Genomic DNA, 72,089 nt, shown 5'->3' with positions numbered 1-72,089 from the left:
AAATCCTAAAAGCCTCTTCTTGTTTGGGTCCCCATTCAAACTTAACAGTTTTACAGGTTAGCTTAGTTAATGGCACGGCTATCTTAGAAAAATCTTTAATGAATCGCCTATAATATCCGGCTAATCCTATAAAACTTCTAACTTCCATAGCCGATTGCGGAACCTTCCATTTGGTAATTGCTTCTATTTTGGAGGGATCTACGTGAATACCTTTGTGATTTACCATATGCCCCAAACATTGCACCTCCTGTAGCCAAAATTCACACTTCGAGAATTTGGCGTAAAGCTTTTCCCTTCTTAACAAAGTTAAGAGTGCATGCAAGTGCTGACAATGCTCATCCTGACTTTTGGAATAATAAGAATATCGTCGATGAAGACAATTACAAATTTATCCAGATATGGTTTACAGATCCGATTCATCATGTCCATGAATGCCGTAGGTGCATTCGTTAATCCGAAGGGCATGACTGTAAACTCATAATGACCATACCTAGTTCTGAAGGCAGTTTTAGGTATGTCTTCTTCTTGTACTTTCAACTGATGGTATCCGGAGCGTAAGTCTATCTTAGAAAAATACCTAGCTCCCTGGAGTTGATCAAAAAGATCATCAATCCTAGGTAATGGGTATCGATTCTTAATTGTAACCTTATTCAATTCCCTATAATAAATACACATTCTCATTGACCCATCTTTCTTTTTCACAAACAATACTGGAGCTCCCCACGGGGATGAACTAGTTGTATAAAACCTTTGCTCAGTAATTCATCTAATTGTTTTTTCAATTCTAGCATTTCAGTGGGTGCTAATCGATAAGGTGCTTTAGCTATCGGTGTAGTTCCAGGAATTAGATGAATCCTAAATTCTACTTCCCTGTCGGGTGGTAATCCAGGTAGTTCTTCTGGGAATACATCGGGGTATTCTGAAACTACTGGGATTTCCTTAAGTTCCTTACTTTTCGTGTTAATGATTACCGAAATCATATATACTACTTCTTGTTTTCTTGAATAACTGGCCAACTTCATTACAAAAAATGAATTTCAGTGGCTTTCGAGGTTTATCTCCTGTAATTGAAATTACTTCTCCTGTAGGTGTATGGATTTCTATAGAATATTTGTCACATAGAATTCGAGCATGGTTGGCTACTAACCAATCCATTCCTAATACTACATCGAATCCAGCTAAATTCATAGGTAACAAGTTTGCAGAAAATTTATGGCCTAAGAGTTCTATCTTTCCTTCTCGCAAAACCTTATCTATGTTAACAAAATTTCTATCTGCCGTTTCGACTGTAAAAAATCTGCCTAAGGTTGGTTAAGGGTAAATTAAGAGCTTGGCAGAATGAAGTATTTATAAAACTTTGGTTTGCACCAGAGTCAAATAATACTTTTGCATACACGTTGTGCACTAGGAACGTACCAGCTATCACATCTGGAATGAGTTCTGCTTCTTGAGTGGTCAGCTAGAATGCTCTGGCATTCTTCTTAGTAACAACGTCAACCGTCTTGGCTTTGTTGTCTGCTGGTTTGATCAATTTTGGGCAGTCTGGCCTAAGATGTCCAGCCTCTCCACAATTATAGCAGACCATGGCTTTCTTCTTCCTGCAATCTTCTTCTTGATGCCCTGGAATTTTACAGAAATTGCAATACCCCTTGCATCTTCCAAAATGCTTCCTTTTACAGGCATTGCAAAATTGAACAGTGGAAGATTGCCAAGTTCCTTTTCTCCGAAAATTATTATGGTTACCCACACGAAATCCTTGGGTAATCTTTTGGGCTACTTCCTTTTTCCGATTTTCTTCACTTGTGCGTACCAGTTCGTCAGTTAGGGTGTTAGCTAATTCTACCGCATCGTCAATAGTGCAAGGTCTCGCAGCTTTAACGATATTATGGATTTCGCCAATCAATCCCCAAATATAGCGGGAAATAAGCACCTGTTCTGGCGAAGCCAGGGTTGGTACCACTCTCGCATACTCGAAGAATGTTGAAGTATACCCTCGACAATCTACCCCCATCATCCGATGGTTCAGGAACTTATTTGCCATTTGTTCCTTTTCATATTTAGGACAGAATTTTCTTTCCATTAGCTGCTTAAATTCCTCCCAATTCATGGCATAGGCCATATTTCTTCCTTTGGCTTGAAGTACCGTATTCCACCATTCTAGCGCCCCTTCTTTAAAAAGATGCAAAGCATACATAACCTTGTCTTCTTCAGCACATTTACTTATCATAAGTACTGCTTCGGTTTTCTCCAACCAACACAGTGCCGCGGTCGCCCCTTCATTGCCTGCAAATTCTGCTGGCTTACAAGCAAGAAATTCTTTGTACATGCAACCAGGCGTTGCAGCTTTCATTTTCTCAAGAAGTGGGGCCTGCAGTGGATCATTATCGTGATTAGTATGGTTGCCACCTCCGTTTACACTATTACTGAAGTTATCTTCTTGAGTACGTTTACTAGGAATAATTTGTTGAGGTTCAACAGGTTTCTGGGCAGCAGCCAGAATTGCTGGAATAGCATTGGCTATCCCTTGAGCAACGATATTTTCGATATCTTGCCTAGTCATAAATTGACCTTCCTGATTTTGCTCTGATTGGTTAACTTCGTTAACTGGTTCATTACTAGCGTTTGCCATCTGATAATTAATTTATATAAATAATTAGCATAAAATAATTGATAACAAAATATAACAAAACAATTGCACATAATCACACAAATTTTACAACACACGTAAAGCCAAAATTGTCGATTTCCTCGACTTCCATTTTTTTATAGATTATATTAGGCATCCGTATACACTGTTATTTTACAAAGTTTTATTTTTAAGTTATTTTACAGAGTCATATTTTTATTACTAATGTTATTATACAAACACAACCTCCCAACCACACTATCCCTTGTCAACTGGCATCTTAGAAGCGACGTTCCCTCTCGTCGTACTTCCAGGAGATTTGTTCTCCCACCTCTCGGATCCTATTCCCTGCACTCACCAGCTCCTCGCCAAAATGGCGGAGTTCAGCTAAGTTTTCATTACTCATTGGTGGGTTTGAAGCAGGTTCTGGGTCGAACTGAGGGAAAAAGGTATAAGGGTTATTAAGAAGGTTTTAAAACTGCCAATCGTTAGTCCACCACTCGTCCATTTCTCCTAAAGGTTGAGTGTGGATCAGAGGGTCTGGAATGGCTGGTTCTAAGTTTATTGGAAATTGAGTTTCAGCAGGATAAGGGTAGAGGTTATTGGTGATAGGTCTAATGATATCACAGCTTGCCAGTAGGTGATCTAATTCTTCCTGAAATGGTAATTGTTCAGTTTGCTTAGAACTTTCCCCAATTTCTATTCCTGTTGGCCTAGAACTTTCCCCAATTTCTATTCCTGCTGACCTAGAACTTTCCCCGATCTCAATCCCTTTTCCTTTATCCATAGGATTCTCTATTTTGGGAACTTTCCTAGTTGCTGGTTTCCTCCTGCGTACCCATCTCCAACCTAAAAATCTTCTCCTTTTCTTAGGCTTTGTTTTCTACGGAGGTGGAGCTTGAAATTCCATAGGTTCCTCCACATCAGCAATGTAACCAGTAAAGTCTTTGGAAACTTCTATTGGTACGGGATAGAGATTGAGATTCTGAAGGGCTTCAGATAGCTCATTCATGCTGTTTAGCATATATGCAAAATGCACACAAAATGCTTAAGTTAAAATTTTATAATAAAATTTCTCAGATAAACATTCAAGTTTTATTGCATACCGTGTGACTAATTTAATACAAAGGACAACTGAAAATTAAAACATACTAGGGTTTATTGTAACCTTATTTATTTACTGGGTAAAATTTAGAGTTTCTGGATTGTAGATGATATGGGTGCTAGAACTGGGTCAGGGTATTGGTAGTTTAAAGGATAGTGTTTACTGCTACCGTGGCTAACATATAGAGATCTGCCCATTTTTCATCTAATTCGTCTTCCCATGGTGGATTATTGCCTATTTCCTGGGTTTCCTGATTAACCCTCACTTGTGATTTCTTTCATTTCTCCTGACTTTTCCTAATAATCAAACTTCTTTTATTAGGAGAAAGTGGCTTCTCAAACTGTGCCTTACGGACAAATATTCCTTCCTCAGTATCTACTGAGTGTTTTGAGGATGATGATCCCTTATCTTCTGGTGCACTATCTAATTGACGATAAATGTCTGAAAGTCTTTGCTTACCCATACTGTAAACAAATATTCAAATAATAAAACATATAATCACAAAGTGGCAATCAGTAAAATTAAGTATTTACTTAATACTTAATTGGCTTAAATCAGTGGCTCTGATACCACCTTTTCCTGTCACGGCCCCAGCCCCGGTTTGACCCGGTCAGGAGCCGCGGGACAGGAACCCGTGGTATTTAATTGATGTGACAGCGGAAGATTTTAAAACAGGATCTTTAAAAACTTGAATTTCCCGATTATTTTATTTCATAATTCGGGATAAACCCCGTAATTTACAATAGAGGAAATTTTGCTAGGAAATTCCCTGATTTATTTAAAACATGTTTATTCATTTTAACTGAGCCACCTCTTCAAGCTGATTAGTGCTCCGTAGCACGTTTTCCTTGATTTACAGCAAGTCGCCTGAAACATGTTTTAAAAATATTTTGTCAGCGGGGTAATACTGAGTGAATCATTCATTTTGCTAAAATGAAACCTAGTTATAAATTACAGCATAAGAGCGATTACAATGGCTTCTATCTTATTTTTATCTGGCACTTTGTCACTTGCTGACGATGGTCATATCACTATTGGGTCCCTCCCCAAGTAGTGACGTTTATCACGGTGAGGATTTATTAGCCTAACCTGTGAGAAATTAGTAATGTGCACAATATCCCACTAGCCAGTGATTAAGATAACCACGACTTACTCCCTGTAATTATAACCTTTGAAAATAGTTTTGAGGTATCGTAAAACAGTGGATAAAAAGAGAATGACTCACATTGCAGATTTATGGGGGCAGAGTTTAGCCTACTGATTAGCCTGATAACCTAATTTAAATAACAATGCACACGAACTAGGTTAGTAACTAATACAGCATTTACGATAACTCACGAGATTAAACCCTCACAACGAATGACAAAGTGCAATACTTAAACATCCATCAAATTAACGACGAATGACAAAGTATAAACCCAATTTGAGTAGCACTTAAACATCCGTTGGATAGTTTCAATCGATCGGACATTGAATCGTAGTAGCGATCGAGTTATTACCCTGTTATCGCGGCAGCGTTTCGTGATTTGTGTGTGTTTTGTAGTATACAGACAATAACTCAGTGTATGAATTGAGTTTTAACGTCGTTCTAACGCCAAAATGCAAGTCCCACACCCCTCTATTTATACTGAAAATTTGGCACCCTCGCGTGACGCGAGGTGCCTACGTAGATGCGTCGCGTGACGCGAGGGGTACCACCCTATTATAGGGTAGCCCCGTGTGTTTGTAGCCTAGCTGAGTCGACGGAATGTTAAATTTCGATTTTGACAGAAAATTATTAGGATAATCGTCAACAGGGAATACCCCCCCCCCTAAGTTTTAGGGGCCCTAATCCTGATTCTGATTGTTCTGAAATTTTTAGGGTTTGTGCAGGATTACTTGGGGGTCTCAATTAAGGTTTCCTATTGCGCAAAATATAATAATAAATAATAATTTTGATGAAAGTTGTTACAGAACCTTAAGGCATAAAGATACTAAGCTAATTCGGGTCATAACTGAAAATCAAAGCAAAAGTCAACTTTTGCGACTTTCGGTTGTGAAGCGAGCCTAAACTCAGAATTGTCGGGTTGAACATGTCTAAACATGTTCGTATAATATTTACCAAGTTATTAAAGTGATAAAACGTATTTTATAGCTTCTACATTATCATATATGAATTTTATTTAAAAACAGATTAGTTTGACTTTTCTGTTCATTACTTTGAGCCGACAATTTACTAAGTAAATGTGATAATTAGGAGGTGCCCTTTTGAGGGTTTAACACCTACATAATTACCAACATATAGCCACATTCGTTTAGAATTACGGCTGGACCGTTTAAGATTAATCTACAAGTCAAAGCAGAATTACACTAACTTTGACTTTCGGTCCTTATACTAATGAAAACTGAACTACAGGAGCCAAGAACACTTACAAGGGTCCTTAGCACGAAAATTTGAACTTAGAGAGCTTCCTTATGGACCAGGATGCTCTAGAGACAAAGCTTTAGAGAGATCCAAATCAGAATTTGAAATGAGCAAGTTCAATTGCTAAATCTTGGGCTCTATTTATAGTGAAGGAGGATGAATCAAGATCAATCCAAGTGTCCCCGGGTGAATTATGATGCTTCCATGTGTCTAAATGGTTTTACAAAACCATTAACATGCTGCTGTTTTCGAATCTGGTTGCAGAGATTGAGCAGGGATTGCATGGATTGCATGCTGGCAGTTGCCAGTTTTGGCTGGAAATGGATTACTGTCGCGCCACACGCCAGACCAGGCAAACCCTGGCGCGCCACGCGAGGCAATTAGTTTCAAAAGTTATTTGTTTTGTTGCAACTTCAGTCCCTGCACTTTTAGAACTCGAATATCTGACATTTCAAGCATGAGGGGCCAACATATTCAGGTTTTAGATGTTCTTGGGAGTAAAACCATGCATTCATATGTTTTGGATTTATTGAAATGGTCTCTCGGGAGAAGAATTGCCATATTAACACTTTTAACCCTTCTTTCTTGGAAATTGCAATTAAATCACAAGATTGTACCGAAACTCCATGAAATCATTATCTGATATTCATGAGAGTATAATAAAATATTACAAAGCCTTGGATTGTTAAAAGGTCACTCAGATGTAAGAATTAACATGTTGACTCTTTTAACCCATGTGTTTTGTAAACTTTTGATTTTAAGCACAAACGGCTTCTTGTGTCCGACAATTTATTCAATGAAGAATACGAACATCAAATGAGGTCAATCAGAGGCACAAGTTTGGCATGTTGGCACTTTTGGTCCTTTCACCTACATCTTTTCATTGTTTGACAACTTTAGTCCCTTAAGTTAACTTTTAACATGATCAGGGTTTATGACAGGTGTCACCATTATATTGGACATGATTTTGCGAGGTGTTACATCCTCACTCCCTTAAAAGAAATCCCGACCTCGAGATTTATTGAAACAAATGAGAGTATTTCTGTTTCATCATGGATTCAACTTCCCACGTATATTATGGGCCTCTACGGGCATCCCATTTCACTTTTACAATCGACACATTCTTTCTTCGAAGCTTTTTAACATGTCGATCCTCGATCGACAAAGGTTTTTCAACAAACTTCAATCTTTCGTCAATCTACACGTCCTTATCAGACATTGTTAGCGACTCATCGGCTAGACATTTCTTTAAATTGCAGATGTGGAATACATTATGAATTCCACTAAGCTCTTCAGGTAGATCCAGCTTACAGGCCACGCTCCCTACACATTCGATGATCTTGAATTTCTGATATATCTTGGGCTCAGCTTGCCTTTAATGCCAAATCACATCACCCCTTTCCAGGGTGACACTTTAAGTAATACTTTATCACCTACCTCGAATTTTAGAGGTTTACGCCTCTTATTTGCGTAGCTCTTCTGCCTATCCTTGGCAGCTTTCAGACGATCACGGATCTGCACAATCTTATCCGTCGTCTCAAGGACTATTTCCAGTCCTGATAGTTGGGTTTCTCCAACTTCCGCCCAACAAACTGGCGTTCTACACTTTCTTCCATACAAGGCCTCAAAAGGTGGGGCTTGGATACTTGAATGATAACTGTTATTATGTGAAAATTTGATCAAAGGAAGATGGTCATCCCAACTTCCACCCAAATCAATAACACAAGCCCGGAGCATGTCTTCTAATGTTTGAATCGTACGCTCACTTTGCCCATCCGTCTAAGGATGATAAACAGTACTGAAATTCAAATGAGTGCCTAGAGATTGCTGAAAGCTTTTCCAAAAAATAAGACGCGTATCTTGTATCCCTATCAGAGATAATAGATACTGGCACTCCGTGGAGAGATACAATCTCATCCACATAAAGCTGGGCTAGTTTATCGGAGCTATGCGTCTCCTTTATAGGTATAAAATGAGCTAACTTTGTCAGTCTGTCGACTATAACCCATATTGTATCATTCCCATGTTTTGTCTTTGGTAACTTAGTGATGAAATCCATAGTTACCATTTCCCACTTCCAAGTGGGAAGTTCAGGCTGTTGTAGTAAACCTGGCGGCTTTTGATGTTCGGCTTTAACCTGTGCGCACGTCAGACATTTAGCCACATAAGTGGCTATGGATATCTTCAAACCCATCCACTAGTAATTTTCCTTTAGATCTTGGTACATTTTATCACTGCCCAGATGTACCGAATATTTAGAACTATGAGCTTCTCGGAGGATCTCTTCTCTAAGCCCTCCATGGATTGGAACCCAGGTCCTACCATTCAATCTAAGGATTCCATCATTCCCAGGTGACAACTGATTAACAGTTGCACCCAATCTTTCTGCTGAAAAGTTTTCTTCCAAAACGTCTTCTTTCTGAGCTGACAACAACTTTTGGTTTAAAATGTTCCTTAGTTCAATGCTTTTGGCATTGATCCTAATAGGTTTGACCCTTTCTTTTCTGCTTAGTGCGTCAGCAACCACATTCGCTTTTCCCGGGTGATAGCGAATTTCACAATCATAGTCGTTCAATGTTTCCATCCAATGATGTTGCCTCATATTGAGATCTTTCTGGTTAAACAAATGTTGAAGGCTTTTATGATCTGAATAAATCACACACTTGGTTCCATAAAGGTAATGCCTCCAAATCTTTAGTGCAAATACAACGACACCCAATTCCAAATCATGGGTGGTGTAATTTTTCTCGTGCACCTTTAGTTGACGTGATGCATAGGCAATGACCTTACCTCTTTGCATAAGCACACAGCCCATACCAGTGTGCGATGCATCAAAATAAACCACAAACTCTTCTATCCCTTCTGACAATGTCAACACAGGAGCGTTGCTTAGCTTCTGTTTAAGAATCTCGAAAGATTCTTGTTGTTTGGTACCCCAATCAAACTTTGCATTCTTGCGATTTAACGAAGTTAATGGTTCAACAATTCTGGAAAAGTTTTCAATAAAATGCCTGTAGTAACCAGCCAAACCTAAGAAGCTGCGAATTTCTGTGGGCGTCTTAGGTGCTTGCCAATTCATAATGGCTTCAATTTTAGCGGGATCCACCTGGATACCATGCTCACTAACCACATGTCCAAGAAATTGGACTTCTCGAAGCCAAAATTCACATTTAGAAAATTTTGCGTAGAGCTTCTCTTGCTGTAAAAGTTTAAGAATGCATCGAAGATGTTTTTCATGATCAGCTTGGTTCTTTGAATAAATAAATATGTCATCGATGAAGACAATGACAAACTTGTCTAGATACGGCTTGCAGACACGATTCATGAGATCCATGAAGGCTGCAGGTGCATTAGTGAGCCCGAAAGGCATCACTAAGAATTCGTAATGACCATATCTTGTTCTGAACGCAGTCTTGTGTACATCTTCGGTTCTGACCTTCAACTGATGATATCCCGACCTCAAATCGATCTTCGAGAAGAAACTTTCCCCTTGAAGCTGATCGAACAGATCATCGATCCTGGGTAATGGATATTGATTCTTGATTGTAACTTTGTTCAGTCCACGATAATCAATGCATAGACGCATTGAGCCATCTTTCTTCTTCACAAATAGAATTGGCGCTCCCCAAGGAGACGAGCTCGGTTGAATAAAACCTTTCTCCAATAGATCATCCAGCTGTGTCCTTAACTCTTTCATTTCAGTTGGTGCCAAACGATAAGGAGCTCGTGCAACAGGTGCTGCTCCTGGTATAATATCAATTATGAATTCCACTTATCTGTCGAGAGGTAAACCAGGTAGCTCTTCAGGAAACACGTCTGAGTATTCAGAGATAACGGGAATATCTTCAATCTTGGGCTTTGGCTCATCCATTGTCACCTGTGCCATGTAAATGACACAACCTTTCTTCAAACACTTAGATGCCATAAGCATAGATACTTGTTCAGGTAATCCATTCTGCGTATCTCCTTGAATTGTAAGTGATTCACCATAAGGAGTTTTGATAACAACTTGCTTCTTATCACAGGCAATTTGAGCTTGGTTAAAAGATAACCAATCCATGCCTATGACTATATCGAATCCTGTCAATTTCATCGGTAACAAGGACAACGGAAAAGAGTGATTCCTAATGGATATAAAACTTCCATCTAAACATGTTGAAGTAGTCTCTAAGGTACCGTCGGCCAATTCTACCTCATATTTTATGTCTAGAGTTTTAACAGGCAAATTTAACAGTTTATAAAATTTATTGTCTACAAAGGACTTATCTACGCCAGAATCAAATAAAACTCTAGCATAAATATCATTGATGAGGAAAGTACCTGCTATAACATTATTGTTCTGTACTGCCTCTCTTGCGTTCATCTGAAAGACTCGAGCATTGGTCTTTTTAGCCTCTTCAGGCTTCTTTGCGAGTTTTGGGCAGTTGGTTTTGATATGCCCTTTCTCGTTTCAGTTGTAACAAGTTGCGTGAACTCCTTGCACTCTAAAGTTTTATGACCCTTTGTCTTGCAAATTCCACAAAGTTTAGCATGCGGGTCAATCGTGCACTTTCCAGAATGGCGTTTCCTGCAGTTCTTGCACTTGGGCATTTTATCAGACTGATTGGAGTTGTTCCTAAACTCAGACCCCTTTTTATGCTCGGAGTTACCTTTCTTTTTCTTATTGGAGCGATGCGAGCTCTCATCTTCTCTCTTCCTCTTTCCCTCATCAGAAGTCTTAACAGACTTATTCCTTATTGCATCAAGAGTGAGGGATAAGGACAAATCCACCACTAACATATAGGTAGTAGGCCTGGAAGCTTTTATGTTTCCTTTGATTTCCGGGGCCAGGCCTCCAATGAAGCGCGCTATGCGCTTAGGTTCAGGGGTTACCAAATAGGGAACAAGACAGGACATGGTGTTGAAACTCGTGACATAAGTTTGGCAATCCAAATTCTTCATGACCAAAGTCAAGAAGTCTGTTTCAATTTTCTCTACCTCATGCTGAGGACAAAAGTTTTCTTTGATTAGTGCCACGAATTGATCCCATGACAAGTTATAGAGTGGGATTTTCCCCGTGGCTTGGATTAACGACCTCCACCAAGCTAATGCCTCCCCCTTAAATGACTGGGATACAAACTTCACTATATCCTACTCAGCGCATCCACTGATATCCACAACAGTATCCATTTCATCAAGCCATGTCATACAGTCTATGGCACCTTTTTCGCCTGTAAAGTCCCTTGGCTTGCAAGAGACAAAGTATTTGTAAGAACAAGCCTTTGAGCGCGGTTCCTGATTAATCACAATTTGCTTAGACGGCAAACTTTTCTGATTCGACGAATGTCGAGAATCGTATTTCTTTGAAGTATGTGTCTTATAAGGGGGCTTTGAATGAGCCACAGTCTGTGTCTTGGTGAGAGTATTACTTGGTTCTTTGAATATTCTGCCAACGGCTTTAGAAACAGCATTGTCTATCAATGCTTGTAGATCTGCACCAGTTACATTCATTCTGGTGTTATCATTCCACACATTGGGATGACTATTAACCTCTTCTGATTCTGGCGTTGTTGAGCTTTATTGCTATAAAACAATTGAAAACATCTTGTTTAGCAGTCTATTTTGGAATCATCATTTTGGGTGATTCATTAACCATGGTATAAATAGACCATATTTGGTTAATTTGTAAACAGATTTATTAAAATTTTTCATTATAATTAATCCCAGTTATAAACTATTAAGTATATTATGGGGGCACAAATGGCCTTGTCACGAGGACAGTTTTAAATTTTTAAGCCATGATCGTATAGGATCGAGGTATTAAGGTTTGAAAATAGTTCATCACCTTTCTTGACAGGGAGTTATTGGACAATAAGTATAGCCCGTAGGCACTTCATCACTAATGGATGTTTGTAGTGTGATCATCGCATTGATGATACTAACCATGATCTTATCTGATCCTATAGGTTTTAAGGCTTGGATATAGTCCAAATACCCAGACGGCTAGTGTGGTTGCTCAAGTCACACTGCCAGGAGTGTTAACATGTTCTTAGATGTTAACAAGATTTATTATCTTAAAAAGGATTTACCATTATGGCCATGTCTTAAAAGGACATATAGGCTAGGTTACACCTTTAAGATTTTATTTTGAGATTTAATGGCAGATCAATTGTAAATTAAAATAATGTTTTGATTTATGATATAATGTGTGTGTATATATATATATATATATATATATATATATTTATATATATATATGTTTAATGCCAAAAGTAATTGCAAAAGGAAATCTCTCATAAATAAATAATGAGAATTACAATAATTTCCCTAAACAGGTCTTTAACAAACAAACTTGTCCTCGCAGGGACTAAATAAGAAAACAAGTCCACGCAGGGACTAAATACATAAATAAAATGTCCACGCAGGGACTTAATTGAAATAAAATTACAATACAATAACTAAGGGTTTCTAATAATCCTTCTTCTTTTTCCCCTTAATGAGGTTTGCAAGTCCCTTTAGGAGACCGCGACGACTTCTATGCTCTTCTTTTACCCTTCGTTCCACCTCATGCAACCTTTGGAGAATTTCTTGTTGTTGAGGCTATTGAAGTGGTGGCTGTGGCGGCTACTGCTGCTGAGGTGGTGGGTATTGATACCCATATGCAGGGTACCCAGTTGGGTACGCAGGTGGAAAGGGCGAGGGGTAGAGAGCATTGAAGTTTGCTGCCTCGATGTATGGGTCGACGGCAGGTGCATTGTTGTAGTTATAACCCGAATAAGCTTGTTGCTCAAACGGGTTGTACCCAGCTGCATCTAGGTAAGATGGAATTGGGTTTTCATAACCCATGGGTGGTGCAGGTGCGACTGGTGCAGAGTCGACTTCAGAAATAGCATTTGAAGGCCCACCAATTTGTGGGTCCTCAAAGATTGGAGGATTGTTGCAGGAGTTTTGGGGGAAATGAAGTGAAAACCCCCTTGCACAGACATCCGTGCAGTTCTTCTTCGCCTCGTCGGTTCTGGCGGCGGAGGCTGCTCTGGTACTGGCAGTGGCGGTGGTGTGACCGCCTGAAAATGTGGGTCCTCTGAGGGGGCCCGCTGATGTAGAGCTGAGTTCTGGTGAGGGGGAGTAAACTCCCACTTGTATGTGCTCCATCTTTCGGCCCATATATCAGGGCCTCTGTAAGGCAAACCATGAAAAGAAGATCCGCTTGAAATCTCGATGGGATGCGTCGGCGTCCCTCAAGGTGGCATTTCAGGATCTGGATCGTCATCCACATCCATGTCTTGGAACTCGGGGAAATGATCTGCTGGCCCCAATGGGTTATGGCCCATGTCACGGCCCCCGCCCCGGTTTGACCCGGTCAAGGAGCCGCGGGACAGAAACCCGTGGTATTGTTTATTATGGCAGCGGAAATTTTAACAGGATCGTTTAAAAACTTGAAATGCCCGATTATTTTATTTCACAGTTTGGGATAAAACCCGTAATTTACAATAAGGTAATTTCACCGAGAAACCCCTGTTTTACAAAACATGTTTATTTATTTTATTGAGCCACTACTTCAAGCTTGTTAGTGCTCCACAGCACTTTTCTTTGATTCACAGCAGATCACCTGAAACATGTTTTAAAAAGGTTTTATCAGCAAGAAATACTGGCGAGTCATTCAAGTTGCACAAAACGACACATTGTTATAATCCACAGTATTAAGGGTGATTACAATGTTTCTATCAACCAATTACCCCAAATCGGTATTTGTCACTCGACTGTATCTGTGACTATGGTCAGATCACCCATTGGCTAACTCGTTGTCCAATGGTGACGGGTATCAAGTAATGTATACAAAACCCCCACATACCGGCAGTAATTGAAGATTACAAAAACTTAATCCCTGTAATTATAACTGGAGAACATTTAGGTTTTTATTAAAACACTTTTGACAAAAAGAGAATGACTCACATTGCAAGTTTATACGGGCAGAGTTTTGCCTACTGATAAGCCTGATAACCTAGTTTAAACAACAATGCACACGAACTAGGTTAGTAACTAATACAGCATTTACGATAACTCACGAGATACAACCCTCACAACGAATGACAAAGTGCCATACTAAACATCCATCGAATTCACGACGAATGACAAAGTATAACCCTAATGCGGGCAGCACTTAAACATCCATTGGATAGTTTCAATCGATCAGATATTGAATCGTAGCAGCGATCGACTTATTACCCTGTTTGTCGTGGCAGCGTTTCGTGTTCGTGTGTGTTTTGTAGTAATTGAACGATATCTCAGTGTGTAAAGCGAATTTGTACGTCGAACCAACGCAGAAAGCTAAGTGCCAACCTCCCCTATTTATACTGGAAAGTGGTCTCCCTCGCGTGGCGCGAGGGGACCCTTTCCAGCATAGGGTTGCCACGTTTGTTTCTAGCCTGCATGAGTCGACGGATCGATAAAGCTCGCTTTGTACAACAAACTGTAATGATAATCGTCAATTAGGGTTTACCCCCGAGTTTTAGGGGCCCTGATCCTGATTCTGATTGTTCTGAAAATTTTAGGGTTTATGCAGGATCACTTGGGGGTCTCAATTAGGGTTTCCTATTGGAAAAATAAAATAATAACTTAATAGTTTTGGTGAGAGTTGTTACATCCTCCCCACCTTAATAAAAATCTCATCCTCGAGATTTACTGGAATAAGTGAGGATATTTCCGCTTCATTTCCGATTCCAGTTCCCAGGTGTACTCTGGTCCTCTCTTTGAATCCTATTTGACTTTGACCAGTACTAGTCGTTTGTGCTTAAGAAACTTGACTTTTCTGTCCTCAATCTGCAGTGGTTTCTCCACAAATTTCAGCTTTTCATTTACCTCCACATCTTGAAGAGGTACTACCAGGGATTCGTCAGATAGACCTTTCTTGAGATTAGATACATGAAACACATCATGTACCCCAGCTAACTCTTCTGGTAGTTGTAAATGATAAGCAACTGGTCCTATTCGCTGGATTACTGGGAATGGTCCGACGTACCTTGGACTTAGTTTTCCTTTCTTTCTGAACCGCACTACTCCTTTCCAAGGAGAAACTTTCAAGAGTACCTTGTCACCGACTTGAAATTCTAGTGGCTTGCGTCGATTGTCTGCATAACTCTTCTGGCGATCTCTAGTCGTTTTCAATCTTTCCTTGATTTGCTTGATCTTGTCGGTAGTTTCTTGTACTATTTCAGGACCTGATAACTGACTTTCTCCTATTTCTGCCCAACAGACGGGAGTTCTGCACTTTCGTCCATACGGTGCTTCGAATGGGGCAGCTTCAATGCTTGCATGATAACTATTGTTATAGGAGAATTCGATTAAGGATAAGTGGTCATCCCAGTTTCCACCAAAATCTAATACACATGCCCTGAGCATGTCTTCCAGGGTTTGAATTGTTCTTTCACTTTGTCCGTCTGTCTGGGGATGATAAGCTGTACTTAAATTTAATCCTGTACCCATGGCTTCTTGGAAACTTGCCCAGAAATGTGAAGTGAAACGGCTATCTCTATCCGATACAATGGAGAGTGGAACTCCGTGTAAGGATACTACTTCGTCTACATAAAATTTGGCTAGTCTTTCCATGCTGAAAGTTTCCTTCATGGGTAGAAAATGAGCTGATTTGGTTAATCGATCCACAATTACCCAAATCGCATCATTACCTTTTCTGGTTTTGGGTAACTTAGTAACAAAATCCATGGTTATTAGTTCCTACTTCCAAACAGGCATTACTAATTGTTGAAGTAACCCTGAAGGTTTCTGGTGTTCTGCCTTAACTTGTGAACAAGTAAGACACTTAGATACATATCTAGCTATGTCCTTTTTCATACCTATCCGCCAGAAATTATTTCTTAAATTTTGGTACATCTTATTGTTTCCAGGGTGCATGGTATACCTAGATTTATGGGTTCTTCTAAAATCTTATTTCTTAAATCTCCCTGCTTAGGTACCCAAATTCTCTTCTTGTGGAATCTCCAAATTCCATCAGCTCCTTGCTCCAATTCTTTTATTCTTCCTTTCATTCCTTCAGCATCATCCTTGATTGTTGTTGCTTGAACATTCTTCAATTGTTCCATCCAATCTAACTGTAGATTTAACCTAAGAGCACGAACTCGCTTTTGTTTTTCATGATACTTACGACTTAAGGCATCTGCGACTACATTTGCTTTTCCTTCATGATATTGAATATCACAATCGTAGTCACTTAAAATTTCCATCCACCTTCTTTGCCTCATGTTTAATTCTTTTTGCCCAAATATGTACCTTAAGCTTTTATGATCCGTATAGACAGTAAACTTACTTCCATACAGATAATGCCTCCAAATCTTAAGGGCAAAAATTATCGCTCCTAATTCTAAGTCGTGAGTTGTATAATTTTCTTCGTGCTTTTTCAATTGCCTTGAGGTATACGCAATTACCTTTTTGCGTTGCATTAACACACATCCTAATCCTAGCTTAGAAGCATCGCAGTATACTTCAAACTCTTCTGATCCTTCGGGCAATGCTAGAATTGGGGCGTTTGTTAACTTTTGCTTTAAAATCCTAAAGGCTTCTTCTTGTCTGGGTCCCCATAAAAATTTTACGGCTTTACAGGTTAGCGTGGTTAATGGCACAGCTATCTTAGAAAAATCTTTAACAAAACGTCTATAGTATCCAGCTAATCCTAGAAAACTTCGAACTTCCATGGCTGATTGCGGGACCTTCCATTTAGTGATCGCTTCTATTTTGGAGGGATCTACGTGAATACCTTCGTGATTCACCATGTGTCCTAAAAATTGCACCTCCTGCAGCCAAAATTCACACTTCGAGAATTTGGCATAAAGTTTCTCCTTTCTTAACAAAGTTAAGAGTGCATGCAAGTGCTCACAATGTTCGTCCTGACTTTTGGAGTAAATAAGTATATCGTCGATAAAGACAATTACGAATTTATCCAAGTACGGTTTACAGATCCTATTCATCATATCCATAAATGCTGCCGGAGCATTTGTTAGTCCTAAAGGCATAACTGTAAACTCGTAATGACCATACCTAGTTCTAAAAGCAGATTTAGGTACGTCTTCCTCTTGCACCTTCAATTGATGGTATCTGGAGCGCAAATCTATCTAAGAAAAATATCTAGCTCCCTGAAGTTGATCGAAAAGATCAACAATCCTAGGTAATGGATATCGATTCTTAATTGTAACCTTATTCAACTCCCGATAATCGATACACATTCTCATTGAACCGTCTTTCTTTTTCACAAACAACACTGGTGCTCCCCAAGGGGGTGAATTAGGTTGTATCAATCCCTTACTGAGCAATTCATCTAATTGCTTTTTCAATTCTAACATTTCAGTAGGTGCTAATCGATAGGGTGATTTAGCTACAGTTGTAGTTCCTGGAAGCAAATGAATTCTAAATTCTACCTCCCTATCTGGTGGTAATCCTGGTAATTCTTCTGGGAATACATCGGGGTATTCTGAGATTACGGGAATTTCCTTAAGTTCCTTAACCTTAGTGCTAATGATTACCGAAATCATATACACTATTCCTTGTTTTCGTTCATAACTAACAACTTTCATTACCGAAATGAACTTCATGGGTTTTTGCGGCTTATCACCTGTAACCATGATTACTTCTCCGGTGGGTGCACGAATTTCTATAAAGTTCTTATCACAAAGGATTCGAGCATGGTTGGCTACTAACCAATCCATTCCTAACACCACATCGAATCCAGCTAAATTCATAGGTAGCAGGTTTGCAGAAAATTTATGACCTAAAAGTTCTATGTTTGCTTTCTGCAAAACCGTATCTATGTTAACGGAATTTCCGTCTGTCGTTTCTACTGTAAAAACTTGCCTAATTTTGGTTAAAGGTAGCTTAAGAGCTTGGCAGAATGAAGTATTTATAAAACTTTGGTTCGCACTAGAGTCAAAAAATACTTTGGCATACACGTTGTGAACTAAGAACGTACCCGCTATGACGTCAGGAATCAGTTCGGCTTCCTGCGTGGTCAATTGAAAGGCTCTTGCGTTCTTCTTGGTAGTTCCTTCTGCAGGTTTAGCCTTGTTGTCTGCTGGTTTGACCAATTTAGGGCATTCTTGTCGGAAATGCCCAGCTTCTCCACAGTTGAAGCAGACTTTTGTTTTCTTCCTGCAATTTTCTTCACGATGTCCTACAGGTTTGCAAAAGTTGCAGGTTTCATTACACCTTCCAAAATGCTTCTTCTTACAGTTCCTGCAAAGTGGCGGAGTGGAAGATTGTCCAGTTCCTTTTTTCTTGAAATTACTATTATTACCCACACCAAATCCTTGGGTAATTTTCTGAGCCAATTCCTTCTTCCTATTTTCCTCCCGCGTGCGCACCAGCCCATCAGTTAGAGTGTTAGCTAACTCTACTGCATCATCGATTGTGAGGGGTCTCGCAGCTTTGACAATATCACGGATCTCGCTAATTAAACCCCAAATGTAGCGAGAGATAAGTACCGGTTCTGGTGAAGCCAAAGTAGGTACAATTCGAGCATACTCGAAGAATTTCGCAGTATATCCTCGACAGTCAACATTCACCATCCGATGGCTCAGAAACTTATTCGCCATCTGCTCTTTTTCGTATTCAGGGCAGAATTTCCTTTCCACCAGACGCTTAAATTCCTCCCAACTCATGGCGTAGGCCATGTCACTTCCCTTGGCTTGCAATACCGTATTCCACTATTCTAATGCTTCTTCCTTGAAAAGGTGAGAAGCATACATGACTTTATCCTCCTCGGCAGATTTACTTATTTTGATTACTGCCTCGGTTTTCTCTAACCAACGCAGTGCCGCAGTCGCTCCTTCGTTGCCTGCGAACTCAACAGGTTTACAGGCAAGAAACTCTTTATAAGTGCAACCAGGCGTTGCAGCTTTCATTCTTTTGTATATTGGGGCTTGAATTCCATTATTATTGTTACCACCTCCATTAATACTATTACTGGAGGTATCATCACGCGTACGTTTACTAGGGTGAGCTTGCGAAGGCTCAGCAGGACTTTTTACCGCAGCGACGATGGCTGGAATAGCATTAACTATTCCTTGAGCGATGATGTTTTCTATGTCTTGCCGGTTTAGGAAGTGATCCTTGTTATTGTGTTCCGATTGATTAACTTCATTAACTGGTTCATTAACCGCGTGTTCCATCTGAATGTTTATTAATCACAATTATTATTTAGTATAAACATTTTGGTACACTGTACAACCAGACTTTATTTAAAAGAGCAAACACAACAACCTTATATATCTATTACAACTTACAACTGAAATACTATTATTTAATTTGGCTAAGACGATTATGCTCCGCATTTATTTTATTGCCTCGTATTTATTTATATAATTTCCATGATTGGTCTAGGTTTGGCAGTTTATCTTAATTAAGGATCAAGATTTACTGCTGTAGTGGCTAACATATAGAGATCTGACCATTTTTCATCTAATTCGTCTTCCAACGGTGGGTGTCTGCCTATTTCCTGAGTCTCCTTATTAACTATCACTTCTTTTGAATTGGATGTCCCTATTTTCTCACGGCTTTTTCTAATAATCCAATTCCTTTTCTTGGTGGTAAGTGGGTTCTCATACTGTGCCTTACGAATAAATATTCCCTCCTTAGTATTTATTGAATATCTTGAGGAATCTGATTGAGATGAGGGTCCCTTATCCTTTTGGGCACTATCTAGTTGACAATAGATGTCTGAAAGCTTTTGCTTACCCATACTGTAAATTAACAAATAGTCAAATAACACAAAAATACACATAATCAAGCTAACACGTATAGCCAAAATTGTCGACCTTGCGACTATTCGATTTTTATATTTTATATTATATTATGCATCCGTACACACTCGTTATCTTACAAAGTTTTATTTTTAAGCTATTTTACAAGATTTTTATTTTTACTATTTTTATTATTATTATTATACAGCTACAACCACACAACTCCATGTTATCCCTGTTAACTGGCATTTCAGTAACGACGTTCCCTCTCGTCGTATTTCCAGGAGATCTGCTCTCCCAACTCCCGAATCCTATTTCCGGCATCCACTAGCTCCTCGCCATAGTGATGGAGTTCAGCTAAATTTTCATTGCTCATTGGTGGGTTCGGTGCAGGTTCCGGGTCAAACTGAGGGAAGAAAGTATTAGGGTTATTCATTGGGTTCTGGAATTGCCAGTCGGCAGTCCACCATTCTTCCAGCGCTCCTGGTAGAGGTCTAGGGTGAACAATAGGGTCTGGAATGGCAGGTTCTAGGTTAACAGGAAGTAGGGCTTCAGCTGGGTAGTTAAATAGAGTTTCATCGGCAGGTCCGATGATATCGCCAAGTGCCAATTTACGGTCCAACTCTTCTTCCCAATATGGCATTTCCTGTTTTTGCCTAGAACTCTCCCTAGTCTCTATACCTTTTCCCTTATCTTTTGGGTCTTCCTTTTTCATAGTTTTCTGTGTTGCTGGCTTTTTCCTGCGTACACGCCTCCAACCTACCCACCTATGCCTCTTTTTCACTACTTTTGGTTTCTCCTGTGGTTGGGCTTTGAACACCATAGGCTCCTCGATATCTGCCTAGTATCCAGTAACAGTACCCGTGGTATCCATATCTTTGCTATGGATAGAAAAATTCTGAAGGGCTTCTGATAGTTCATTCATGCTGTTAGCACACACGAAGACGCACACAATCCTAAGTTAAAACTTTGTAAAAATTTCACAAAATCACAGAATGGCAATTAGATAAATTAAGTATTTCTAAATACTTAATTGGCTTAAACCAGTGGCTCTGATACCACCTTTTTCTGTCACGGCCCCCGCCCCGGTTTGACCCGATCCAGGAGCCGCGGGACAGAAACCCGTGGTATTGTTTATTATGGCAGCGGAAATTTTAACAGGATCGTTTAAAAACTTGAAATGCCCGATTATTTTATTTCACAATTCGGGATAAAACCCTTAAATTACAATAAGGGAATTTCACCGAGAAACCCCTGTTTTACAAAACATGTTTATTTATTTTATTGAGCCACTACTTCAAGCTTGTTAGTGCTCCACAACACTTTTCCTTGATTCACAGTAGATCACCTGAAACATGTTTTAAAAAGGTTTTATCAGCAAGAAATACTGGCGAGTCATTCAAGTTGCACAAAACGACACATTGTTATAATCCACAGTATTAAGGGTGATTACAATGTTTCTATCAACCAATTACCCCAAATCGGTATTTGTCACTCGACTGTATCTGTGACTATGGTCAGATCACCCATTGGCTAACTCGTTGTCCAATGGTGACGGGTATCAAGTAATGTATACAAAACCTCACATACCGGCAGTAATTGAAGATTACAAAAACTTAATCCCTGTAATTATAACTGGAGAACATTTAGGTTTTTATTGAAACACTTTTGATAAAAAGAGAATGACTCTCATTGCAAGTTTATACGGGCAGAGTTTTGCCTACTGATAAGCCTGATAACCTAGTTTAAACAACAATGCACACGAACTAGGTTAGTAACTAATACAGCATTTACGATAACTCACGAGATACAACCCTCACAACGAATGACAAAGTGCCATACTAAACATCCATCGAATTCACGACGAATGACAATGTATAACCCTAATGCGGGCAGCACTTAAACATCCATTGGATAGTTTCAATCGATCGGATATTGAATCGTAGCAGCGATCGAGTTATTACCCTGTTTGTCATGGCAGCGTTTCGTGTTCGTGTGTGTTTTGTAGTAATTGAATGATATCTCAGTGTGTAAAGAGAATTTGTACGTCGAACCAACGCAGAAAGCTAAGTGCCAACCTCCCCTATTTATACTGGAAAGTAGTCTCCCTCGTGTGGCGCGAGGGCCTGTCGCGTGGCGTGAGGGGACCCTTTCCAGCATAGGGTTGCCACGTTTGTTTCTAGCCTGCATGAGTCGACGGATCGATAAAACTCGCTTCGTACAACAAACTATGATGATAATCGTCAATTAGGGTTTACCCCCCCCCCCCCCCCGAGTTTTAGGGGCCCTGATCTTGATTCTGATTGTTCTGAAAATTTTAGGGTTTATGCAGGATCACTTGGGGGTCTCAATTAGGGTTTCATATTGGACAAATAAAATAATAACTTAATAGTTTTGGTGAGAGTTGTTACAGCCCGTTGGTTCATCATGTTGGTCGATCAGGTTGAATCAGCTCTGAAAGTAAGGCGTGGGGTTCTGAAAAGAATGGTGATGCGAGCCTTGGGGCTCGTCTTCCTGTTGTGGCCCGAATGATTGGTGGTACGAAGGCGATAAGCTAAGCGAGACAGAACGCCTCGCGGGTTCAAGATAGTTTCTCCAATCTGGGTGTGAATCGGAGCTGAATGTTGCCGATGGGGTCCGTCTATGTGAGGGCCCCGCTTCATGATTATTCCTTGTTCCCATCGGTGCCTTGCCACGACCTCCACGTCTGCCTCTAACTCTTGGCGGCATGGTTAAAAGTAAACCTGTCAAAACAAAGAACAAACAAACAAAAGATATAAACCAATAAGATTAGGATTAATCCTAGGTCATTTGCCTAGACTCGGAAGTCAAGGAGTGTGCAATTGTATCATTGAGATTAAACACAAAAGGCTAGTGTTTAATTCCCTTAATGTTGGCTCTGATACCAACCTGTCACACCCCGATATTTCCACATATTACCAGTCGGCCCGGCGGGGAGTATCGTGACGCAGTTGATATCATCATTGTCAAATATATACAGTTTAATGCACAACGAAAGTCTTGGAGGAAAATACTATTACAAACCGAAATGTAAAGTATGAAATAAATATAATACAGATGGTTGTAAAACGATCCACAGGCGGATCTAAAACGAAAGACAAAGTATTGTTCAATAGACTTTAAGCGTTTAGAACTTGTAAGATTCTTTAACTAACACCCAGAGCTCCCAGCCAATTACGTACGGTACCTGCCACTTAGTCTTTTTGAAAAACACGTCAGTTTACACTGGTGCACAAGGCACAAGTTTTTTATAACTTGGGACAATTATATTAATAACAATCTTGTATCAGATTTACATGTTTATCCAACATTTAGGGCTGGTTTAAATAAACCGAACAATATTAAACAACACACCACAAATATAAACTCATGGCGGGTCACCCCAGCAAATGAGTATATTTTTTACATACGCAACGGACAGGTGTATGCCTACACCTCGTGCTTAAGTCGTGGCCTTTTACGCTTTTTAAATGAGCCGATGATATCCAAGAGACGGTCGTTAACCCCCAATGTTATATGTTATCATGCAATACTGATTAAAACGGTATTATGCAATTAAACCATATCCGATTAAAAGGTTTCTACACCCGACCAAGCAGTAATAATTTACCGTATCCCAAGCCCGTATAATGGAAAATAAGTTAAAAGTATTTACCTGAGCTAAAAAAGTAAATTTTTGAATACTCAGCCGTACAGTCTACTCTAACAAGTGCAAATAACTTCTACCGGGGCTCTTAATCTGGAACGAAGGTTTTATCAACCTATTAGATTCCTAACGGGTCTTATTTAAGTTATAAACTTAGACCGGTCAGTTTAAAGAAAGGTTTACGGCACGAAACACTAGATTAAGCGGTGACCGGATTGGGATGTAATTTAGACCCAACAAGTATGAACACTTGTATAAAATGGGTAAACGAAATATATTCTGGATTTTGAAATAAAAATGATAAGGTTTGACCCGTTTCGGTTAATTTATGAAAACTAGTTACATAAACCGTACCGAACGCGTATATGCATAACGGGTAGCCGGATGAGTCATGTACAAGTTCCATATGTTATTATGCTTTAATTATGTTATGATATCAGTAGGATATCAACAGTTATACCCCAAAAGAATTTAAAACCAATTTAAGTCCTGTAAGGGTATTTTTGTCATTTAAAGTTTATAAAAGAGGTTTAATAGTAAACTGAGGTTCTGGTCTAAAACATTCAGTAAAAATATTTATTTTATCATGTTACATCAGTAAGATATCATACATATGTGAGGTTTACCATTTATGGCCAAACTATGCATCGTAGGGGCATTTTGGTCATTTCACATATGTGTTTAAGGACAAAATTGGAAGTCTGAGTTCAAGACTTATACTTACTGTTAAAGTACTAAAATTTATTTATAAAGTCAGTAGGTAACGAGTCTTAGGTGCTAAATATGGTTTTAAACCATACTATGCACCTAATTAGCGCAAAAGTCGATAATTGGCGATATACGCGATGTTTATAAAATTCTGAGATTTTTATCAGTCTTGAATGCTTAAAATATTTTATTTAATATATAACATCAGTAGGAAAAAGTTTGGTATGTTAAACATATGTCAATCTCATTTTATTAACAAAAAGGACATTATCGTCATTTCTCGAATTATACAAGAACTCAATGTTATGGTCAGTATAAGATCTTACCAAAAATTCCAAAAATCCCTAAAAATTATATCATAATAGTAGGCAATGAGTTTGGTGTCAAAATTTGGGTTTAAATATGATTTATGCTAAAAAGCGAGGTTTAATTAATAAAAAGTTTCATTTTACGATATCTTGCATAACTTTAGTTTGAGACCAGAAAATGATGTCAAATTTATTTGACATGCTTATATATCAGTAACAAAGGTATTTGTATACTCATATATTCAAAAATCTCGTTTATAAGGGCATAATAGTCAAATTTAAGCAAATAACGAAAACATGCAAATGAACTCTGATTTCTAAGGGACCATGTAGGATAACCTCAGAGGGTTATACTAACATATAATATGGTCACAAAGGAACCCTAAGGCATAAAGATACTAAGCTAATTCGGGTCAGAACTAAATGGCAAAGCAAAAGTCAACTTTTGCGACTTTCGGTTGCGCACCGAGCCTAAACTCATAATTGTCGGGTTGAACATGTCTAAACATGTTCTTATAATATTTACCAAGTTATTAAAGTGATAAACGTATTTTATAGCTTCTACATTATCAGATATGAATTTTATTTAAAAAACAGATTCGTTTAACTTTTCTGTTCATTACTTTGACCTGACAATTGACTAAGTAAATGTGATAATTAGGAGGTGCCCTTTTGAGGGTTTAACACCTACATAATTACCAACATATAGCCACATTCGTTTAGAATTATGGCTGGACCGTTTAAGATTAATCTACAAGTCAAAGCAGAATTACACTAACTTTGACTTTCGGTCCTTATACTAATGAAAACTGAACTACATGAGCCAAGAACACTTACAAGGGTCCTTAGCACGAAAATTTGAACTTAGAGAGCTTCCTTATGGACCAGGATGCTCCTGAGACAAAGCTTTAGAGAGAGCCAAATCAGAATTTGAAATGAGCAAGTTCAATTGCTAAATCTTGGGCTCTATTTATAGTGAAGGAGGATGAATCAAGATCAATCTAAGTGTCCCCAGGTGAAACATGATGCTTCCATGTGTCTAAATGGTTTTACAATACCGTTAACATGCTGCTGTTTTTGAATCTGGTTGCAAAGATTGAGCAGGGATTGCATGGATTGCATGCTGGCAGCTGCCAGTTTTGGCTGGAAACGGGTTACTGTCGCGCCACACGCCAGACCAGGCAAACCCTGGCGCGCCACGCAAGGCAATGAGTTTCAAAAGTTGTTTGTTTTGTTGCAAGTTCAGTCCCTGCACGTTCAGAACTCGAATATCTGACATTTCCAGCATGAGGGGCCCACTTATTCAGGTTTTAAATGTTCTTGGGAGTAAAACTTTGCTTTCGTATGTTTCGGATTTATTGAAATGGTCTCCCGTGAGAAGAATTGCCATATTGACACTTTTAACCCTTCTTTCTTGGAAATTGCAATTAAATCACAAAATTGTACCGTAACTCCATGAAATCATTATCTGATATTCATGAGAGTATAATAAAATACCTCAGGATTGTTAAAAGGTCACTCAGATGTAAGAATTAACATGTTGACACTTTTAACCCTTGTGTTTTGTAAACTTTTGATTTTAAGCACAAACGGCTTGTTGTGTCCGACAATTTATTCAATGAAGAATACGAACATCATATGAGGTCAATCAGAGGCACAAGTTTGGCATGTTGACACTTTTGGTCCTTCCACCTACATCTTTTCATTGTTTGACAACTTTAGTCCCTTAAGTTAACGTTTAACATGATCAGGGTTTATGACACGTGTCACCATTATATTGGACATGATTTTGCGAGGTGTTACACCTTCACACCTTGAAAAGAGACCTCCTTTATCTCTTCCATGACAGCTTGAACCACACCTTTCTTCCTGAGAATATCCGATCATTTCTGGTCTTCCATAGCATCCACTTCGTTTGAATTGCGACTGCATGAATTACTTTCCTAATATTCCGGCTCCTTCGGATTTCCAGTAGTTCCATCAGTAGCTCCGATAGGTTCCAATCAAAGTTCACCGTCGGGATTTTCATCCATCTTGTGATCAGCTCCCATACTCTTCAGGCAAAATTACATTTGATGAGTATGTGAACTGCCGTTTCCTCTTCCGCCCCGCATGTTTTACAAGTGACTTCCGGCATGTTTATACCTTTACTTCTAAGTGCCACCATCGAAGGGATTTTCTCGTCTACCGCTCTCCAAACAAACATAGCGCTTTTACTTATTACCCAATTGTTCCAACTGAAAGTATTCGGTGAATCATTTAAGTCTAAACTTTGACTTAGTGTGGTTTTAACATTTTTTACACTGAAATCTTGATGTTCAAAATTTTTCCAGAACCATAGTCACATGATTGTGTTAATTGCCGATTTTGCAACCGAACCTTCAAACAATCCATTTGTTGTTTTTCTTCATTACTAGATGGTGCCCTCGTCCAACTCCAATCCCAGATTCTACCAACATTTGCTATTTTATAATTTTCCAAAACCGTAGCCTTTTTCTTGGAAGATAATTGGTATAAATTTGGATATTGTACTTTCAACGGATCGTATCCTAACCAAGTGTCTACCTAAAATAGTGTTTTCTCACCCTTTCCAACTTTACTTCTCAAATTTTTTACTATGTTGATATTACTTTTCAGGAAATCCTTATCAATGTCTCCAATACTTTTCCATACTCCCGGCAAGGATTTTTTAAATGGTATCGATTCCACATTCCTTTGATTTGTATGTATCGATTTTATAACCTTCGCCCATAAGCTCTCCGGCTCCATCTTTATTCTCCACCTCCATTTCAATAGAAGAGCCAAGTTCATATCTCTAATATTACCGATGCCAAGGCCGCTGAAATCCTTTGACGCTACCACTCTTTCCCATTTCACCCATCTTAGTTTATTGTTAGAGTTGCACCCACCCCATAAGAATTTTCTTCGGATTCCTTCCAAAACTTTAATAACTCCAATCGGACACTTGTATAGAGAAAGGAAATAATTCGGCACACATCCAAGGACTGCCTTTATGAGAATTACTCTACCTATAAAAGAAAGCGTTTTTGCCTTCATACTAGAACCAACTTTTAACCCAAGGTACACAAAAGGAAATTTACCGGCCTTACAATTTTTAATTGACGCCATATTTGTCACCTCGTCATCGTTTGTGCCGACCCCGTAAAGCTGACTTTTTCGTGGGTTGACTTTTAGACCCGATATCATGATAAAAATGCGAAGAATCCTTTTGAGATTTTTATATGAGTCCAATTATTTATATATGTTTTGTGATCTCTTAGACAAAGCTAAATGAGTCCAAGAGTGTAAATTTTCAAATGAGTCCAAGAGCCTTAATTAATTTCATTAACATATATACCATGGTTTTAGAGTGTGACGTTTAGCAACGTTTTGTAGTTTAGGAGGGATCTTTCTTTCAAGCCGTGATCTGCAATGATTGTGTTGTACTGAAAGAATTTATTTTTATTTATTACTAATAGATTGAAATAACATAAAAAATAAAATGATAAATAAGATTTGAGAAGAATATGCGATTTCTCTACATTTAGAGAAAAGTGTAAGGAAGTGTTTGTTCAATTTAAAAGAGCTCGAGCTAAGTATATACATAAAGCTTGAGCATGACCCTGTTAGTGGTTTTTAAGCCTGAGATCGGTTTAGTCTTTGATTAAATAGTTATTGGTAAATCATAAGTTATTTTTTATGTACATATGTAACAAAATACAAATTATTAAGTACTTTTTCATAATTTTATAGAGTATAAGAATATTTGTTATGTTAAATACAATACTTTTTATATTTAAATATATGGAGAAAAGATTATGTACAAAAAAGTCATCGTACAAAATTACTCTACAAGTTCATCAAAGAACATACAATTCAAAGTTACTCTACAAGTGCATCATAATTTCTCTACGATTTCATCATTAATACACTATTGCATGATATCATTCGAAATTACTCTACAAATACATCAAATAACATAAATTACAAAATTACTCTACAAGTGTATCATAATTACTCTACTAGTTCATAAAAATAACATAACAGACACAATTACTCTACAAATTCATCAAACAACATACAATTAAAAAATACTCCATAAGTGCACTATAATTATTCTACAGTTCATCATTAATACACTACTACAAGATATCATTCAAAATTATTCTACAAGTCCATCAAACAACATAAATTTCAAAATTAATCTAGGGGTGACATAATCTAGGGCGGACGAAATACCCGGTAACCGACCCGAAAAATCACCCACACCAAACCGAACCATATAAGGTAGGTACAAGGATCGGTTCCATAGTTTGACAAGAAGTCGGGTTCGGGTTGGGTCGGTCCAAAAACCCGAAAAAACCCGAGTATACAAGCTGGGCCGAAATTAGTTGTAACACTAACACATATGATTCGGGCATGTAACTTTTAATCGCTAGAAACCACCACAAACAACATATCTTTCGCCACCGCGCAACGATCGACCTGATAAATGGGTGGTGGAATGGTAATTAGTGAGTCTAAATTCTTAATATTACGTGTTATAAGGCGTTTATTCAATTGGATTTGTTTAACTATGATAAAATGTGTTTTTGCAGGTTTGGCGGGCTTATAGGATGCTAGAACGAGGAATCGGAAGGTGGAACGATAAAAAAGGAGCAAAGAAATGGAATTTGGAAGCATGTCCTGTCCGTAAGTCTCTGTCGTAATGAAGTGTCCAGACGCCGTAAGGGTGTTTTTGGCTGTAGGGTGGGATCAGGATGGTCGTAGGCTACTTCAGCGTCGTAATCCTATGGCAGCTGCAGATGGAAACTCGTATTTTGGGTATAAAAACAGGATTTTTAGGGTTTTTCTATATCTCTTTCACCCAATTCGCAGGGGGCAAGGTTAAGGGCAATCCTAAGCGACTTGAAGCAACTTTTTACACCATTCAACACTTTCCAATCATTCCTTCATCATCAATCATGCATTCCAACATCGAATCTGAAGATCAAATCATCATCATGAGTGGCTAGAACTTTTGTGACTTCCTCCAGGTAGACGGTTCGTATAGCTTTTGCATATTATTTGGTTTAAGTATTGGATCTTATTTTATTTGCGATGACAAACATTTAAATCTGATTGACGTATTAGTTAATTTAAACAATGTGTGTGCGCTTTGAGTTCTCTCTTTACAATTACGTTCGGTTGATAACAAAACCTAGAAGCGGGTTGGGTAATTAAAGAGGGTTGACTTGACACTTATAAATTGGGTAAGTGACATGGTTTGATGGCCAGAACCTGTTTTGATTGCTACTTTAACTAAATTCAGAACTATGTCTATGTGCTTCCCAATTAATTAACTGAATTTTGTGTGAAACCTAGAATTTAATTGAAGTTTGGAGGAGGTTACCTTTCTTATTTTTGTTTTTTCAACTAAAAATCACTTTTCTTAAATCAAACTAAAACTAGGAATCAATAGTTTAGATAAATTAGATATAACTATAACTTTCCATCAATTCCTCGTGTATTCGACACCTTAATTGCCCTTACTAGTAAAGGTGAATAGGACACTTTAAAACATATCTTTTAACCGATCTTTCAACATCGATCAAAATGACGCCGTTGGCGAAAAATCGGTGTGCTTGGTCACACCACAAAGTAGTTCAACTAAAGAAGAAGAAATGACTTGCTCTAGTCACACCACAGTAAATGAAATAGAATGTAGTTCAACTACCTAAAATGTGTGCCAGCATATCCTTAAGTGTAATTTCATAAAACGGAGCATATTATATGGAAAAGCAGTAATTTCCTGACATGGGAAAATATCATTTTAAATTAAAAAATCAAAGTCAAGTCAAAGCGACAATAAAAAAGTCAAAGTCAAGTCAAAGCGGCAAAAATAGTATAGCGTAACGCCAAAATGAAATTAAATAGTATCAAAAACATAATATCATATCAAGAAATTCCAAATACATATCAATATATCATTAAATATATTAAATGTCTTCGATTGGATATAAATCAACATGTTATTGTCTTAAAACTTAACTAGACAATGTCAAGCCTCCTTTTTGTTGTTGCTCTCTTCTTCATCCCCACCATTTCATATGGTTGCATTTTGACTCCTAAATGGCACATGATCGTTACCAATGATCTCCCTGATGCTATCAATCTTTTTGTTCATGGAGACGATATGGAGCAAAATGTTGTCCTTTCTTTTGAAAAAGCATATGGTTGGTATTTCTGTCAACTTGGGCGTGTGTATACCGGTCAGGTCACTTGGGGTTCAAAGAATATAACTTTGGATTTGTATGATAATCATATCAAGAATTTTTGTTTCCATTATAAATTTCTAATAGGTACGCAACATTGTTATTGGTTGGTAAGGTCTGAAGGATTTTATGTATCTAAACATAACTCGCCGTTTCCTAGTTCTGATTGGCGTTTCGAAAGAGGCTGGAATTGATTATTAAGTGATGCCTAATAAATTTCCTTCTTATAAACATTTCTCTCTTGTTTATTTATTATAACTTCGAACATTCTTAAACCATCCAAAGGCTATGGGTGGCGTTGGGTGATGCGGCAAATGCATAAAACTAAAAGTTAATGAGTAAAAAAAGGAGTGTTATGTCACTGCCACGTAGGCAGTGGTGCTCTCGTTAACTAATTCGTTATAGTTCGCAATGGTTTAACTAGATAAAGAAACAGAAAAATAAAATAAAACTAGAATTGATTGCCTGTGTTGCGAGGACCAATTTTTTAATGTGATTTGAGCGTACAGATTCTTTTTTTTTTTTTGCAATTGTTTTTGAATAGAAAATAATGAGCGATTACATTTCCAATTTAGATACTTCCAAAGTTTTTTGAGAAATCAATTGTAGTCGGATCTCATGGTGTGTTAATACGGTTGAACCTACATCTTACCACAATTTTGTAGTTATTAATCATAGTTGGATCTCATAGACTGTTTCAAATCAAAGTTTTCAATTAATTATCGACTTCTAGTAAATATACACACGACACAAATACCAAACTCATATGACTTTATAAAAATTAATTCTATTTGTTATTCATTTTAATTTAATTTTAATTTTTTTGAACGGCCGACAAAATTTTTTTTATTATATGTAGCAAGATGCTACCCGCCAAATATACAAAGTACAAAAACACCACCAATACAATGTAATATCACATAAAGCTAAGCAAGAAAATTAAACCGACTCCAATCTTCCCACGTCAATGACACCGTCTTTGCTCGATTTTTAACCCAAAGGTACGCCATAGCTTTAATCTCGTCTAGGATCTTCGTTGTGTGAGGAAGCGAGTGTCTAAAAACGGACTCGTTTCTTAGCTTCCAAAGGCTCCAAATAGTTACCAGAATCACCGCATGAATCACCTTCTTCTTTGTCGAGGATCCAGAGCATGTTTCATGTAAAGTAAGTACATCATTCAATTCGAAAGCAAATATAGGCGGGACTTTGCACCAATCCGCAATGTTTTGCCAAATCATTTGGGCGAACTGGCATGCTACAAATATATGCTCTGACGTTTCTGCATAATCACCACAAAGAACACACAACTTATTCTGGACCGATATGTTTCTTATCGCCAGGGCACACTTGGTCGGTAACCTTTCCATCTCTGCCCTCTAAGCCACAATAGCTACCTTCTTTGGGACCCAATACTTTTTTATCCCAGCAACACTAAAGGAACCATCTGAGCCACAATAGCCGAACTCAATACTTTTTTATCCCAGCAACACTAAAGGAACCATCTGAGGCATACTTCCATTTCCACAAGTCCCAACCTGAACCCATACTTAACCCATTCACCAAAGATAACAACTGCATTAACTGATTGTTACAATTGTCATCTAGAACTGGTCGAGCCCAGGCCCACGAGAAAACAAGCCCAGCTTCACCAACAGTCATCCGATCCTCCACCATGCAATGTTTATATTTTTCAACCTTAAACAAGTCAGGGAACCTTATATATAATGGCTGTGAATCGGCCCAGATGTCTAACCAAAAATCGATATTTTTCCCATTTCCAAGACTTGCAGATATAGCTCCACTTAAATCAATACCGGCATTAAAAAGAGACGGTTTTATACTCATGATGCTCTTCCACAGACCCGCTATAGATACTTTAACCGGAAAGTCGTTCCAATCTCTACTATTATGATGAATTGCCCAAACTACTCTATGCCACAAACTATTTTTTTGGTTGTAAACCTCCACCACCACTTAGGCAACATGGCTAAATTAGTGTCTCTAATGGAACCGAAACCCAACCCACCATATTCTACTGGTGCAATTGTTTTTTCCCATGCTACCCAATTCATCTTAGCTTTATCTTCTGAACCACCCCAAAAAAACACCCTTCTAGTCTTATCTAGAACATTCAATACTTTAACCAGAGCTTTAAATAAAGATAAATAGTAGGTTGGCAAGGAATTTAAAACCGACTTGATCAAGGTAATTCTACCTCCATATGAAAGAGTTTTAGCTTTCCATAGCGAAAGCCTATTTCTAAACACTTCCACCACTGATTTCCAATTTCGAGCCAAATTCATATTAGCCCCAATTGGTAGGCCAAGATGAATAAAAGGAAACGTACCTTGCTTGCACCGCAAATGACTCGCCATTTGTTGAACTTCTTGATCACTTACCCCAATCCCATAAATGCTGCACTTTGCTAGGTTAACCTTGAGACCGGAAGCTAGATAAAAGCATCTAAGTAACCGTCTCAGATTATTAATATTTGATGTAGACCACTCACCAATAAACATCACATCATCCGCATAAGACAGGTGGGACAAGGATGGACCATCAGCGGTAATATCAATACCATTAAACAAACCAATTGAGGTTGCCTTATTCATAACACAAGTCAGGGCCTCCATCACAATTACAAATAAAAACGGAGATAACGGGTCGCCTTGCCTGAGTCCACGGGAGCAATCAAACTCTCTAGTTGGAGACCCATTAACTAAAACAGAAGCTCTAGCTGAATAGAGAGTCGCCATCACCCAAGATCTCCATTTACTTGGGAATTTCATCTGAGCCATAATCGAGTTAAGGAAAGACAAGTTTACAGAATCATACGCCTTATTGATATCAACTTTAAAAAACATACCGCAACGCTTATACTTTTTTAACCAACTAAATATTTCATTAAGAACAAGTGGGCCATCCATAATATTTCTTCCGGCTAGAAAGGCCGATTGTTGTTCAGAAATTAGTTTCCCCATCACACTTTTTAGACGGTTAACAAGCACCTCTGAGATTACCTTATTAATCACACCAATCAAGCTAATCGGCTTGAAGTCAGTTGGGCCAACCGAGTCTTTTACCTTTGGAATCAATGCTATAAATGAAGAAGTACAACATTTATTAATAGAGCCCTCCTCATAAAATTTATTAAACAACCTGACCATATCATCCCGAAGCCCTACCCAACACTTTTTAATGAACTTAAAATTGAATCCATCCGGCCCAGGAGCTCGTTCACCTTCACATTCCCAAACGGCTTCTTTAATTTCCTCCACAGTAAACGGAATTTCCAGCATAGCTGCCTCATGTTTCGAAATAGTAGCAATATTAGAACATATCATCTCCGGTCTAATCGGCATTGGTTCCGAAAACTAGTGATGAAAAAATTCATACAAAGCTTCTTTAATGGATAGAGGATTAGTATTCCACTCACCATCAATCAATAAACCATTCAATCTATTCGTACTGATATTAGAATTAATAATGTGATTAAAAAATGCAGAGTTTTCATCACCTTCAATAGCCCACTTGGACCTGGATTTCTGGCACAAATCCAACTGTTTAATTCTTTCAAATTCAGCCACGTAGTTCCGACATTCCGCCCGTTCGGCCAATTCATCTTCCTCAAGAATTCTTTCCTCCGCCAGATTTTCAATGAATTCCAATCTCCTCTTTTTCCCACCATAGATCCCTTCTCTTCTTTCCTTTTCCAATTTCAGTCGTGCTTTGATTTTATTTTTTAGCCACCTGAATTTAATTGCTAGTGCAAGATCCTCCGGCCCCGAGAAGTGAAACGCATCACATTTTTTAAGAACAAATTCGAGAAAGCCAGAATATTCAAACCATGAATTAAAAAATCTGAATGGGATATGACCAAAATCTGACTGGACGGTGGAGAGAACAATAGGCCGATGATCCGAAACTTCCCTAGCCAAAGCAACCACACTCGCATTTGGCCATCTCTCCCTTAACCCCAAACACACAAGAAACCAATCCAATTTACTCAGTTTTTTACCATTATCCGAAATATAGGTGAAATTACCACCACCCATATTATATTCCACAAGTCCAGCCGATAGAATAAAATCATTGAAGGCCCTCGCATTAGCTTCAACAAACTCGGAGTTCATACGCTCACTTTCATCCCGCACATCATTAAAATCCCCCATCATGATCCATAACCGTGGTAAAGAGTTCCTAAAACCCATAATCTCCGTCCAAATACCTCGTCTACTAATAGCATCATTCGGAGCATAAACGTTAACTAGATTTATGCTGCACCTCGATTGAACCAAGAAGCCCGAGACAATTATAAAATAAGGATCTTACCTTAGAAGATATAATTAATTAAATAAATATTGAAGTCATGAAAATTATAATAATATTAATTTAGATTTTTCATGTAAAATATATATTAATTAATTAGTAAGATGACATCACATAGAAAGAATATGTTTGTGAGTTACCTACCTTCTACGTATCAATATAATTTTTATTATACCTAACAACTTCTCAATAATAATAATAATAATAATAATAATAATAATAATAATAATAATAATAATAATAATAATAATAATAATAATAATAATAAAAGATGAAGAAGAAGAAGAATGGTGGGTGATGTGGACTGGCTGCTAGTTATTGGCTAAAAAAAAGGTTTCCAGGATTTATTACATAGATAAAATTCGAAAGAGATACAATTCAAGATTTACCAAGGTCCAAGAAACTCATCCAAACACGGATGGACCAGATTTCAAATAGATTGCCAATCCAGAACAACTGTATACTAACTTACACGAAATATAATTCAACAATGCACTAATTATTAAAACAACTCAAAGAACCGCAAGCATATCCTCTGCACTACTAGCAGTAAAAGCACCACCTTCTTCAAGGTTCAAAACCTTCACAACACCATCTTCCACAAGCATAGCATACCTCCTTGATCTAACCCCTAATCCAATCGGATTATCACTCAAATCCATTTCGCACCCGATCGCCTTAGTAAAATCTCCATTCCCATCACTCAGCAGCAACACATTGTCTCCAACATTCAAATCCGCCTTCCACGCCTTCATTACAAACGCATCGTTGACAGAAACACACGCGATTGTGTTCACGCCTTTCGCTTTGAGCTCCTCGGCCTTTTCAACAAATCCAGGGAGGTGTTTTTGGGAGCAAGTTGGTGTGAAAGCGCCTGGAACGGCGAACAGGATTGTTTTTTTGGATTTGGTGAGGTCGGATATGGTGGCGGTTTGGAGTTCGCCTTCAGAGTCGAAGTAGGATAATGTGGCTTCGGGCAGCTTGTCTCCTATGGAGATTGCGGCGGCTATTTTGGCGGATTTGAAGGCAGAGTGGGCGCGGAGGGGGGTGATGGGGCGGAGGGAGTAGGAGTAGGAGGAGGAGGCGGAGATGCGGTGGAGTTTGGAGGATGAGGAGATGCCGGAGAAGGCGAATGAAGGTGTTGTGGCTGCCATTGTTTGTAGGGTGAGTGTGTGGGTTTAGAAAGGATATATGGGGATAATGTGGTATGGTGTTACATGGATGTTGGTTTGGCAGGTTATGTAAATTGGACGGATGATTTTATGACTCTTGTTGTAAGGTGGTGATAGTAATTAGGGACCATTGTTTCAATATTTATCAAAATAAAAGAACTTCAAAAATAGTAGTATGAATAAAAAATACGTAAACTTAAATGCATCAAATCTAAAAGTATAACTCTACTGGTTTTTTTTTTTTTTTTGAACGGCAAAACACTTTATATCTATATATAAAGAGCCAGCAAGCCGCTGGAAAGCTTACAACGGAAAAGACAAGGCAAAAGCAAACTACAAAAGGCTTGAGACGTTAAAGTCAAGCCAATCTTCCCAAGAGACGGCTGGAAGATTGGAGCGGTGCTTGATCCACAGGAACGAGTCTTCCTTTATTTGCTCGACTGAATCAATAACCCGTATGACCTTTCCCTCGAAGACTTTCTGGTTTCTAGCATACCAAATCCTCCAAAACGTCGCCTTCATCACAGTATTCACCAATTTCTTCCATTTTTTCGACCCGGGGGCTTTATTTATAACATCGAGGAGGCTGGCAACAGAATTTATATTATCCGGTAAAGGAATTCTAACCCACACGAAGATATTCCACCAAATTCCTCTTGCCAATAAACAATTGACAAAGGTATGGTTATGGTCTTCGACTCCGTAACCACATCGATCGCAATTGATATTATTAATGGATATACCTCTGAGACTTAGTTCCAGCTTGGTTGGAACTTTACCCATTCTTGCTCTCCATGTGATAAAGTTACTTTTAGAAGTGGCCCAGCCATTCCAATCGAACTGAGAAGAAAAAGATGCAGAAGCTCCATGTGCCATAATAAGATTTCTAATGTTTTTAATAGAAAAGTCTACACCGAGATCATTAACCCAAAACCATTTGTCCTTCCCTTGTGTCAATCTGACCTGCTGTAAAAGGTTCTTCAGAGACGAAATCTGCTCCCATTCCCTATTAGATTGCGGCTCTCTTAACCAGTCCCACCCCCACTGGAGAAACCCATCTCGATTGCTACAAAATTCTGCCACAGACCCGGTTTTACTTGCAGAAATTCTATATAACTCAGGAAACAGATCCTTTAGTTTTCCATTCTCATGCCAGCGATCCGACCAGAAGTGTGTATTACGTCCGTCTCCTATAATTACACGAAAATAATCTTCCATGTCGATATTAACTTTCAGCAACATCTCCTTCACTCCATAAATATCCTTCCAAACACCAGGGATGGATTTCTTCACAGGAATGAACAATTTCGTGGTTCTTGACTCGTGGATCGCTCGAACAACCAAAGCCCATAGCTGGTCCGGTTCATTCTTATATCGCCACCACCATTTACTTAACATGGCAAGGTTAAAATCATTGATCCCACCGACCCCGACACCTCCTAGAGTCTTTGGTTTCATAAAACACTCCCACCTTACCCACCGCATCTTTTGAGCTTGGCCCGTTTTACCCCACACGAAGTCTCGCCTGATTCCTTCAAGTTGTTTTATAATGCATTTTGGGGCTGGAAATAAAGACAAGAAATATGAGGGCAGACTACCGAGGACAGATTTAGCCAATGTCACCCTACCAGCTAGCGACAAGTGTCTAGCTTTCCACCCCGACAATTTCTTCTTAAACTTTTCCACGATCGGTCTCCAGAAGATGCTTCTCTTCATATTTGCTCCTATAGGGATCCCCAAGTAATTAAATGGGAATTTCCCTGTCTCACAGTTAAGCACCCGAGCAAGTCTAGCAACTTCCGTCTCATCCACCCCAACCCCAAAGAGATGGCACTTCTTTTCATTAACTTTGAGACCTGATACAAGAAACAAGCATCTTAGAAGTCGTTTTAGGCTCACCGCGTTGTGGTCAGACCATTCTCCAATGAAAAGAACGTCATCGGCATAGCAGAGGTGCGATAGGACCGGCCCGTCATTAGGAAGTTTAACACCGTGAAAAAGGCCTAGCTTAACTGCTTTGTTAACGAACATAACTAGGACTTCCAAGGCAAGAATAAATAGAAAAGGAGAGATGGGGTCTCCTTGCCTTAAACCTCGTTTGTATTGGAATTCATTAGACGGCGATCCATTAACGAGAACCGAGCCCCTCCCCGATTTCAGGCAGCCACTAATCCACTTCACCCATTTATCCGGAAAACCCAAATACTCCATGACTTTAAACAAGAATTTCCAGTTTAAAGAATCATACGCCCGTTGGAAATCAACTTTGAATATCATCATCTTACATTTGTTAAAATGTACTGGTTAAAATGCATGAGGTTGGTTTTCAAAGATACAGTTAATAATTAATGTAAGTTTTATCATCATTATAATTTAATTAAAGTTACTATTCTTCAATTTATCTTCACATTTTGTTATTTTCTAAAGAAGCAATTATACAGATAGTTTACGTGGTTTACCCATAATAAAAATAATTTGATATACTAAACAATAAAATAATATATCTTTAAAAACCTTGTTTATTATACGGGTTTAATAAATTTAATTTTATATGTTAGATAATAAAAAAGTTATATCTTTAAAAACCCAGTGTATTTTACGAATTGAATAAATACAATTTTATATACCAAATAATAAAAAAATTATATATTTAAAAATCGTGTATATTACACGGGTTTTGTATATTAAATAATAAAAAAAAGTTATATCCTCAAAAACCTGGTTGGTTAAATAAATGTAATTTTGAATGCTAAATAATAACAAAGTTATATATTAAAAAAATCATGTATTGCACGGTTGAGTAAATCTAATTTTATATATTAAATAATAAAAAAGTAGTATCTTTAAAAACCCAAATAAATATATTTTTGTATAGTAAATAAAAAAATTATGTCTTTAAAAACCCAATGTTGCACAAATAAATCTAATTACATACTAAATAATAAAAAAAAGTTGTATCTTTACAAAAAAAAAAAAAAAAAAAAAAAAAAAAACCCTAAGGCATATACTTGATTCTTTCTGAAACTTTCAAATTAATATTTATGTATGATAAAAGTCCATATTTAGTTAAACTTGAGCCAACGAATAAAATTGATAAATGAAGTGCACGTAAATTCTATAATGCTAACTTAATTCACAATTTCAAATACAAAACTGGACTCAAATTATACCCGTCCAAATTGATGTACACTATTGACATTTAATATTGTAGTTATTATTATATGATAAAGCTAGATATCAAAATATTATATTATCTTCTGTTTAAATTTATATTAAATTCAATTGTATAATTGAATATAGATATAGATAATATTTCAAGTAAATTATCTCCTATGCAATTTTATAATTATCTTTTAATTAAAATTGGCAGAAAAAATAAAAAAAAAGTAGATGACTCTAATGAATGACGTGTGTCCTTAATTGGTTAGTATAGATTTTATGCACATTTTTTCAGAAATTACACCTTTCACATGTGAATCCGAAAAAAGTGACATATTTGATTCTCGGCCACAGATTGGAGATTTTGGATGTAAAAAATTCATTACAAGGCCTATGGGTCATGATGGGTGATTTTAATGAGGTTAGAGATGCAAGTGAACGCCTAAACTCGGAGTTCGTTGAAAGTAATGCTGACGCGTTTAACCATTTTATCCTCTCAGCCGGATTGGTGTAGTATAATATGGGTGGGGGTAATTACACATATATCTCCGATAATGGGAAAAAGTTGAGCAAACTAGATCGGTTCCTCGTATGTTTGGGTTTCAGGGAACAATGGCCAAATGCTACGGTGCTTGCATTGGATAGGGTTGCGTCGGATCATCGCCCAATTGTCTTATCTACAGTCCAATCGGATTTTGGGCATATTCCATTTAGATTCTTTAATTCGTGGTTCGAGCTTCCTGGTTTCTATGATTTCGTGCTTCAAATGTGTGGTGCCTTCTCGTTCTCGGGTCCGGAAGACTTGGCACTAGCAATAAAATTAAGGTGGTTAAAAAATAAGATTAAAGCTTGGTTGAAAGTCGAAAAAGAAAACAGACAGGGTCTTTATGATAGGAAAAAAAGGAGGTTGGCTAACATCGAAAATTTGGCAGAAGAAAGAATGTTGGTGGAAGAGGAATTGGCTGAGAGAGCCGATTGTAGAAATTATATGGCTAATTTTGACAGATTGAAGCAGTTAGATTTGAGACAAAAATCTAGATCCAAGTGGGCTATTGAGGGTGACGAAAATTCAGCTTTTTTCCACCAAGTTTTGAATTCAAACATTAGCACGAATCGGTTGAACGGGTTAATGGTCGATGGTGTTTGGATTACGAATCCTGTGGCTATTAAGGAATCCTTGTTCGAGTTCTTCTCTCAACAGTTTTCGGAACCAATGAACATCAGACCGGAATTGGTATGTCCGAATCTGGCATCCATATCGGACATCGAGGCTGTTATGTTGGAGAGTCCATTCACAGTGGGGGAAATTAAAGCAGCTGTATGGGATTGTGATGGGGATCGTGCACCAGGACCAGATGGTTTTAATTTTAAGTTCATGAAGAGGTGTTGGGGTGCAGTCCGGGATGATTTGGTTAAGTTGTTCAACAATTCTATGACACGGGTTCTTCAAATTCGAGTTGTACCTCCTCTTTTATAGCTTTGATTCCAAAAGTAAAAGATCCGGTGAGCCCAAAAGATTTCAGGCATATAAGCCTTATCGGTGTTATCAACAAAGTTATATCAAAGGTTCTTGTTAATCGACTTAAAGGTGTGGTGGGGGGATTGATTTCTGAGCGACAATCGACGTTCCTGGCAGGTAGAAATATTATGGATGGGCCACTCATCCTCAGTGAAGTTTACAGTTGGTTAAAAAAGTCTAAGCGTAGTGCAATATTCTTTAAAGTGGATATTAATAAGACGAATGATTCTATGAACTGGGCTTTTCTCGATTCGATCATGCTCAGATGAATTTTCCGAACAAGTGGCGGTCATGGGTGATGGCGACTTTGTACTCTGCAAAAGCTTCAGTGTTGGTAAATGGATCACCAACCCGAGAACTTGTATGTTCACGGGGGCTCCGACAGGGTGATCCTTTATCACCATTCTTATTTGTAATTGTAATGGAGGCTCTCACTGGTATTATGAAGAAAGCAACTTTGGTTGGTTTGTTTAATGGGATCAAAGTAACGAATGAGGGGCCGTCTTTGTCTCATTTGATATATGCAGACGATGTAATGTTTCGTGGGGAATGGTCTTTATCAAATGTTAATAATTTGTGGCGGATTCTGAGGTGTTTTCACCTTGTCTCTGGTTTAAAAGTTAATCTAGCTAAGTGTAGCATTTTCGGAGTAGGAGTTGATGAGGAGGCAGTCCAAGAGATGGCATACATTCTGAGATGTAGACAATGTACGTTCCCTTTTAAGCATCTCGGTTTATTGGTTGGTGCAAACATGAACTTGGCTAGGAATTGGAAACCAGTGATTGATACATTTAAAAGTAGGCTATCAATTTGGAAAGCAAAAACATTGTCATACGGCGGGAGAATCACTTTAATTAAATCAGTTTTGAATGCGCTACCAACATATTATCTATCCTTGTTCAAAGCACCGTTGAAAGTCATAGATGTGACAACCCGTAATTAACGGCTTCTAATTACGCGATTATCAAACGTTTAAGGCGATAATAAATAGTGTTTAAGGCACTAACTTAATTAGGCTTTTGGAATGCCTAGGAACGTCTATTTGACCTTACAGTGCGCATACGGTGATTTTCGGGAAACTTGCTGAGCGTCAAACGCTAACTAACTGACACCGTACAAAATATTGACAACGCCGACTAATATTAAATTTTTACGATATATTTAGCTCCGCAATTTAATTTCAATAAGTGTAGTCGAAACCAGATCGAAAAAAAAAACGGATTTAACGGCGAACGATGCAATTTTTCGCGATTTTTACCGTTAACGACGAACGAACGCGCGAACGCAATTACTGACACTAAATTTCGTTTCTTGATTTTGTATCAATAATTTACGACATTTTTTTTTAGAAAAACGGGTGTTGAAAACGGGTTTCGTAGGAATTACGGGCCACACAAGACGCGATATTGGGCTTGTGGGCCTTGGGCCCAAGCCCAAAGCCCACCAACATAACCCTAGTATAAATTAGAAGTGAACCCTAGTTCCACTTCATACTCATCAGCCGCTATATGTTGCCTTTCCCTCATTCTCTCAAAACCCTATCTCCATCTTCTTAAGACAAACAAAATTTGCATCATTTCTGCTTCCTCCCTCTCGACTTATACATCAGCCACACACAAAGCCCTAACCCCATCTCAAATTCTTCCTCAAAGATGCATCAGACTCAAACAATCACCCTCTCATCTCTCTCACCCGTCCAGTAAACACGAAACGGCGCTGGTTATCGGTCGAATCTCCGGTCGATCGACTTCACCGGCAGGACACCCCCACACGCACCCCCTGTTAATTAAGTCTGGCAGCAATCGCAGCGCCGCCGTTGCGGCGGCGGTGGTGGAGGTGGCGTCTTGATTCTGCTCCGACAAACCTACGACAATGACTCCGGTAAGCTTGTGTCTCCCAGTCTTCCTCATCTCAGTTCCGTTTAAGTTCTCCATCTACAAACATGATGATATTTTTTTAGCATAATCTTGTTGATATCTCAAACAGAGAACAAAGGGAGAAGGAGATCGAGAGAGAGAGAGAGAGAACTGAGAAGACGAGAAAAGTGAATGAGTGAAACGAGAGAAATGGTAACGGCAACTTACCGGCAACGGGCTGTCTCTCGGACGGCGGCAAAGAGCGACGACGGCCGTGGTGGTGTTCATCAGGTGAGATTTTATTCGGATTCAGGGCAGCCACGGTTCGATTATGGTTCAGTTCTGCTGAGGTGTTTCGGCTCGTATGCGGATTGATTGGTTGTTTCGGGTCAAGTATGGTTCGGGTTCAGATTCACTCTTGGTTGGTTTGAGATACAAGAAGATGAGAGTGGTAACTCAGTTCAGTTTTGGTTTGTTTCGGGTCAACAAGCCAACAACAGCCCACGGACCCGGTTCGGGTCAACAGTAAAAGCACGGTCGGTTTGGGTCACACGGTTCACACATCGGTTCAGTTTCACAGCACCGGTCGATAGGTCAGCCCCGGTTCGATACCAACTCAGTTTTGTTCATTTAATTCTAATTCCATTTCTGATGTTAATTTCTTTGTTGAAATGGAAGTTAGTAATGGTGGTGTTTCACGTTTCGCCTCGGGTACCGGGATGACTCAGTCAACACCCGGTCAACTCAGTTCAACAACAGTCAACGGCCGGTCAACACGAAGGACCCGGTAAACTTTTAAGCGTAGCGAATTAGTTTACGTTAGTTTAGATATTTTTTTTAGTCTACGCGACCGAGCTCGAACCGAATGCATTTAGTGATTTGATTTCATTTTTTTGGGGCATTTAATGAAAAGTTTATATATTATGGTTGAAATATTGTTGAATCTTGAAAAATATATCGACACTCGACTGTCGGGATCGCCCAAAAACAGAGGAAACTCTGTCCGTTTTTCATAAAATCTGTTATACGAAACATTTATAATTCATAACCGACGTCTATCGAAAGTTAAAGCATATATATATATATATATATACATACATACATACTTATACATATATATTTTTAGAATAAACATGAAAGTATATTCATTTTGACGACGATTACGAAACCGATACCTATTTAAAACAAACATAACTCTTATAGTTATTACAGACATAGATGTTCCGAACACTTTCTACAAGATAGATATAATGTTATATTTATTCCGAGTATCGATATTTCCGAACGTTTTTACAAACAAATATAATCGTTTATATTTACTCGGAACGTCGTTAACTCGTATAGGTTTATACAATAAATATAATAACTTATATTTGTTTCAAACTTCTAAACGAAGTACGACACCTTTTCGAAAGATGTTAACAAACGATATTTTATTGATTCGATAACAACGAGCCCATATAATTATATGCATATACATTTATTTACTTCCATCCTACGAAAACTACAACGGTATTTTACCGCCTCACATACGACATATCGCATACGTACCATTTTATTTACGTATTTCTATTTGGGACAACTAACACGACTACGTGAATATATTTATATTTATATATCCTAAATCACTCGAAAACTAAGTCGATCTCGAGACTTAGTTTTATCCCGATTATGAACAGGATCAAATAACCATTGATTGGTTATTCTAAGTCAAGATAACACTACTTTAGAGTCGTTTAGTTCACGACTCGGTAGAGCTCGGACACGTAGTTTAACTACGTTTTTTATTAGAAACTTATAGTTATTCCTTCGTAGGAATGTCGTAGTTGCACGCTAGCTACTTCACGTTTTTGGAACGACACTTCGGAAACACACTAAGCTAGCTTTGCACAGGGATATCCAGGTGAGTTCATAACCCCCACTTTTTACTATTTTACATTTTTATAAATGTTTTCGGGGGTGGAAAGACATGCAAGTTTTGCAAAAATAAACAACTTTTCGATGAACGAAAACTCATATTTATAACCCGTGTTGCGAATGAATTTCAAGGAACTTAAATGGTTTACGAATGATTTCGATCAAACATACCGGTTTTACAAATTTGATTCACATATTACGAAACGTGCATGATTTTCTAATGGGTACGGGCGACACAATCGAGGTGATTCGACACAGTCGAGGGGATTCGACACAGTCGAGGGGATTCGACACAATCGAGGTTATTCGACACAGTCGAGGTGATTCACACAGTCGAGGTGATTCGACACAATCGAGGTTATTCGACACAGTCGACGTGATTCACACAGTCGAGGTGATTCGACACAGTCGAGGTGATTCGACACTAAAAACCGTCTACACAGGTTGAGTACTTCCTATGTCGCCGCATACGTTAATGTCCTCGCGAAACATTAACGATCAACCTGTTCATAGACGCTTTACATACCCATTTACAACACTAAAACTTTCATGTATTCATAAGATTCATTTGATGGAAACTCACAAATACATGAATTACAAACTTTGGTAACGTTTTTCAAGTTATACCTAAGTAAGAGGAAGCGCTGATCCTGCTTGCAAAGGTTCGTTTGGGCTTGGCCCATTCTCTCTCGTGCAATGCACAAAGACTCTCATGGGCTAGACTCACAGTTTTCATATATCATGCCAAGAAAATGATTTTACTCTATTTTCTCAGCAACTTTAAAACCGGTTATCAAAAAGATTTATTTTAAATCTTTTCAAAACAAACTATGAACTCGCTCAACTTTATGTTGACTTTTTCGCATGTTCTTTCTCAGGTTACATTGTCAAAACTACGGAACGGTTGGAATAGAAGAACCCACGGGATTTCGAGTAATTAGCGGGCGTTCATTTTTTAGAAGTCTTAGCTTTTTGCTTCCGCTGTGCAATGAAGATACCGGTCCAGTCACACCAGCTCTGATATTTCGGGGTGTGACAGATTGGTATCAGAGCTATAGGTTACAGCGAATTAGGTTTCTGCAGAGATACCTAGGCTTTAACCTCACTATTCTTTGGGGACTTAGATATCAAGAATTGAACACATACAGAACGCCTAAGACTCGAATATGGGTTCCAACCGTTGCCAAGAACAGTGAGTCAACTGTTTTGATTTTAAACATGCACAAGAGTTGTGTTTGATACACGATACACGAAGCAAATTCATACATTAAGCAAAACTTTGAGAGTTTTGGATAACATGCACTAAGGACCTTTGGAAAGCTTATATCGAAACTAATTAAAGGTCCTCACTTAGAAACCGTGACTAACTACTCGGGCAAACGCCATTATATTATGTCGTCTATGCTATCCTACGTACCCGAGCAGGTAACCTAAGCGGAACGAAACGCCAGTGCACACGAATACATGAAAACTCAAATTATACGTTAACGGATGTCGGAGCACATCACATTCTACGCAGAACGGAACGCTAGTGCGCACGTATACATGAAACTTAAACTATATGTCAGTGGACGTCAGAGAATATCACACACGACTTTCGAGACAAGGCCTTGGGAAAACATGATTGGGCACGACAACAATGATGCTAATTCTGTCAGCGAGGGAATTACTTATTGAAATGCGGCAATTTACCACGTGATCTTGCAAATGGCACGAGTCATGCTGAGGTACGTTAAAACAAGATTTCACAACAGTCGATATTTAGTCTGAAGAGTCTCACGATTGTTGGCACTGCAAAAGAAATCACACGTCTTCGCATTCCCCCTACTTCATTTATGACAATTATGCTATGTACGACATTCCATGGTAATGTCATCTAACAACCGGTCATTACACGAAATTCCAGGTAAAGTCCTTAAAATTTCTTTTATTGAATTTCCGACTTTTGCATCTAGTGAGTAGATTTTTTTTTTTTTTACATCTCTACTTCTCCCTAATGGTCAGTGCATCATGAAGATTTTATTTCATGATAGCGAAACACTCATATTTCTTGACAAATTCATACGCTACACATGCATTATTTGTTACGCATGTGGTTTCACTTCGAATGGTTGTTTTGTCAACATTTCATAAATCATTTCGCTATACTAAATCTTTGCATTGTATTCTAGACGACCCGTATTATTGCAAAATGTTGACTCCTTGTTATCGAGTCAACGGATTTCTTCGAAAACTCATTTTCTTTTGAGTGGCATACATGGTTTTTCGTTGTGGCCATGTCGAAACTTTTTATTGATACATGAATTCATTGTTGGTTAATGTTTCAACCAAGTTCAATTGATTGAACTTGCTCGTAATACGTATGCAATTTAAGATTCCATATGATGGATTGAGGCCATCATATTCGAAATAATCCCAACAAGCACTTCATTTGTTTTGAACTATAACATGCTTGTTTGGTCTTTGACTTTATTGAATCGTTTCTTTGATCACGATCACCTTGTGGTGGCGTTTTCACAAATTCGAAGCTTGCGCTAATCCCGTTTACACAGTACGGATTTAATTATTTATCTATTTGTTTATTGATATTAAATCCGCTTTGTTGATTTATCATATTAAAGCAATCTTAATACAATCGTGTGTTAAGATAATGGTACACAAATTCATTTCGTATTTCGGTGTACCTCTTAACGGTTCTTTCAGCATCGATCGAACATTTTGTTATATTCATTGGTTTTTCATTTTCGATCAAAAACATTATTTCCTTGTTTCATTTTCAATTGAAAATCCCATGAGATTTGTTTGAACCGAATATTCAGATCTACTTCATTGAAACTTTCATCAGATTTCAAACACGGTGAACTTGTTCAGTCACCGCTATTATTGAATTATTTCACTCACTACGACACCTTGTGGCGTCGGTATAAACTTGTAGCTTGTGCTAATCATGATCGAGCGTTCATGCAAAACATGGTGATGCTTGTTCAGTCACCGCTATTATTGAATTATTTCACTCACTACGACACCTTGTGGCGTCGGTATAAACTTGTAGCTTGTGCTAATCACGATCAACCGTTTCATGCAAAACTATATATATTCTTTTCTTTTGACACATCATTTAAGTAGTCTTAATGCAACTATGTATTACGACGATGATACACCAGGTTCGTTTGTATTTCATTTCGGTGTATCCTTGCAACTCAACAATGTCAACACCATGATTTTATCTTATTCATTTATTGGTTCGATAGTTGACAAATCATTTTTATGATTCTATTTATTTGAGTTTCATCTATACAACAACCAACACAAGGTTCCGTTGGTAGTATATCTTTTGTTTCAAAAAAAATTGATTTGCATATTGTGAACGTTCATTTGGAATTCTATTGGTAGAAGCTCATCTCTTGTTGGACCCCCGTAAACTTAGTCACATTGGTGATAGTATCACTATGCTTCGTTCACTTGACATCGATTTCTGGAACAAACTCATTTGAACCGTTGGGTTCTTATTGATGCAAAATGTCCTTACAATTATGCAATCTGAATAAGTCTTGATTCAACTACGTGGTCATTAACTTTGGCATTGTTCGGACTTACCTAGGAACGACACAACTCCGAGGAGATAACATAGTCTAAATTTCGAGGACGAAATTTATGTAACAGGGGGAGAATGTGACAACCCGTAATTAACGGCTTCTAATTACGCGATTATCAAACGTTTAAGGCGATAATAAATAGTGTTTAAGGCACTAACTTAATTAGGCTTTTGGAATGCCTAGGAACGTCTATTTGACCTTACAGTGCGCATACGGTGATTTTCGGGAAACTTGCTGAGCGTCAAACGCTAACTAACTGACACCGTACAAAATATTGACAACGCCGACTAATATTAAATTTTTACGATATATTTAGCTCCGCAATTTAATTTCAATAAGTGTAGTCGAAACCAGATCGAAAAAAAAAACGGATTTAACGGCGAACGATGCAATTTTTCGCGATTTTTACCGTTAACGACGAACGAACGCGCGAACGCAATTACTGACACTAAATTTCGTTTCTTGATTTTGTATCAATAATTTACGACATTTTTTTTTAGAAAAACGGGTGTTGAAAACGGGTTTCGTAGGAATTACGGGCCACACAAGACGCGATATTGGGCTTGTGGGCCTTGGGCCCAAGCCCAAAGCCCACCAACATAACCCTAGTATAAATTAGAAGTGAACCCTAGTTCCACTTCATACTCATCAGCCGCTATATGTTGCCTTTCCCTCATTCTCTCAAAACCCTATCTCCATCTTCTTAAGACAAACAAAATTTGCATCATTTCTGCTTCCTCCCTCTCGACTTATACATCAGCCACACACAAAGCCCTAACCCCATCTCAAATTCTTCCTCAAAGATGCATCAGACTCAAACAATCACCCTCTCATCTCTCTCACCCGTCCAGTAAACACGAAACGGCGCTGGTTATCGGTCGAATCTCCGGTCGATCGACTTCACCGGCAGGACACCCCCACACGCACCCCCTGTTAATTAAGTCTGGCAGCAATCGCAGCGCCGCCGTTGCGGCGACGGTGGTGGAGGTGGCGTCTTGATTCTGCTCCGACAAACCTACGACAATGACTCCGGTAAGCTTGTGTCTCCCAGTCTTCCTCATCTCAGTTCCGTTTAAGTTCTCCATCTACAAACATGATGATATTTTTTTAGCATAATCTTGTTGATATCTCAAACAGAGAACAAAGGGAGAAGGAGATCGAGAGAGAGAGAGAGAGAGAGAGAAAACTGAGAAGACGAGAAAAGTGAATGAGTGAAACGAGAGAAATGGTAACGGCAACTTACCGGCAACGGGCTGTCTCTCGGACGGCGGCAAAGAGCGACGACGGCCGTGGTGGTGTTCATCAGGTGAGATTTTATTCGGATTCAGGGCAGCCACGGTTCGATTATGGTTCAGTTCTGCTGAGGTGTTTCGGCTCGTATGCGGATTGATTGGTTGTTTCGGGTCAAGTATGGTTCGGGTTCAGATTCACTCTTGGTTGGTTTGAGATACAAGAAGATGAGAGTGGTAACTCAGTTCAGTTTTGGTTTGTTTCGGGTCAACAAGCGAACAACAGCCCACGGACCCGGTTCGGGTCAACAGTAAAAGCACGGTCGGTTTGGGTCACACGGTTCACACATCGGTTCAGTTTCACAGCACCGGTCGATAGGTCAGCCCCGGTTCGATACCAACTCAGTTTTGTTCATTTAATTCTAATTCCATTTCTGATGTTAATTTCTTTGTTGAAATGGAAGTTAGTAATGGTGGTGTTTCACGTTTCGCCTCGGGTACCGGGATGACTCAGTCAACACCCGGTCAACTCAGTTCAACAACAGTCAACGGCCGGTCAACACGAAGGACCCGGTAAACTTTTAAGCGTAGCGAATTAGTTTACGTTAGTTTAGATATTTTTTTTAGTCTACGCGACCGAGCTCGAACCGAATGCATTTAGTGATTTGATTTCATTTTTTTGGGGCATTTAATGAAAAGTTTATATATTATGGTTGAAATATTGTTGAATCTTGAAAAATATATCGACACTCGACTGTCGGGATCGCCCAAAAACAGAGGAAACTCTGTCCGTTTTTCATAAAATCTGTTATACGAAACATTTATAATTCATAACCGACGTCTATCGAAAGTTAAAGCATATATATATATATATATATACATACATACATACTTATACATATATATTTTTAGAATAAACATGAAAGTATATTCATTTTGACGACGATTACGAAACCGATACCTATTTAAAACAAACATAACTCTTATAGTTATTACAGACATAGATGTTCCGAACACTTTCTACAAGATAGATATAATGTTATATTTATTCCGAGTATCGATATTTCCGAACGTTTTTACAAACAAATATAATCGTTTATATTTACTCGGAACGTCGTTAACTCGTATAGGTTTATACAATAAATATAATAACTTATATTTGTTTCAAACTTCTAAACGAAGTACGACACCTTTTCGAAAGATGTTAACAAACGATATTTTATTGATTCGATAACAACGAGCCCATATAATTATATGCATATACATTTATTTACTTCCATCCTACGAAAACTACAACGGTATTTTACCGCCTCACATACGACATATCGCATACGTACCATTTTATTTACGTATTTCTATTTGGGACAACTAACACGACTACGTGAATATATTTATATTTATATATCCTAAATCACTCGAAAACTAAGTCGATCTCGAGACTTAGTTTTATCCCGATTATGAACAGGATCAAATAACCATTGATTGGTTATTCTAAGTCAAGATAACACTACTTTAGAGTCGTTTAGTTCACGACTCGGTAGAGCTCGGACACGTAGTTTAACTACGTTTTTTATTAGAAACTTATAGTTATTCCTTCGTAGGAATGTCGTAGTTGCACGCTAGCTACTTCACGTTTTTGGAACGACACTTCGGAAACACACTAAGCTAGCTTTGCACAGGGATATCCAGGTGAGTTCATAACCCCCACTTTTTACTATTTTACATTTTTATAAATGTTTTCGGGGGTGGAAAGACATGCAAGTTTTGCAAAAATAAACAACTTTTCGATGAACGAAAACTCATATTTATAACCCGTGTTGCGAATGAATTTCAAGGAACTTAAATGGTTTACGAATGATTTCGATCAAACATACCGGTTTTACAAATTTGATTCACATATTACGAAACGTGCATGATTTTCTAATGGGTACGGGCGACACAATCGAGGTGATTCGACACAGTCGAGGGGATTCGACACAGTCGAGGGGATTCGACACAGTCGAGGTTATTCGACACAGTCGAGGTGATTCACACAGTCGAGGTGATTCGACACAATCGAGGTTATTCGACACAGTCGACGTGATTCACACAGTCGAGGTGATTCGACACTAAAAACCGTCTACACAGGTTGAGTACTTCCTATGTCGCCGCATACGTTAATGTCCTCGCGAAACATTAACGATCAACCTGTTCATAGACGCTTTACATACCCATTTACAACACTAAAACTTTCATGTATTCATAAGATTCATTTGATGGAAACTCACAAATACATGAATTACAAACTTTGGTAACGTTTTTCAAGTTATACCTAAGTAAGAGGAAGCGCTGATCCTGCTTGCAAAGGTTCGTTTGGGCTTGGCCCATTCTCTCTCGTGCAATGCACAAAGGCTCTCGTGGGCTAGACTCACAGTTTTCATATATCATGCCAAGAAAATGATTTTACTATATTTTCTCAGCAACTTTAAAACCGGTTATCAAAAAGATTTATTTTAAATCTTTTCAAAACAAACTATGAACTCGCTCAACTTTATGTTGAATTTTTCGCATGTTCTTTCTCAGGTTACATTGTCAAAACTACGGAACGGTTGGAATAGAAGAACCCACGGGATTTCGAGTAATTAGCGGGCGTTCATTTTTTAGAAGTCTTAGCTTTTTGCTTCCGCTGTGCAATGAAGATACCGGTCCAGTCACGCCAGCTCTGATATTTCGGGGTGTGACAATAGACGCTTTGGATAAGATTCATAGAGTTTTCTTTTGGGGTGGCTCGGAAGAGAAAGCCAAAATGAACTGGGTAGCGTGAGATAGAACAATCGCACCTATTGAATATGGGGGCTTGGGATTCGGTTCGCTTAGGGACACTAATTTAGCTATGTTAGCAAAGTGGTGGTGGAGGTTTAAATCGGAGAAAACGGGTTTTTGGCAAAGGGTTGTTTGGGCTATCCATCATAATTCAAGGAAATGGAATGACATCCCGGTAAAGATTTCAGTTGCAGGACCTTGGAGAAGTATATATAGTATTTGGCAGCCTTTATTAGCTACGGGTATTGACATTAAAAACGCTTTTTCAGCAATGGTGGGAAATGGTAAAGATATACAGATTTGGTTAGATATCTGGATCGATCCAGAACCTTTATACTTAAAGTTCCCGGCCCTGTTTAAGGAGTAGAGATTCAAAGAATGCTTGGTTGCGGATAGATGGGTCAGCAGCGATACCGGCCCAGCTTGGAATTGGGCCTGGTCTCGGCCAGTCCTCCGCCCAGATATACTCGATCAGTTGCAGCAATTGTTGTCTCTTATAAATTGCAGCCCCATGTCTACAGCTTCGGACAAGTGGAAATGGAGATTTGAAGTGGATGGTGTATTCTCTGTTGCAAGCATTAAAAACATTTTATGCTCAGCGGGTCGTGTCCGTCCTGAAAACGTCTTCGAATGGAACAACTGGGTCCCAAAGAAGGTTTGTATTGTAGCCTGGAGGGTAGAGATGGAGAGACTACCGACTAAGAGTGCGTTGGCTAGACGGAATGTACCGATTCCGAACCAATCATGCGTTTTTTGTGGCGTGTATGTAGAATCATGCGATCACGTATTTGTGTCGTGTCACTTTGCACAAATGGTATGGCAGAATCTGGCGGGATGGCTTAGGATGCAACCGATTATAGCCTTCGGAATCCAGGATCTTCTCACCCTTCACGGCTCATCCTCGGGCTCAAGGAGAAAGAAAGCTATTCTTGCTATAATTCTGGTGGCCTTTTGGTGTATATGGAAGACGAGGAACGAAATAGTATTTCGGCAAGTGGTCCCAAACTTTGCGAGAACTCTTGATGAGATAAAATCGATGGCATTTTTATGGATCAAGAATCGGTCAAAAGCAAATTCGTCGACATGGGAGGAATGGAGTCGTTTTAATTTATAAGTTATGTAATGATGTAATAGTATTTGGTTTGGAGTCTTGGTGTAAACCGTTGTATATTTGGCGTGTAACATTTTGTTACTATGAATAAAATTTTTCTGTCCGCCGTTAAAAAAAAAAAAAAAAAAAAAAAAAAAGATCGGATTATCTTTTGTGTTAAATAACTTGTTTTTGAACAATTAAAACAATCACATGAAATATACAATGAATTAAATGCTACTTTGTCATTATAATCATCATATCCCTCATTTAGCTCTATTTAAATTTAAAGTAAATAATATTAAATGTCTTCAATATGATATTATTTAAAGTAAATTATATTAAATGTCTTCAATATGATATAAATCAAACAAATGAGTAGTTATCCTAAAGACAACCAAGACAATGTCCGGTCTCTATCTCCTTGTTGCTCTCTTCTTCGTCCCGACCAATTCATATGTTTATGCAACTAATGCTTCTGAAAATTGTTTTCTTACTTCTAAATGGCATATGATCGTTACTAGTAACCTCCCTAGTGATGTCAAAATTTTTCTCCAAGGAGACGATATGGAGCAAAATCTTGTCCTTTCTTTTGGGAATGGTTATGGTTGGTACTTTTGCGATTCGGGTCGTGCTTATACCGGCAAGTTCACTTGGGGTTCAAAGAATACAACTTTGGATTTGTATAATAAGCATATCAACAAAATATGCTACCATTATAGATTCGTAATGGGTACACAACATTGTTACTGGTTAATTAGATCAGAAGGGTTTTATGTATCTCGGCGTAACTCGCCGTTTCCTAATTCTGATTGGCATTTTGAATATAAGTGGTAATGTCAAATAAAAATAATAAAGTTTCTTCTAAACATTTTACTATGTATGTGTTGTATTATTTCTGTGTTTGTTTGTTGTTGATGTATTCTAATTTCTAACGTTTTTAATTGTCATGTTATTTTCATTTAGCTGAATTAACATAGATATACATCTTGATGAATATGAATATTCTTTTCACTAATATTCTATTATTATTTTCTTTTTGTTACTTTAGTATCATTACATTACATTTGCAATAAATATAACCAGATATGTATCTTTATTACATAAAATATAAAAAAGATACATTCTTTACTTTAACAGCACACTTTAATTAAAAAGCAAATACAAACAATTACACAAGAGTTAATAGCTAAAATGGTCCCTGAGGTTTGCTCACTTTTGCCACTTTAGTCCAAAATTCAATTTTTTTAAATCTGGGTCCCTGTGGTTTGCATTTTGTTGCCATTTTAGTCCAAATTTCAAAAAAATCTAATTTTTGTCAGGATTTCTTACTGAATTTTGTCTTTTTTCATGTTTATATCGGTGGGTAAACCCAAATAAGTAAAAGGAACGGATCCAATTTGACAATTTATTTTCATAGCAATGTGATAAATACTATCATTTTTCACCCCGGCCCCCATCAAGTGGCTTTTCCCTAAGTTTGCCTTCATGTTGAAAATGAGACTAAAACATCTCAAATCCGATTGAGATTCAAGATGTTAATTTCAAACCAATTCTCCTTGAAAATGAAATCATCATCATAACATAAGTGTGTTAACATAGGACCCCCATTAGGAAGATTAACCCCATGGAACAATGCCATCCTCACCGCTTTATGCATAATAACTTTAGTTGCCTCCATTGCCGACACGAAAAGGAAAAAGGAGAGAGGGTTGTAACCCTCTCTTAAGTTGAAATTCGTCAATTCTCTTAATTTGAAATTCGTCAGTTGGAGGCCCTACTCGATTTAAGTCACAACCCTATCCATTTCCTCCATCTCTTCAGGAAATTCAGCAACTTATGGTTGTTTAGAAAGAAATTCCAATTTACTGAATCGTAAGCTTTTCCAAACTCAATTTTGAATATCATTAGCTCTTTTATGATGCTCTATTCAAGATATAATTTTACTAACAATGATAGGACCATCGATGACCGATTTTTCCTTCAATAAAGGCTGATTGGATAGTCGATGAAATCGTCGGCATGGCACTTTTTAACCGGTTTGCAAGTGACTTAGCAATCACTTTATGATCAACATTAATAACATAAATTGTTCTAAAGTTTGATATGAGTTGAGGATCCCGAACATTAGGTAATAAAGCCAAAAATAGATGAGTAGCATCCCAAGCTGATCTCACCATGTTCATGAAAAGAAGTCATTGTATCTTTGAAGAAAGGCTGCAATAGATCCTAAAACATCTTGATAAATCTAATCGTGAAACCGTCTGGCACGAGTGCTTTATCACCCCAACAAATAAAAGAGTAATATAAAACATGTACCGTTTTCCAAAAGAAATTATAACCATAACAAATATATAAACTAAACACAAAAAATAAAAAAGAGATGAAATTCTTTATAAATTTCTAAAATGATTTATATTGAGTAGGTTCTCAAATAATAAAAAAAAATAATTTGTGATAGCAGTGAGGATTTGTGGTATTCCTTTTCACACGACATGTCTGCCTATCACATATTGAAGAGGTATGACCCAAAATCACTTTGTAGCTTATGGTATCAAAACTGACCTGGCCTGTTCAGGTCAAGTGGAGACCAAAATACATGTTATGACTACGTGGCAAAAAGAAAGACAAAACACAAGGAATTGTCACACTTTCACCAATAAGAATGGAAATACATGACAACTATGTCTTTTTCTAAGCTCACCACCCTTTGACAGTGATACAAACCCTTTGTGTGAGGTTAAATGGCATTGATCACAATGCTCGGCTCAACCTTTTTAGAGGCCTAAGTAAATTGAAATCTTTGGCCCATTTTAATAAGCCTAGCACAATTTTTTTTCTTACTTCTAGTGCTTTTTATCCCTGTGTTGTTGAACTTTAGTATATAACCGGCCAAACTAAACCTTAAGAACATAACCAATGTTCAGAAGACAAATTTTAAGTGACTTGCACCAAGTATAAGTGCAGATTCAGTGATGTCACTATAAGAAGAAAGAACAATAGTTACTTTTGTCTCCTTTTGCTCAGCACATGAAGCAAATTTTGCAAGCTTTAAAAATCCAGATGTAATAGAACAATACCCGTATACTGGTATGATTTAATCACCATGAATGAGAAACCAATTCTCTTCATAGAAATTTTATACCTAAAATCTCACATTCATGCAAATGCAAGTTCACCCTGGCAAAAGCCAATCCTGTGGTCAAGCTGATACCAGAATATTTGTAAATTATTATGTAAATAAATTTAAAATAAATTCAAACTAAGTTGTTCTTCTTAAAGTTGTCCCCTCTATTTTCTTGCCTATAAATCATCATCATCAGCTGCAAATTGGCTTCAACTCAATTTATTCATTACTTTAGGGCAAGGATCACCTCCAAAAACGTCAGGTGATAGATACATGTTCTATGCATGAATGTTTTCCAATGCAGTGCACAAATATTCCATAGCAAAATATAAGCATTTTTATTTTGTGGGTTCCTATTTATACCATTGTAAAATAAATAACTACATATTAGGTTATATTTTAGGCATACTGAATTTCATAATGCAATTATGCTTTAAATTTGTATTGCAAACAAGATATAATCTTTTTGTGAAAAGCATAAGTAACACTACACTTTACAAGGAATCATCATTTTTTTGCAAAGTGCAACTATGCTTTTTAACAAATCTAACAGAAAAGAATCAAGTACTATACATGGATGTAAGATTAAATATATTTATTTTATATTTAATCTAGTAGCCATTATAATCATTTACATTATATGGATCAAAATATATAACAATCCTATTAAATAATTAGTTGGTAATTGTTGATGGGCCTAATTACCCTTATTAACTAATTAGGGTTTCCTCCTGTGTGCATATATAAGGAGAATAATGTGGAGGTTAAAGGGTTAGACAATTTCACAAACCCAAATAGCACATAACATCAATCTCGCCTCCCTCTCCATAACCGATTCCCTTGTCGGTTTCTTATCATCACCATCATTAGATTGCACCCTAAGGAGGAACCAGACCAAGATGACAATCATGTCAAAACTTATTGCTGTGTCTCCATCTGGATTCTCTGTTGGCCTGTACTGCTGCAATCAGGTATGTTTTCATGTTTTCCGTTATGTCTAAACAGAACTGATCAACATGTGGTATCAGAGCATATGTTGATTAATCAGTTCTGTTTTTATCCATTATTCTGGGATAGAAATCTGGAAAACGGAGTTTGAAAACTTAATAAACCATAACAGTAGGTTTCGAGTTCTTTGAATGTCACCGAAAACACTTTTTCGATAAACTGAATTGGTTAATAATGTGACTCGAACTCGAATAGGTTAATTTTATGTCCGAAATCTGTTTTAGAAGCCTTAAAATTCAGGTTTCGGGTTCCAGAATCATGTTTTTATTTTTAGGGTTCATCATGTTTTCTTAGGAAAATTCGAAATTCCTTTATGTTTTGGAATATAATTTGGATTTTTGAGTGTTATTTCCCCGTTTGATCCAATTTAATCTGTTAAGTTCATTCGAAAACTGTTAAAAGATATACAGTTATAATTTTCGAAATATTATGATAAAATTATATCATCACTAAAACAGGAAACCATATCTCAAAATCCCTAACAATTCGATTTTCGGTTATGTTTTCACATTAATAGCTGTAACAGAAGTTTCGAGATAAGTTTTAACCACCCGAGACAAAGGTCTCAACTCGAGACCACAAGAACTCGACTCGAAATCATAAGTGTTCTCAAATGTTTACAACTCGAGACAACGATTTTGACTCGAGATCATAAGGTCTCGACTCGAGACCACTGAGGTTTCGACTAAGGGCTTAAATCTGTACAACTCGAGACAAAGGTCTCGACTCGAGACCATAAAGGTCACAACTCGAGACCATGGTTGCGACTCGAGACCTCATAAGGAGTCGAGATCTCATAATTCACAGCAGTTGAGACCATGATTACGACTCGAGACACTGAGGTTGCGACTCCAGACCATTAATGAGTCGAGACCTCATAATGTTATAAGCTGAGTCGAGACTTGACTCCAGATCTCACTCGAGACCTCATAACTGACTCAAGATCTCACTCGAAACCTCATTATTTTAGGCTGTTTAATGTGAACTAAACAGGTGGTTTGCTATTAAATGATTGGTTTTTGTAATTACTTAGTTAATTAATGAGGATCAAATAATGTTTTACAAAACCAAAATGGCTTAACTTGAATGAGCTTCTGATGTATCACTTCTGGCCAAAGCTGATTTGATGCATCTACTTATCGTTCAAGTATTACGAAAGCTATGTTAAGTGTGCATCATAAACATGAATGTCTTAATATCTGGCCAAAGCTGATTTAATTCCTTCATAGATGGCATACTTAACGAGTGCATAACTAAAGTGATTGTCTCAATTTCTGGCCAAAGCTGATTTGTTACAACCACTTTGCACACATGCTTAAATGATTACACTTCTGGCCAAAGCTGTTTTGTCTTCGTTTAAGTAGAACTTTAAGTAGTCTATTATTTTGATGTTAGTAATAGACATATCACAACCTCTTCACATAATGATCCTTATATTAATGATCCTCAATTAATTTTTGTGATCATTTTGTCTGCCTTATTCTTAGCACCCATAATTTTACTCACTATAATTTTCTTCTATAAATCTATATCTCATCCACTCTAATTCCTAAATATAATAAGTTTTGCTTGAAGTTTCTATAAGAATTAGCTCTTAAATTAAATCCTTGATTATCTCTTAAGACACGATGATCCTATTGCTCTCTTCTGATAAAGCACTACAGAAGAAAAGTAGAGCATGATGAATAGGACAAATCAAACATGATGACTCTTATGATAATCAAGAACTCTGTAACATAAGTGCTGTCACTAAAAGGTTATTCCAGATTAGGTCTTTCCTAAGACTAATCTATAATTGTGGAATAATCACTAGAACTCCTAAGATGCATGCCTTCATTTAAAATTATAAATTATAAAGCTAAGTGGTATATGTGAATACATAACAATGTACAATACCATGACCCATAAAGTTAAGGGCTTACACATGGAAATAAGTATATTTTTCACTTGTACAATTTGATGCCTTATAAATCAACTATAACACTCAAAAATACCAAAGTATAACGAGTGTGTTGATAAGCAATATATGTACACAGAAATAAATGTATGAAACTGGAAAATAAGATGTTATTCACCTTACAACCACTAAAACCTTAAGAGAGGATTGTTCTAAGGTCCATAGACAAATTACAAGTGCTAATCCCAACGTTAAGGTTCTTCAAGGGAAAATCTCACTGCATAATTATGTCATTAGACTAGGCATAAGCAACGAGACTATCCATTATTCTAAAGAACAGTTGGATAAATTAATTAGATAGTAACTTACTAATGATATTTAAGTCTGATAATTCTTTAATATTCCTATTAACACATGACTAGTTGACTCTAGTTTTAAACGTTTCCTTACCAAAAGTCAACAAAATAACTAACATGAGAGTTAGTGACAAAATTAATTGTTAAGGCTATAAGAACCATAATACGCAGTCTTCTAACAACGCCTTTCGATACCTTATATATTCTGAAGATTAATCAGAATATAGTATCATGATTAAGCAATGTTATGAAGGTTGTGAGGTTTGCATAGTCAACATAAAGTCACACTTATCTTAAACTCTCCTCTTATTTGTTCTAAATATCTGGATAGAAACATTACTAACATGAAACTAGATGATACCTTACTTTTTCACAACTTTTGTCATCATGCAAATGAGAATTTGACAAAAGGAAAATGAGACTTATAAATTCCATCCATTATAACCAAAATTCATGAGAAATCATAACATGGTTAATGAGGATGATTTTTTCATCTAATCTCATTTTAAGTGATTTTAAATCATGACGTTAAAGCCCTAAAATATGACTTGGCTTAAGGAATAAGCATGGGTCCATCATAAGTCATTCATTGACATTCGTGGAACTTATTCCAAACGGAATATTCAGACATAATTTATTAATCATTTTAAAGACTATCAACTTGTATCTAAATTTTGTCGCACATGGCACACGGTCTTTGAAGAAATCTATTCATACGTATACTTAATAAGATTTCTATTAAAAATGTCCCTAAAGCTTCTTATGATATCTGGACGTTAAAGAAATCAAATAAAGTCTAACGTATATATGGTAGGTTCCCACGTCACGTAGCTCATTGAAACTTCTCTTGTAGCATTCTAGAGATATTAAAGATCAGTGGGAGCATTAAGTGTCTTAATAATAACTTGCAATAGTTGCAAGAGGTGGGGAGTGAAAATTTTACATTACCTAAATTTGCACCTCTTGTACAAGACACCGCTCCATCATGACACTGTTCTATCATAACTTGTCTCCTTAAAATCTAATGCTACTCTTACAAAAGTTTCATTGTTGCTTAATTGTGGGCACACTTAGTTTTCTTACCTAAACTAACATAATCCTCAACAAGAGAAATCACAACGACTAACGTCATTATTTTGTTTTCTCTATTAGATTTTGTTGGTCGTTAAATATTGACCCTAAGCATGCTGAGTTCCTAAAGATTTCTAAGGTCAGTAGGAGCAGTCAAAGTCCTTATCATGACTTGCAAGGAATACAAGAGGCGGGGGGAAGAGTGTCATTAAATTTCACTCCGAATTTAACTCCGATATACACCTCTTGTACACCATACTGCACCAACTCTTACAAACTTAGAATGAAAATGATAGCAACCTAACCAAGAGCTAATCCATAAAACTGAAACTTCTAATGAACCCAATAATCAACTCAGGAGGTCATCTAGGTTTAAAAGCCTACTAACTTTGATGATTACATAACCTCCCTAATGAAGTTGAAATAGATTTTGGAAATGTTTAATGATCCTATCTCTTAAAATCAAGCCATTAGCGTAAATCAATCATCCGAATGGAATAAAACAGTTTTCTAGTAAAACTGATTTTATGTGTTCGTGTAACGTTTGGGATTTGATTGAATTATCTAAGAGTGTTCATAACTAAACCAAATCCTGATATAAGCGTTAAGACACTAAGAAGCACGATTGATTGTCAAAGGTTATACTTAGGAAGAGATAAATTATCAAAGTTTTCTTTGAGGATCATCACTGTTCTAGTAGCTTATAATAGTTTAAAGCTACATTAGATGAACATTAAAAACAATTTTCCCTAACAAATGGCTGACACATTTACATGTTCATTAGATAACAACCTAAAGTTTCAAACTGAAGGTTAAAGAACACTTTATTTGTAAGCCAATAATATCCATGTATGGGTTAATGCAAACATCATAATGTGATGAAAAGCTAACGTAATTATTTTCATCAAGAATTAAGTGGATTAATGAACCTACCTCAAAATGAGTGAGAGCAACTAAGATAAACTTGTCTATATAGATGATATTCTTTTGACAAGTATATGTTACATAAGTCAAAGCATTGTTAACACAAACTTTGATATAATAGATCTCAGAGATATCTCTTATGTAATAGATATCATAACGTACTGAGATAGACCAAATGGGACATTAGTTTCGTTCCATAAGTTTAACATTAAATGGGTCCTTACATATGTAACAAAATATTGCTCTCCTTTAGAGGATAATAGGATAAATGAAATTATTTCCTTATGCTTCATTAATTTGAAGCCTTATGTAAGTTTAAGTCTATACTCGTTTAGATATTACTCACATTACAACACACTAGATATGTCTATATTAATGTGTAGCATCTAATGGAGTATTACAATATCTTTAAAAGAAACGAGAGACTACAATTTAAAGAAGAAGTGAGAATTAAAACCGGTTTATTACTATAGCTTTGAAATATTCAAAAATGATAAAATGTAATTTCGGGTATATCTTTATGTCAGCAGACAAAACCTATCTCATGGAGGAGTCATAATGCACTGATATCAACAACCTAAGTTATAACGACATAATATAGTCACTAAATGTTGTTGGAAATTTATCAGTGGACTCATAAGTTTATTAACTCCATATAATTAATGTTTTGAAGAATTAGTGTGATAAAGTCAGCTACCATGACTCCTTGAACAATAACAGTTCAAGAGGTGCTGCATTAAATTTCGATACGCAATTAATTATTCGTTTATGAACGAATTGAGGAAACTAAGTTTTGTATCGAATACATTCATGATATGCTTAAGGATCCTATAACTGAAGGGCTATTACCCATAAGTCTTATTAAGAGAGCTCATAGACGGGTATTAATTAATGGTCGTGCGCAATTGCATATCGTACTATGAATGACTAAGTATTAGTTAATTTTCCTCATCAGTTTGATTTTGTATGTCTCTAAGAATATGTCAAGCCGGCATAATGGCATATAGACAAATAAAGTTAAAAATCAAACAAAGGGCTTATGCGTATTTTGATCATAAGGATTAGGTTTTAAATTAAGGCTATAGTATGATTAATGGGGGTCCTGAGTCGCATAATGATTCAACGGCTGTATTTCTCTGCTATAGTACTTGTTTAAGGCTAAAATGAGTGTTAACTCCTGATCAGGCTTATCTAACACTCATAGTAAATGATTACTCGGCTAAGTGGGAGAATGTAAGATTAAATATATTTATTTTATATTTAATCTAGTAGCCATTATAATCATTTACATTATATGGATCAAAATATATAACAATCCTATTAAATAATTAGTTGGTAATTGTTGATGGGCCTAATTACCCTTATTAACTAATTAGGGTTTCCTCCTGGGTGCATATATAAGGAAAATAATGTGGAGGTTAAAGGGTTAGACAATTTCACAAATCCTAATAGCACATAACATCAATCTCGCCTCCCTCTCCATAACCGATTCCCTTGTCGGTTTCTTATCATCACCATCATTAGATTGCACCCTAAGGAGGAACCAGACCAAGATGACAATCATGTCAAAACTTATTGCTGTGTCTCCATCTGGATTCTCTGTTGGCCTGTACTGCTGCAATCAGGTATGTTTTCATGTTTTCCTTTATGTCTAAACAGAACTGATCAACATGTGGTATCAGAGCATATGATGGAAACAGTCTTGAAGGCATATAGTCTTTGGGAAACAGTTGTTTCAACGGAAGGGATAAATGAAAAGAAGGCGCACACAACGAAAGCACTTATCTTCCAAACGTTACCGGAAGATGTTTTGATGCAAGTTGCGCAATACGAAAAAGCAAAGGAAGTATGGGATGCAATCAAAGTTCGTTATCTTGGAGCAGATATGGTTCAGAAAGCACGTCTACAAACTTCGAGGAGCGAACTAGAAGTTTTAAAGATGGATGAGAACGACACAGTAAGTAGTTTCGCAAGCAAGTTGAGTGGTATAAAAGCCAAATTTAAAACTCTCGGTACCACTATCAAAGACAAGAAACTCGTAAGGAAGTTACTTATCTCCGTTCCGAAGAAGTTCCTACCCATCGTGGCAAATATCGAACAATATTCAGAAATAGACAAAATGCCATTTGAAGAAGCAGTGGGAAGAATAATAGCTTTTGAAGAACGTCTCAAAAGTCAAGACAAGCAAGAAGATAATAATCAAGGAGGACTCATGATGGCACGTCCAGATAACCAATTTCAAAGTTTGCATCATGGAAAAGGTCGTGGTGTTCAAAACCATGGTAGAAGTCAAGGACAAGGATCTTTCAAAGGAGGAAGAGGACGTGGAAAAGATATGGGTCCAAGAAACCAAGACAAGAGCAAGTTCAGATGTTATGATTGTGGAGAACTTGGTCATTTTGCAAGAGATTGCACCAAGTGGAAAGAAAAGGAGAAAGACACGCAACAAGAAGCCAATCTCGCATTGGAAGAGGAACCAATGCTACTGCAAGTCAAGCAAGTTGAAAACCTTCATTAAACTATATTTAGTTTAAGAGGGAGTATTGATGTTTAAACTAAATATAGGGGTCGTTCTGTAATTGGTAGATAGTTAGTTTATGTTATAATTAGATTAGTTAGTAAGTGCGAGGACCGGATGCGACACTTTGAAAGATTGTAACCTACACTTAATCAAGGGACGCCTCTCCTGGAGACATACCTGTTCGGAATCAGCGCCAACAAGAGAGGAAGCAAGAGACACGATGTTTCAAGGAGACACACCTCTTCAAGATCAATCTCAACCACAAGTTCAAGAGTCGCAACCGTTCGTGAAGAGATATGTCTCTACAATCGCATCTATTCGTATAGTATATATAGGGTTCATGTATGTCAATTGTAATTATCACTTTTCATTCAATACAAGCAAGTTTATTATTCTCGATTCTCAATTCTTTTATATTCATACCTGTGATTCGCATGTTCGATTACCAACACACACTTAATACATTGGTTATTAACCCCATTTTTAGGAAAAAAATGGGTTCTCCCCTAGCACTAAGACCATTACTTAAGATCGGTGAAACCAGTTAGTACGAACTGTTAGTACGGAAGGTGTTAGTTACTCCCTGGAGATACAAGTGAAGGGGACGTTATCGGGCTTGTAACTTCTACGTTTTCCGTAGGGGCCTCTCCAGTCATCATCTTAATTGTAGCTTGACCAATATCAGTAAACCATTGATCTTCAGGCAATATGCTGCTTCATAAAAACAAATCTTTAGAAACCGATCCTGAACAAAAAAAAAAATTATTATTTCATAAGGAAACAAAAACCTGTAGGGATCTGTATTTGTAGAAGCAGCAACCGATTCCATAGCTCGTGAAATGATATTCTTAATAGATTGATGCAAGTTTCGTGACAGGTAACGCCCTTGGGACGCAAAGAGTATAACAAACTGCATATCTAGATAAAACTGCATAACATAGAGTAATTATTAGAAGGGAAAATTACGAAAATGTTGGTTGATCAAGAGGGTTTTCAATTTTGTCACTCTCCTGCGTCCTTGGAAGGACCACTGAGCATGGGATGAGTCGGCGTATCATGTTGAAGAGTCCATGTATCACTCTCCTTCGGAAGACTCCACCGACGCTTTGGAAGAGTCACCGACTCTTCCCATAAACATGTGAGACACGTGTCAGCTTCTAGGGACATGGACGCATCAACATAACATGTGGACTCTTCCGAAGCTCAGTGGTCCTTCCAAGGACGCAGGAGAGTGACAAAATTGAAAACCCTCTTGGTCAACCAAAAATTTCGTAATTTTCCCTTATTAGAAACTCTCTAGATTCATTCCATGAGTAAGTAGTTGACAATAAGAAAGAAACCTGTTGAAGTCCAAATTGGCCTAGAGGCTTTGACCCGTGTTCAATCTCTTCCCAAAAACTTTGTTCATCGGACAGCCACATAATTACTGTTTCCGTGAGTCTAATTAAAAGAAGCGTCGTGAACCTTTCTCGTCCCACAAACATGTCTGATGCTAAGCTCGCGACTGTACGTAACTTAACAAATAGTTCCTGGTAGAACACTATGTATATTAGATGCCAGTTTTATCTTTTATGAAGAAATTTGTTGCTTACCTGATATACTGGAGATGGCGCCCATTCTGAATTCTCTTCCATACTCAAGTACATGTTTGCGTTAAGACGAGCGGTTCCATCTTCTGTAAAGATGAGATCAAGAGCGTGTTTTCTACAAAAACTATCTCTCAACTGATCAACAAATCTCTGAATCCGTTTCTTCAACTCTCTTTGTTCTGGAGTGCGTAATTGTCGGTCTGAAGCTTTCCTAGGGGTTTCAGAGGGAAGGCATTGTTGTACGGGTAGCAGTTTGATGGCTGCTCGTGGCAGTAGTTCGTCTGATAATAATAAAGCATTAGCTAGCAATGCTATCTGTTGAGTGTCATCCTCCGCAACCCTCACAATTCTACCTTCCAAGTTTTCGGTCTCTGATGATCCTGGCAATGCGTTTACGAGCATGTGAACGTACGAGTTAAAAACTTGTACAACGCCTTCCATCGCCTGCTTTGAAAACTGCATAGATCTCAGGAGCCCGATATCCTCGCACATTTCCTGAACCATCAAATTAAATCGATGGGCGCTATTCGAAAGCTTTGGTTGGGATATAATTGTGGCGCGTGAGCTCACGGGAGGGTAAATGAGTGACCAATCGTCCGCAGCCGCTAAAGCAGCAGTGCTTTGCTCAATCCTTTTCAAGTTAGCATTGAGTGCTTGTTCCACACAAGGTCTAAAGTGTCTCAATAGGACAGGCCCAAGCGCCAATCCACGAGCTTCTAACAAGTAACAATGACCCATGGAAATCTGAACACACTCAGCCACCGTTCGTAGCCCCCCTGAAGCAGAAGGTGAAGCAATAACGTGTCGTTTCATAAGATTGGCACAAGTGTTGGTTTGCTTGACAGACCATGTCACGAGTTCAGACGTGTACAAAGGCTGGTCACCAAATATGGCTAGTGAGTCAATTGATGCCTGAGCTATGGTTGAAAAGACGAGCTGTGAGAGGGCGGCGGTGTAAGCCACTCCATATGTTGAGCCGGATGTCTGAATACCCTGGATTTTAGATTGTAACTTGTGGTGGTGTGAGTTAAGGAGCAGTGTATGGGCTCGTGGACCATCACCAAGTCGTTTGATTATTTCTACCGACGATCGAAGTTCAGTGCCACTAGAAGAAGGCTGGCAGGCTGACTCAGCAATTTGATCAGCTAACTTTTGTCTCTGTGAAGTGATAGCAGCCTGTAAAGAGGCAAGCATGGGTGGTGTCATTGAGTCTGTGGATTTGGCTACGCGCTCTCCTTCATCAAGGGCCGCCAAAGCCTCATTAACTCTTCTTTCGGCCAGCAAAATATTGAGGTTGTCTATGTATTGCGATAACCAGACTTCCATCTCCGAAGGTTCTTTATCTTGAAAGTCAAAACTCGGGTTTTTCCTTGAACCAGGAGCGGACGACATGGTTTCCACACCAACACCCTCGGCGAGAGTATGAATGATAGTAGCACGATTAGACAGAAGATTTCTTAACGAGACTAGTTGCCCTTCAAGATCAGAAATCTCTCTTGATGTGCTGATGCATGCGTGTGTGAAAACACATATCAGCCAGCTAACAATGTGTAATGGTTTTACTAAAATGTGAAAAAGCGACTGTCACGTAAATGCCATGTAGGCAAGAATGTTTTCATTTACCTTTTTCTCTATAGCGTCTAATGGTTTCACAAGGAAATTAAATAAAAGAAAAGAAAATAAAAAAGTAAAAGTGAAGTGTATGCATGTGATTGGTGAAAAGTTGGTGGACCCCAGGCTCATTATTTATGATTTATCCCAAGCGGCTCATGAAAAAACGCCCTCCATTACGATGTTTCACGCCAGGGGCGGACATACCTTAAGATAAGGGGTAGCCTCCGCTACCCCTTGGTGCTCCGGCGGTAGTGTAAATTTTGGAAAAATTTGACGTTTTTTTGATTTTGTTACCCCTTTTTTTCCTAAAACGTTACCTCTATGAAGATTTTCTAGATCCGCCACTGTTTCACGCCACATAGGTGACATGACGTTGGGCGTTAAACCATTACACTTGGTCCTAGATTCACAAATAAAATATGTTACCGAATAAAGGAGGGGTAGTTAGCATAAACACTTTTTCTCATTTCTTCTGCTGAGACCTTCTTTAAATCTAGGAGACAAGTCACCAAACTTTTTATTTCCTGCAGCCAAATTATACAATGCAACTTGTGACATAGGATATTCTTACAAATTCATTTTAGATAAAATTTAAAAACTCTCAAGATTGATTGCTTTGGAAAATATATGTATTAAATTCTCAATCATCATATTATTTTTGCATGGAAAAGGTACGTACCTTTTCACTGGTTGTACGGCATTTGGTGGATACATAATTCTCTGGATCAAAATCAGAAGATTTGAATACCTTAAGCTTATCACCTATCGTTACCTCCTGACCGAAATCCAGATCTCCGGCGGTGGATGAGAACGCTCCTTCTATCGACATAACAATTACAAACAAAATTATAGGGAATTCAACCGATGGCGTTGGTATATTCACGTCTCGTAATTCAGAAATGGTATACGTAAGTTGATTGGTTTTGTCATAAATGCAATCTTAATGTTTATGGGCTTTATGGTTCCTAATGTATATGTGAGATGAATGAATGAATTATTTAGTTCTATATCTATATCTCTAGTTTTTCACACGTTATCTATAATGTATAAACTGATAATGGAATCATTGGATGTAGAGTACTGTTAGGTTCTTCTATTATTATTGTTGTGATGTTGATTGTTCTTCAATGACTTGGTAAAAAGAGATTAAGATAGAAACAAGAAATTGAAAAGCCATAACTATCAGCCATATTACGAAAATATTGGCCAATTTTTACGTTTTCACTGTTTTTTTTATTAAATATATAGTCATTTACTCATTTTGGTTACTTTCCTATGAAAATAAACGTGTTGCTTATAAATGTTAGGGTACTAGTGCCATAAAGCAAGGTATCTAAAGTATCCAAATACCACCAATCAATGAAGACAATCATTTCGTTTTTTACCAAATTAAACCCAAAGAATATTTTTTTTAACCCAAATTTGAATCACTAACCGATCACTAGAGTATTTGAATGGCAAATTTGAACGGTAAATTTGGATCTAGAGAGTGATTGTTGAACAACTTCTCTTTGTAGTTTTCAATCTCAACTCCAAGGAAAGTGTATTTGGCATTCTTTAGAAAATGTTTAAGACCACTAGAGTAGAGTCCAATTTGTCAATCCTGTAGATCAAGCATCTGTTGGACAAGAAGTTGAAAAAAATACACTAAATTTATGAGCATTTCATTTTCTTTAATTCGAACAGCCTATGTTGTAGGTTTTTTTTAAGAAAAAATTACAGGATTTTGAATACCCATTACGTAATTTTGAATACCCAATCCCATTACGTGATTTTGAATACCCAGTACATAACTACGTGATTATTGGATACCCAATAAATGATTACACATTCAATATGATTTGCTATAACCAAAGTTAATACAATTATGTTTATTACATAATTACACATTCAATAATAAGAGCTTGATTGTTTTTGCTTTATTACGTGATTAAATCTCTAATATTCGGCATTTTGTGGTTATTATAGGTTAATTTGGCTAATGTTTTTATATAATTTATCCTTAATACGTGATTATACCTAAAATATTAGGTATTCTATATAAAGTATTATGTATTACATGTTTTGTTTTTACGTAATTATGTAATCACTTAGTGGGGTTTCCCATAAATACTATAATGAAATCACGTAATCGCGAAATGAGTATCAAAACTCACGTAGTCATTTATTAATTCATAGTCAATTACTTTTACGTAATTATGTAATCCTTTAATAGGGTTTCACACAAAATACTATAATGAAATTTTGTAATCATGTAATATGTATTCAAAATAACGTAGTTACTTACTGGGTATTTAAAATCAAGTAATGGTTATTCAAAATCCAGTGAATTTTTTTAAGAAAACTATAGAAATAAGATGCTCGAATTAAATAAAATGAAATACTCGTTATACAGTGTAATTTTTAAAAAAAATTATATTAACGTATGAAAAAGTTATAGACGTTTGAAAATCAAGGAGGGACGGAGTTTAAGTGAGAAAAAACCAGAATACCCTTTCTTTATTTGTTTCTTCAATTGTTTGAACCTGAGATTTAACAAAATGCTAAAGCCTAATTTTGAGTCATTGATCTTGATTCTTGAGGGATCAATGGATGAGATTCTCACCTATACTTTGCAAGCAAATTATGTCTTGTATTTGATCCTCTACCCATTAAAAGTATATATAGAAAGATTATAAGATTAAAAATTGAAGAAAGTCAACCATTATAAAATAACTAACCTGGATCATGATATACTAGTTTATTTAGGTAGGAAGGTTAAGAAGTAATCTTGATTATCTATCAAGTAATCAAGGGCTAAGATTAAATGGATCATGGATGAGATTGAACAAAAAGAATGATGCGCGTACGTAGGTTAGTTTGAGGGCATTTAGTCCATTCAATTCAATAGTTTCTCTCTCATCCAATTCCACCTCGTTTTTAAAAGGCTAATAACTTTTTCATACGACATTATTTTTTTATAAAAATTGCACCATAAAAACGAGCATTTTTTTTATCTTTAAATCGAGCAGACTATTGCTATACTTTGAAAAAAAATCAATAACCCAGATGCGTAAAACGCAATAGACTAAAAAGCAAAAAAAAAAAGTTGTTTTTTCTAAAACGCAATAGACTAAAAACACCAAAAAATGTATTTTTTTTTTCTAAAATGCAATGAACTAAAAAGAACAAAAAGTGTGTTTTTTTCTAAAAGACAATGACTAAAAACACAAAAAAAATGTGTTTTTTTCTAAAACGTAATGAACTTAAAAATGTATTTTCCATTGTGTTATAAAACGCAACAGACTAAAACGCAATGCATTGGTGTGATTTATAAAACACAATACAAAACGCAATGAAGTAGTTATGTTATAAAACACAATTTTAAAAAACACAACTAAAAAATAATCATTACGTTTTACAAAAGTTAGATGTCATCTTATTGTGTTTTACAAAAATTCACTGTGTTTAAAAATAATCATTGCAGTTTATAAAAGTCAGATATCTACTTATTGCGTTTTACAAAAATTCATTGTCTCTTACAAATTCTTTTGTAACAATAATCATGTCCTCAAAAAGAAATGGACCTTCGCTTTATCAGGTTTTGCAAGAAATTGATGGAATCTCATGGGTCATTCATTAAGCTCATTAGAAATCTAGTAATACCTACATTTAAAAATGTTAAACATCATAATATATCTATATCTGGAACCTTAAAGTAGAGGCAGCCGTATCAGCCATTTTTCCACTATATGCTCATAAACAGTTGATTGCATTTTCAGACGATATTAGTATCATTTCTTGTAAATCACTCGAAAGGGAGGTGTTATTCTGCTCGTAAATCAACAGTTGATTGCCCAAAATAAACTTTCTATTTGACATTTTCCCTAATTAACATATCTAGTTTTCATAATGATTAATTTTAACTTTTCTATTCTGCATAAATTTATATGACATTTTCATTTCTTATACTTTTTACATGTTATCTGATATATCTATTGATTTGAAGATGCATGAATTATTGATTTCAGAATTTCACTATTAAATGTTAAACGACTCAAATGTCAAGGTTTATCTTTTTCGTTATAACTAAAACGTAAAAATTACTACAAAATGTTAGATATTTTAGTGTAATCGGGGATTGACTTGGTGATCAAAGCGAATAATAATACACATCAAGCAAGTTAGGAGGTGCGGGAGTGCACGCTTGTTTGAGTTATTATTATTCGAAGTGTACGGGCGGAGCCCGTACTCTACGGGGGTTCCAAGGGGGCAGCGCCCCCTTGGCGGGGGTCCGGGGGCAGCGCCCTTGGGAGCAGGGTCCAAGGGGCGGCAGCCCCTGGCGGGGTCCAAGGGGCAGAGCCCCTGGCTGGGGTCTTTCTGAATTTTGCCACATTTTCGAAATGTTTGAAAATGGCAGTTAAATGGCAGTTTTGTCCAAAAATTGGATTAACTGCCATTGGGCAGTTACACCCCAAAAACCCTATTTTCGTATTCAATTTTTTATTACAATTTTGCTGGTTCATCAATTCACACAAAAA

At 37.4% G+C, this 72,089-nt stretch overlaps 4 protein-coding genes and 1 long non-coding RNA gene across 10 annotated transcripts; 1 reads left to right on the top strand and 4 right to left on the bottom strand.

Annotated features, from left to right (window-relative positions):
- Positions 1 to 31,719: 31,719 nt before the first annotated feature.
- Positions 31,720 to 32,160, bottom strand: LOC110901119. Its single transcript, XM_022147968.1, has one exon. The coding sequence runs from the start codon at positions 32,158 to 32,160 to the stop codon at positions 31,720 to 31,722; it is 441 nt and encodes a 146-aa protein (XP_022003660.1).
- Positions 32,161 to 34,167: 2,007 nt separating this feature from the next.
- LOC110901120 lies at positions 34,168 to 34,965 on the bottom strand. The gene has a single exon (XM_022147969.1). The coding sequence runs from the start codon at positions 34,963 to 34,965 to the stop codon at positions 34,168 to 34,170; it is 798 nt and encodes a 265-aa protein (XP_022003661.1).
- Positions 34,966 to 35,437: 472 nt separating this feature from the next.
- LOC110898327 (peroxiredoxin-2E-1, chloroplastic) lies at positions 35,438 to 36,436 on the bottom strand. Its single transcript, XM_022145094.2, has one exon. It carries the CDS (start codon positions 36,274 to 36,276, stop codon positions 35,635 to 35,637), a length of 642 nt encoding a protein of 213 aa, XP_022000786.1. The 5' UTR covers positions 36,277 to 36,436; the 3' UTR covers positions 35,438 to 35,634.
- A 5,465-nt stretch (positions 36,437 to 41,901) lies between these two features.
- Positions 41,902 to 53,636, top strand: LOC110898328. Of its 6 annotated transcripts, XR_004877319.1 has the most exons (7): positions 41,902 to 42,853; positions 42,959 to 43,615; positions 44,644 to 44,731; positions 45,624 to 49,373; positions 49,479 to 50,143; positions 51,172 to 51,259; positions 52,133 to 53,636. It is a non-coding gene; the product is annotated as an uncharacterized LOC110898328 (long non-coding RNA). The 6 variants fall into 6 exon arrangements; XR_004877320.1 differs by lacking the exon at positions 45,624 to 49,373; XR_004877317.1 differs by having other exon boundaries at positions 45,624 to 50,143.
- Positions 53,637 to 64,938: 11,302 nt separating this feature from the next.
- Positions 64,939 to 68,398, bottom strand: LOC110898329 (exocyst complex component EXO84A). The gene is made up of 6 exons (XM_035982250.1): positions 68,249 to 68,398; positions 67,996 to 68,093; positions 65,959 to 67,495; positions 65,707 to 65,895; positions 65,155 to 65,294; positions 64,939 to 65,077 (listed from the first exon to the last, which is right to left on the bottom strand). Exons 1-6 carry the CDS (start codon positions 68,396 to 68,398, stop codon positions 64,939 to 64,941), a joined length of 2,253 nt encoding a protein of 750 aa, XP_035838143.1.
- Positions 68,399 to 72,089: the final 3,691 nt, after the last annotated feature.

This window comes from Helianthus annuus, chromosome 13 (assembly GCF_002127325.2).
Source record: "Helianthus annuus cultivar XRQ/B chromosome 13, HanXRQr2.0-SUNRISE, whole genome shotgun sequence".
Taxonomy (NCBI): Eukaryota; Viridiplantae; Streptophyta; class Magnoliopsida; order Asterales; family Asteraceae; genus Helianthus; species Helianthus annuus.
The sequence above is the reverse complement of the archived record's forward strand: the minus strand, read 5'-3'. Positions and strand labels throughout refer to the sequence as shown.

Excerpts from the sequence above, each read along its gene's own strand:
- LOC110901119 (XM_022147968.1), bottom strand. The coding sequence starts at position 32,160 with ATGGAAAGGTTACCGACCAAGTGTGCCCTGGCGATAAGAAACATATCG.
- LOC110901120 (XM_022147969.1), bottom strand. The coding sequence starts at position 34,965 with ATGGGGGATTTTAATGATGTGCGGGATGAAAGTGAGCGTATGAACTCC.
- LOC110898327 (XM_022145094.2), bottom strand. The coding sequence starts at position 36,276 with ATGGCAGCCACAACACCTTCATTCGCCTTCTCCGGCATCTCCTCATCC.
- LOC110898329 (XM_035982250.1), bottom strand. The coding sequence starts at position 68,398 with ATGTCGATAGAAGGAGCGTTCTCATCCACCGCCGGAGATCTGGATTTC. Across the intron at positions 68,094-68,248 it reads GCCGTACAACCAGTGAAAAG|GAAATAAAAAGTTTGGTGAC; the intron begins GTACGTACCTTT and ends ATTTGGCTGCAG. Across the intron at positions 67,496-67,995 it reads AACTACCCCTCCTTTATTCG|CTGGCTGATATGTGTTTTCA; the intron begins GTAACATATTTT and ends ACACATTGTTAG.